General features: G+C 42.0%; 1 protein-coding gene across 1 annotated transcript; it reads left to right on the top strand.

The window, feature by feature from the left end:
- Positions 1 to 13,648: 13,648 nt before the first annotated feature.
- Positions 13,649 to 52,817, top strand: HPGD (15-hydroxyprostaglandin dehydrogenase). The gene is made up of 7 exons (XM_006258524.4): positions 13,649 to 13,833; positions 14,104 to 14,227; positions 17,343 to 17,449; positions 39,110 to 39,206; positions 48,971 to 49,047; positions 50,851 to 51,014; positions 51,892 to 52,817. Exons 1-7 carry the CDS (start codon positions 13,741 to 13,743, stop codon positions 52,025 to 52,027), a joined length of 798 nt encoding a protein of 265 aa, XP_006258586.1. The 5' UTR covers positions 13,649 to 13,740; the 3' UTR covers positions 52,028 to 52,817.
- Positions 52,818 to 72,089: the final 19,272 nt, after the last annotated feature.

Here is a 72,089-nt window from a genome sequence, read left to right on the forward strand (position 1 = left end):
GGAAGGGACCTCAAGAACTTAAATAATCCAGCCTGCTACTCAACACAGGATTATCTCTGTTCAAACTATCCCACACAAATGTCTGCCCAACCTGCACATATTAAATTCTAAATAATATAAATCTTATTTAGAGTGCATTGGTGATACAAAATCAGAATAATTTTTATAGCTGTCATATGCAGTTGTAACTGGAGGCTTGCCTGCTTTGTTATTTATATTAGCTGATCTACATACAGTCTCCTCCTCCCTAGTCTGAATTCCATTATTTTTCGCTTTTATATTTTTCCAATTTTCACCAAAACTACTCAGTGGATTCATCTACATTTAAGGCAAAGCAATAAAATGTGGTGTGAGTTTATTACTCCCAGGCACCACATTTACACATACACCCGGAACCAGCAGTCCTCAACTTTAAGAAAGCAGACTTTCATAAGCTCAGGAGGCATGTTCTTGAGGTCCTGAGAGGCCATGATTTCACAGGGAGAGGAGTTCATGATGACTGGTTGCTCATTAAGGAAGCAATCCTAGAAGCACAAGGGGAGTCTATCCCAACCCATAGGAAGGGTGGTAAAAGGGATCAACAACCCCCTTGGCTCAACAGGGAACACATGGACCTCCTACGTCTAAAAAGAGAGACTTATAAAGGATTGAAGCAGGAAACACCACTAAGGAGGAGTATTCTGCACTGATCCGCACCTGCAGGGAGTGAAGTAGGAAAGCCAAGGCTGCAACTGAACTTCAACTGGCTACGCGAATCAAGGACAATAACAAGTACTTCTTCAGATATGTCGGGAGTCAAAAGAAAAACAAGGGCAACATTGGACCCCTGCTAAACCAGCTGGGGCAGCTGTATACTGACATCCAGGAAAAAGCCAATCTGCTTAATGATTACTTTGCATCAGTTTTTCATCAGCCCAAAGGGACCACCCTGCCTAACATGATGTGGGATGACCAGGGTAAGGATAAACATATTCCCACCATTGGCATGGATCTTGTGAGGGAGCATCTTGAGTGGCTGGACCCCCACAAATTAGCTGATCCAGATAGATTGTACCCAAGAGTGCTAAAGGAACTGGCCAACATCATAGCACAGCCACTGGCAAGGATATTCAAGAACTCATGGCCCTCAGGTGAAGTACCTGAAGATTGGAAGAGGGCCGATATGATGCCCATCTTCAAGAAAGGGAGGAAAGAAGACCCAGGAAACTACAGGCCAATCAGTTTGACCTCAATCCCTGGAAAGATTTTGGAAAAAAATTATCAAAGAAACCATTGTTGGCAGGCTAACAGAAGGCAACATTCTGAGTAAACATGGGTTTGTTGCGAGTATTGCCTGACCAATATCATTTCCTTCTATGACCAGGCGATGCATCACCTAGACAATGGGGAAGAGATTGATATAATATATTTGGACTTTTAAAAAGCATTTGACCTGGTGTCCCATTATGTCCTCATGGAAAAGTTGGGCAACTGTGGCCTCGACTACTCGACAGTCCAATGGCTGCGGAACTGGCTCCGAGGTCGGACCCAGACAGTGGCTGATAGAACTGAATCAACATGGCACTCAGTGACTAGTGGTGTCCCCCAAGGCTCTGTTCCTAGACCTTTACTCTAATTTCTTTATAAATTATCTGGACTCTGGCATCAGAAGTGGACTGGCTAAGTTTGCTGATGATACTGAACTTTGAGGAAGAGTGTCCACACTTGAGGATAGGCTGGTGATCCAGGCCAACGGTGATAGACTTGCAAGGTGGGCAGATGAAAACCTGATGGCATTTAATATGGAGAAATGCAAGGTGCTGCACCTCAGGAACAAAAACCCACATCACACTTATTGGCTCACCTGTGATTCACTCACTAGCACCATGACTGAAAGAGACTTAAGGGTCATGATTGACCATAAGATGAACATGAGCCACCAATGTGATACTGCAGCTGGAAAGCAAACAAAACTCTGGCTTACACCTAACGATGCATCTCAAGCAAGACCCAGGATGTCATCCTACCACTGTATTGGCCTTGGTGAGGCAGCAGCTGGAGTACTGCATCCAATTTTTGGCTCCACAATTTAGGAAGGACGTAGAGAAGCTTGAAAGAGTCCAGAAGAGAGCCATGTGCATGGTCAGAGGGCAGAGAACACCTGTTCACCAAAGCATCCCAGGGGATGACAAGGTCTAATAGTAACAAACTCCTGCAAGACCATTTTAGGCTGGACATAAGGAAAAACTTCTTTACTGTCCAAGCCTTCAAGGCTTGGAACAGACTCCCCCCAGACAGGGTGCAAGCACCTACTCTGGACACTTGCAAGAAACATTTGGACACTTAACTTGCTAGAATCCTTTGACCCTAGCTGACTTCCTGCCCCTTGAGCAGGGGGCTGGAGCAATGATCTTACGAGGTCCCTTCCAGACCTAATGTCTATGAAATCTATGAAACCGCAGCACACTGAGCTGGATCAGAGAGCCACAGCTGGCAGGAGTCTAGGGGGTCAGCCTGCCAGCCCAGAGCTGCTCTGACCCAACTCAATGTGCTGTGGAGGGTCTGGCTTGGGCACAAGTGTGCTTTAGTGCAGGGGTAGCCAGCAGGCAGCCCCCACGCTGAAGCACCCTCCGGCCCCAGCCAGTTGCATCAGCATCTACATGTCCGAGGCTGCAGAGTAAAAAAATCCGTAGCAGAATAATATATGTATTTACAAGTACTGCCCTGCAACTGAGTTAGTTTTCTGTGGTTCAATAGGACTGCATGTGTAGACGTGAGATGTTCACTGTTAGCTAATTAGCCTATTCTGCAATAAACATCCCGGCTAGGGACAGAAGTTACACATAAACTGATTTAAGGGAGCAGAAACTGGTTTAAACCTGTAACAGAACAAGTTCAGTGCACATAAGCCAGTTTCAAAATGTGTGAAACCAGTTTGAGATAAACCTGGTTGAATGTAGTATCAGATTTAACTGATTGAACTCAAACTGGTTTAGGAAACTTCTGTCCCAGAACCCTTCCTGGTTTAGATTATAACAGAATCCCCCAGCATCCCAGCATGCTCTGCAGCCCTGGTCTGGGCTGTCTGCTACAATGGAGCAGGGTTCCCCCCCCCCCTTCCCTAGCCAGAGTGGAGGGAGGCAGGAGCAGGGGCATAGCCAAATACTGGCCCTCCTAAGACGAAGGGGGCAGGGAAGAATTTTTTTCCCCAATCCCTCCCATGTCCCACTAGCACAGACCTGCCAGGCATTGCTCGCTGCTCCAGCAGCAGGGGCATAGCCCCAGCAGCAGCCTGAAATGAACTGGCCAGAAAAGGGGGTTTAATTCCCTGCTTCCTGTCCCATGGACTTGAACTGGGATCTGTCCGGCACTGCCCCCTTACTGCAGCAGCGGCAGGGGTGTGGCTAGACACAGGCCAGAATGGCCCCCTGAGGCAGAGGGGGCAGGGTGGGGGTTTATTCCCATGCCCCCATCCCTGCTGCTGGAGTAGTGAGGTAGTATGACTGTGACGGGGCTGCAACCCCTCTCATCATTTCCTGGAATTAAAGCCTGTTACTGGTGGGGGGAGCTGCACTGCAGGTGGGGCGGTCAGAGCTGTCACAGACTGCGCAGGGTGAGCATGGGGTGAGCACGATATCAGAGCTCAGAGGGGAGGCCGTAGCTGCCCTAAACCCCCCAAGCACTGCTGCTACTAACCCTGCACAGACTGCAGCAGCTCTGCCCACCCCACAGCACAGCCCCCCAGCTGGGAAAAGCCTTGCACTCTGGGAAACCATGAGAGGAGGCAGGGGTGGGGGCATGAGGCTGGCCAGCATGGCCCCCTTAGATGAGGGGGTAGGAAGGGGAGTTCTTTCCCCGCTCCCTCCAGAGTCTGCTGGAAGGGGCACGGAAGGGGCTTATTCTGCCACCTGCCCTGCACTGAGAGCAATTGGTGGCAGTGGCAACTGGGGCTGACAGATCCAGTGTGGTCTCCCAGGACAGAATGGCTGGAGGTGGGAATAAACCCCCCTCCCTGCCCCTCAGTCTCAGGTGCCCATGCCAGCTAGTGTCTGGCTGAGCCCCCATGCCCACTGATGTGGAAGCAAGGGGGAAGCAGTAGGTGGACCCTGGCTCAGCCCATGGGACAGGGAGGGGGAAATTAAACCTCCTCCCTGGTCAGTTCACTTTGGGCTACTGCCAGAGCTTGCCACATCCCTGCCAACACAGCCTCCCTGTAGCTGAAAGTGTGCTCTAGTGCCCCCAGCTCTTGGCCTGAGTGACTGCAAGCATGTGCCTGCATTTCCTCAGTCCAGAGGGAATGTCTGTTCACTTGCAAATTGGTTCAATCTAGGCAGATTAGACTAACCCGCAAAGATTGAACCAATTCAGGTTCAGGCTTTTTGAATGTCCATCCCTAGCCCTTGTGTAGACACGCCCAGTGAGGACCAAAAGAACCTGGCTGGGAGAAGTAAAACCAGTTTGTGGAAAAAGGGCCCAGCTGAGGTGTGGCAGACCATTCTCTTCCAGTGAAATTAGAAGAGGCTGTCTGGTACCCTAACTCCTAACCTAAATCCTAATCCTGTGCTCACCACATCAGTCATTTATTCTAAGTAATAAAATATTGAATTTCAAAGGTAGCAACAGACAGACAGACAGTTACCTTCAAGTTAATTGTAGGGCTCATTTTGGGGTTTTTTTGGTCAGCTGTACATTTTAGAAACTATAGTCTAATTGTATTTCATTTTAGATTCTTTGTTGTTTTTTAAAAGAAGCTAATATAATAGTGCTATTTCCAATTATTAAGATAATGGGTGTTATTATTTAATCAATATTTACAAGTAAATTAATATTCACAATATTTACATAAGTTTAAAAGTCATTGTATATGCTAGAGATTGTACAACTAGCTCTGTGAAATATATCCAATAGCAGATTTTAAAAACTTCACTGTGTCTTATGCAATTAATAAGGTGTTCAGTTGGACCCTCATTAGTACAGGTCTTTGGATTCATTGCAAGGCTTGTACATGTGAGGGTCCAGTCCTAGAAATCGCTGCTTAGTCCCTAAACCCTGGGAAAAGGTTCTGAATTAGTAGAGCAGTATTTTCCATAGGAATTGAGTATTGGTATTGATGTGTACTCTGCCATCTCTCTTCCTGATATAACAACTATAGGAAAGTCAAAAACCTGTCTTTAAACACTACAGAATGGTAGTTGGGAATTAAAGCAAATAAAAGTAGGTGAATACCTCATGCTTCACCTCTTGCAACTTTGGCAGCATGCTCCACAAAAGACTTACTATTCTATTCATTTAGATATCATTTTATCTATTTGTTATGGGCTATTAGTGATGTTTCAACCTCCTCTATGTTAAAAAGACCCAGAAAAAATATTTTTTAGTTCCAAAGAAGAGGAGAAACTTTAAAGAATAAAGAGCAAGCAAATATTATTCTCTTTTAACTTTCACGACACTTTTATATCTTAGCTGTCCTCCTACCCTTCTAATTAATCATTCCTTCGGGTTTAATTTGAACCATCTTCCTCATTCACCTTTGAACTTTGATGTGGGTTCCATAAATTCACTTTCTTAGGTCTAGTATTACCATATTTCCAGTTCTGAAAAAGATGTGTTGAGGGGGAGGTAATATGGTTGTGGGGAGGGGGGCAGTTTCTAACTGTTACAGTAAATAACAAGTATTATTGCCTCAGAAATTAAATTAAAAATTTAAATAAAGCCACAGCCCTGCTGGTGATCCTTACTTCTGGCCCACAGCCCCTTGGCCCTGCCAGTGTCCCTCACTCCCAACCCACAGTCCTCCACCCGCCTGGGCTATGCTGGTATATCTCATTCCTGGTCCGGAGACCTCTGGCCCTACCACTGTCCCTCACTCCTGACCCACAGCCTCCTGGCCAGTGCTCTACACTCCCAACCCACAGTCCCCTGCTCCCCCAGTGCTCCTCACTCCTAATCCACAGTCCCCCCAGCCCTGCCAGAAGGGGATCTCAGCTGCCACTGCCACTGCTCCACTTGGGCTGAAACACGATGGCTGCGGTGGCTCCAGCTCATGCAGGGAGTGATGGAGAGAATCTGGTTTTGGCGTGGGCTGGAGGGAGGGGGTGGGGAGGCCTGTGGCATCTGGAAACCCTCCACCCTGGGCTGGGGCTCTCGCACTGCACCAGGCACCCTGGCCCCAGCTGCCCCACCCCTGTCAACATGGGCACTGGCCCCAGTGCCACTGTCTCGGTCACACAACTTCCTGCTGTCCCCAAAGAGTCCCCCCTCCCCACCCTGCAGCAGCTCCATCATCCAGACACCTTCCCCAGCACCAGCAGGCATCCTCTCACCCCCTGCCCCAGCACACCAAACAGTCCCCACACCCTGGCCCTCCAACCCCTGCTCCCCATAGGCTTACCTATATTCAGCTGCTGGAGTTGCTCCCACCACCCTACCTGGCTGTATGCTGGCCATGTACGCATGCATGCACAGATGCACATAGTGCCCCCTGCCTCCAATCACCCCAACCAGATCCTTGCAAGCTAAACACTGACAGCCTGGAAGGGGAAACCCACAGTTTCCTCCTTTCATAGATTTCATAGACATTAGGGCTGGAAGGGACCTCGGAAGATCATCGAGTCCAGCCCCCCGCCCAAAGGGCAGGAAGTCAGCTGGGGTCATAGGATCCCAGCAAGATAAGCATCCAGTTTCATCTTGAAGGTGTTCAATGAAGGCGCTTGACCGACCCCCAGTGGCAGGCTGTTCCAGACCTTGGGGGCTCAGACAGTAAAGAAATTCTTCCTTATGTCCAGCCTGAAACGATCTTGTAGTAGTTTGTGACCATTCAACCTCGTCATCCCTTGGGGCGCTCTGGGACTTTAAACAGGAAAGTCCATGATTTTTTGCAGCAAACAGAAAACCAGATCCCTGGTAAGCATGCACACTGCTATGGCAAGCCGGGAAATGAAGTTTTACCTGCTTCAGTGCTGAAAAAGGACTAGCAGAGCAAAATCTGGACATTTGTTCATATTTCAAAAAACCACTTGAATGGAGATAGGAGGGCCCAAAAAGAGGATATATCTAGGAAAACCTGGATGTATAGTAAGTCTACTTAGATCCCTGCAGTTCTCCCTATATGTCTAGGTGATTTTGGTCATAAACATATCTTCAGCTTACTTTAAGATGACTGCTTCTGTACACTGGACGTGTATTCTTTAGTCCAATTAAATTTTGGTTAGTCTTTCTGACCTGTGGGCATCCAGCTGTCATTCTACACTCAAAGTTAATTTAAAACAAAGCTGGTAATGTTCCCCTAACCTTTCCCTCCAAAACCTACATTCTGAGTACATTCTCATGGCATTTCCATCATCTTTCCCATCTTTCAGATGCAAAACCTAGGCCCTGACTTTAATACAGCTCTCTCAAAATCACATAACTCCAAGTGGTATATAAACCTTATCTTTTTTTTGCTCATTATCCATAAGATTCAGCATTATTTCCTAGGTCACACCTAAAACATACTCTCAATCCCTATCACCTTGTCTTTGATAAATGCCAGACTACCCCACCTGCATACATTCAAAACCCTGCAGCAAAGATCTTTCTCTGGATCATCACCTTGGACCCATCCCTCTGCACCCCTTTATTGGCTCCCTTGCAACAGATTTGAACAATCACACCAAATACCCCAAACCTCCTTCAGTTCTCAGGCCAGTGTCAGGTCAGTAATAGGATCTTATCAGGCAATGGGGCTATAGTACCTCTTTAAAAATGTCTTTTTGTAGCCCTATACTTGGGTGTGTCTGACATTCTGCTAGCCAGGCTAAAACAGGAGACAGAGGTTAGTGTTTGGTTTGCAAAGTTAATACCATAGTATCATTTGGAATAAAGCACAATTGCAGTATTTAAATCTTATGATATGAAAACTGCTGACATCCTTAGTTTATGTATAACAAAGATACGAATTCCATGTTATCAAAGAACTTCAGACTGTCAGAGCTCAACTTATTCTTTACTGACTGTAAGTCAATACTCAGTCAAATAACTGTTAAAGAAAGCGAGTCAGTGACACAACCAGCATAAAACCTGAAATAAAATTCCCACAATTTTTTGGGTCAGTTTTCTAGATTTGTTCGCCTTTGTTCCTTATTAATAGATTACATCATGTTATAAAGTCTACTAGGAAGTACAAAGTTTGCTGTGATTTATACCAATGCAACCTCCGTGATTTTAATAAGGTTGGTTGGTTAGTTGTGGTGTAAACAGTGCTAGGTTTAACTTACAGTCACTAGCTACAAACACGCTGCATGGCAGTTGTATTTCAGTCCCTCCTTGGAGACACTGCTTGATATGTCAGTGATTATTAGATTTGATTAGATTAGATCTACTTTAGCTTGAATAGCAGCTACCAGAATGTGTTGCATTCTGGAAGGTGATAGCAGAATGGAATTTAGATTGTTTTTGAAAGGTGTCACTGAGTGGCGAGATGGTCAGGGGCCTTTGGGAGAGAAAATTTCCTAACCCCTTGGGCTAGATGCCAAAGAAGGATGTAGACAGCTAAAGCATAACTGAGATGGAATTTAAACAGCTAAGTCCAAATGAGCAATGGATGAAAACCTTACACAGCTGCTTAGATGCTGAAGAAGTTACTTAAAGCACTGGGGATGCGTCAGAAAGCATGGGGTCGTGTGTCCTCTCTGATTTCTGTGCTGGCAGTGGGCCGCAAAGCATGGGACTACATCCTGGCTGGAGCCAGGGCCTGGCAGCAGTGCAGGTGGCAGTGACAGCGTGATTTCTGCCCCAACAGCTAGGTGTGGGGCTGCAGTCCAGCCAGACCCAACACCCATCAGCAGCAGGGGTAGCGGTGGCCCCCAGTTGTGCTCTCCTCCCCGCCCCTCATTGTGGTGGAGGTGTGCCTCCCCACTGTCAGCACTTACATGTTGCCTGTGACTTAAAGGCATTGAAGTACTGCTGCTGCACATTTCTAGAGTGGAACTATCTCAGCATATATATCACACAAGTCCATTTTGCATTCTTATATAAGACATTACCATGCTTCAGTCCCCTGAGGGGTGCGAGCCTGTTGTTGTAGTGTGAGCTTGCCTAACCTGATTGAGGTAATTCAGTTCAACACTAATCACAACAACCATGGCTACTTCTGTCCAAAAGCCTAGTGGGATGAGGTGGCAATGTCAGTCACCTATTACATAATAACCACAACCTGTGATGCTTGTGTACTAAGAGAGTGTCCTCATAACTGAGGTACAGAATCAGAACACTTCCTGCTTACTCTCTTTCTTTATGGCTTCATAAATCTTTCAGTCATAGCTGCATAGCAGACCAGGTTAAACAGGAGGGTTAGTTACTACTAATCCCAGCCTAGTACATAGTTTGGGGATTAGGCTCCTTTTATAGGAGGTGGGATATAAGGTTCTGAATCCCCCTTGGCTGAAGAATGGCTATCCCCAGTCTCCTGCTTCCCAAAGCAAGTGCTCTAACCACGAGGCTATTATGTAAAAGGTATCCTTCCAAGTCTTAAAAGAACAAGAAACTCCCCTATACTTAAATGGATGAGCTTTGTACCTAGAAATAAGTAATAAAAAAAGTCTCAAATAGGTGCCTAACACAGGGCTGCAGGTAAGTGCCTAAATTTGGGAGAAAGACAGGCTTTGAAACACATTAATCTCTTCAGTGTTTCCTAGTAGCTTGTTTAGGCATCTTCCCACTCAGCATCCTGTCCTGTCTTTTGCAGATCCCTTTCTAACTGTTCAACCCTTTCTTCACTGTATAGAGAACTTCAGCACCCAGCTTGGATTTCTGAACCCAACACCTAGAGTTAAGCACCTAAAAATAAGATGTGGTTGCTGAGAATCACAATGCCTAAATCCCTCTTGTGGCTTAACCCCTGACATTTCAACAGTTTACAGAAAGTAAAAGATGGAACGCAAAGGAACTGGAAAGAAGAAGGGAAAAAGGAGACACTAAGGTAACTGGAGGAGATGGGTAAATGAGATGTTTACTCCTAATTGACAGACCCAAGTGGGCATATTTTAAGGCAATAAAGGGAAACTGTTGTGGATGGTTCTATATTTTGCACTGCACTCTTAATTTGGGGGTAATCTAAGAAATATCAACCTCTGAAAACATTCCTCATAACTATTGTTAATTTTAATCATGCAATTTTCAAGCATTTAAATGAAAAATGAGCATTAACTGTATGGGATTATTTGTCCCTCAGAATAACCAGCCAAAACATTTAATTATCAAAACATTGTAGGAAAAGCTTAATATCCTTTCATACATATGATTCCAGATAGTAGCTCCCTGTGATAGCTGAGATATAATACATAATGAACTTGCAAACCAAATATTGGAGTACATATCAGAAGATAATGCTAAGCATGAACTTGTTAACTTTATTCTTAGAGAAAGTAAAGTAAATTAAATTAATTATATGATTTACTATAAATCCAACCACTAGAAAGAGGACTCTGTAATGCAATGTAATCTATAAAGAAATGTCTTTCACCTTTCTGGAAAGAGCTGGGTATGCTTTCTATTGTTGGATGTAGATTATAAAATAAAATGAACCACTAGTTTGATTAAATATGGTATTTTCTAAAGTTGGTCCATTAAAACTGGATATGAAGTTATAAACATTGCCATTTTATGAGGCTGGAAAAAGTAACATTTATGTTTACCTATTGGATTTCCAGGGATAAGATTAAATACAGAAAAAAAAACACACACATGCTATCCTGAATGTTAGACATGTTTAATGATAAACTATTTAGTTTCAAGTGAGATGCAGCTTTGGGGCAGTATTTTGTCTCTTATGAAATTGGCTAGATTGAGAGTGAATGACAAAGGACCATGTTGTGACAAAGGTTCCAGAAGTACTCACAGCTAGCTAACGTGCTATAGCTGGAATTCCATTATCTGAATCAGAGGTGTTTGGCTATCTTAGTCTAAAGTCAGGCAAAAAGCAGGGCAGGGTGGCACTTTGGCAGCTGGTTCAGAGAGGCATGAGCTTTTGTAGGCAACAATCTACTCTACTAGATGCAAATCCTAGCTGATAAAGTAGGTTGTTGCCTCATAGTTTGTGCCTCTCTGAACCAGCTAATCTGTAAGGGTAAGGTGCCACCCTGCCCTACCTTCTGTTGATAATTTGTATCATTTGAAATCATGAGCAAAGCATGGACCTTAATGCAGAGTTAACTATCAGCTACAGTGGTGAGTCACAAATCCAGTTTTTCCCACCCTTCACTAAACATATTGTTCCTCACTTCCATGCAAGCCTATGTGTTTGCACCTGTCCATTTCTGTGTATATGTGGAGCCTTCTAATGTCGTCTTTTTGCTCCCTCCACTGTAGCAAATACGAGCAAAATCTCTCCATTAAAGAGAGATTCTCCATTACCATCCTAAACCTGGTTTGGTATCTTTGGTTTAATTTGCTAGAAAGTGTCTCAACAATCTTGTGCAGAGTCAGGTGACTCTTTGGGACTCAGCCAGATTTAACTCATCCATTTCATACAAAAAGCGCATGCAATAGATTTCTTAAGACACTCCAGCACTCCATGGGAAGAAGTAGAGTCATCTGTATAGCTATCCAAAAAAATAAAAATTATCACATGGGTGAGTCATTCAAATAAACCAGAGGATGGCTTAGATCCTGGCTGTTTGTAGAATTTTGGTGGATCCCACTTAAACAACATTAAATGTTAACAAATTACCACACCATCCCAATTATACAGCTTTAAAAAAAATCAAGGGAGAAAGTTTTATTTGACCAAAGGGAAGAATGGAGTTGTTGTCAAATCTGGGTAAAATGCAGGAATTCCTTACCCTGAAGCCAGTGTTTAGTTCACTAGATCATGCCTCCTTTTTGGAGAGGTCACTCTGGCTTCTTAGCGAATCCTAGAAGCTGACTGACCTGGCTGGGAAGGTACTTATTATCTATGGCAGCATAGGTGGCATATTTCCACAACTCCAAACTGCTCTGGAGCCCTCCCAGAAACACAGCGAATATATCCAGGATTTACACAGTTCCCCAAAGCCAACTCTGGCTGGTTTTATGAAGTCCTTTGAATCATGATCTTTAGGAAAAATCAGTGAAGACTTTCCAGCCTACCAGCTGGATTAAATTAGTTCACAGTTTCAAGGACAAAGGTTACAATAACAAGATCATATGGTAACTCGGTTAGATAAAAGAGTTACTTTAATGGTTCTGTCATTATTTGTTAGGGCAACCTAACATTTTTTTGGGACTCATGGAAGAAATGCAATCCATACATGCAGACAATGCAGGAACAAATCACTTGCACAGTTCACACAGGACAAGAGGGAGTGGGAGCCAAGCTTTTTAAAAAAGGGGGAGAGGATTGACCAGGCTTGAATGCCCGACAAAAGAAAATGATTTTTGCAACACTATTTGGACTTGGGTTTGACACCTCTTTTATGTGCATGAATATTCTTTTATAGCCCCCGAGGCGTGAAACAGACTCCCCCCAGAGGTGGTGCAAGCACCTACTCTGGACACTTTTAAGAAACATTTGGATGTTTATCTTGCTGGGATCCTTTGACCCCAGCTGACTTCCTGCCCCTGGGGCAGGGGGCTGGACTCAGTGATCTTAGCAGGTCCCTTCTAGCCTATGAAATCTATGTCCTACTTCTGGCCTTTAGGGGGTTAAGGGACCTGGTTCTGTGACAGACTGTGATAAATGATTAATAGTCAACACAAACTCTCTCTCTTTGGTCGCTGCGGCTGTTTTGTTCATATTGCAAAAACAATATTTTTAATGGCATTACTTTTCTTTCCACTTCTGAGTGTGGCATGAGCGTGGGGGGCAATCTTGTCTTCTAAGTAACGTTCTTTAATAAACCCTGGTGCGGAGAGTCTCTAGAAGCGGCTGGGCCACATTTTTTAAAACTTCAGTTCAGCTTTAAAAAGTCAGCTGTCCACCTGATGGCTTCAACATTGCTCCTGGAGCTGACAGGGCTCCTATTTGCACAGAAGAGGGATTGTGTGCTCAGGCAAGCAGGACTCCCCTTCATTGGGAAACGGCTGGGGCCCAGACTGCTAGATCTGAGGGGAGGCTCCAGTTTCTCTCCTTTATTTATTTATTTATTTTTTTGCTTTTTCTATTCTTTTCATTCTTTTTTTCCTTCTGTCTGTCTTTTTTCCTTTCTCCTTTTTAATCTTTCTTTCCTCTTCTCTTTTGTTTATTCTTTTCTTTCTTCCCCTTTTTCCTTCTTTCTTCTCTTTTCCCTTTCCTTTTTCTTTCCTTTTTTCTTTTTTTTTCTTTCCTTTTCTCCCCTTTTTCTCTTTTTCTTCTTCCCCTTTTCCATTTTATTTTTTCTTTCTTTTGTTGCCCCCCCCAGCTCTGAACCTTGTTCCCATAGTCCTTTCCCCCGCTGTCGATGTGACCGCGGCCAAGCGCAGCCCCGGGAGCTGCCCAGACTCTTATCAAAGGCCGGCGGTCGTTCTCACGCACAATGCGCGGGAGGGGGAGGGGGGGCAGGGCTGGGTGCTGGCTCGGGCAGAGGCGGGGCGCCGCGGGGCTCCTGCGGGCGGCGGGGCAGAGGCCGGGCCAGGCAGCGACTTCCCCGGAGGAGCCGGGCTCGAGGCGGGAGGGAGGGGCGGGCGGGAGTGCACTGCGGGGCAGGTGACACGGGGCCCGGTGCCGCTTCCCGCCCCGCGGGGGGAGAGCAGGGGGCCGCGCGCTATAAACCCCGCGGGCCGGCGGGGAGGCGCCCAGAGCCGCGCCGAGCTCGCACGGCCGCAAGCATGCATGTCAATGGCAAAGTGGCGCTGGTGACCGGGGCGGCGCAGGGCATCGGCAGAGCCTTCGTGCAGGACCTGCTGGAGAAGGGCGCCAAGGTCAGTCCGGCACCCAGGGGGGGGAGCGCCCTGCACCCCAGCAGGGGTGCTCGCTTGGCTCGCCAGCGCCGCTCCGCGCTCCCCCGTGCTGGGGGAGGAGGGGAGGGAGCCGCTCCCCTGCGCCCAGCCCTCTCCCCTGCAGGTGGTGCCCCGAGCAAGTGCTGCCCTCCCCGCGGAGGTGCCCTTCTCCTCCCCGCCTGGATCTCATCAGCTGCCCCTGGCCCTCCATCCCTGCCGCCCCACCGCCACCTCTTCTGTCCTCCCGCATAGGTAGCGCTGGTGGATCGCAACGGAGAGGCAGGTGAGGAGAGCAAAGCCGCCCTGGACGAGCAGTTTGAGCCTCAGAGGACTCTGTTCATTCAGTGCGATGTGGCGGATCAGGAACAGCTGAAAGGTAAAAAGAGGGAACCTGTCAGCACTAGGCACTCTCTTAACATGCAGCGACCTGAAAACCAAACCAGAAAAACAAAATTAATAATAATAAAGCTGGGGCTGCTGAACCAATAACTGTGCAATGAAGGTGTGTGGAGTGCAGCCACCTCCTGAAGGCTTCCAGGAGTGACTCAAGGAGGATTTGTTTCTCTGCCGGCAAACTGCAGCATGTTATTCCTCCCCCCCCCCCCCCCCCCCGCCTTTGACTGGGTTACTTGGCACACAGTAAAGTGAAGGTAAAGGAGTCACCCAGTATTGTGTGATACACACACAGATTCGCACAGGTTTAGGGCTGGAAAGGACCTTGTGGGATCATTGGGTCCAGCCCCCCTGCTCTGGGCAGCAAAGACTGCTGGAGTCAAATAACTCCAGCAAGATGTGCATCCAGTCACAGATGCACACAAGCCTCTCTGTAAGGTAATGGTCACTATCTTTTCTGAGGAAGAAATTCAAACACTCAAGCTGAGATCTTGCCATTTTAATGAGGTTTCAGAGCAGGCTCGGTTACCTTTTTTTGCCTCACCAAATTGCTAAATTCTGCTCGCAACTATGCTGTTCGCCAGTAGATACATCTTAGTCAACAGAGCCCATCTAGATTTCTGCAGCTCCTATTTAGAGCAGCACCTGGCCCTCGATACTGAAGAGGGGGCATTGCTTTAAAAAGAGAGAGAAAACAGCATAATATTTTGAAAATAAAGGCCGTAGTGAGGCTCTCCAAGCATGTGCCCATCATGTATACACCCTCATTCAAGAAATACACCTCATTATAATATAGTTCACTTTGTGTGTGTGTGGCATGACACAGCAGATAACCCCCAAATATTTCATAAGACCCACAGAATGTCAGGGTTGGGTTGTGTCAGTATTGGTGGATTCATTCAGAGGTTGGGTCAGCTTTGAAAAGAAAAAACAAGTTGGTATCATATTTGCTGAGGCCCTTTCCATGGAAAAGTATGTATCAGGCTTTAAATGGAGCATTTCACTTTACTTTGGTTTCATAAATTATATCAGCTGCTGCCTTAGTGTGGGACACCCTTCTCAGCAGTAATGATAACTTATTTTAACTCCTATTATTTGGAGCTTGTCTAGGATGCAGTAGCTTGATGGTTCACTGCTCTGAGTTAGCATAATTATATTATACCTACTCCACAGTTAGGTTGCCTAACAAAGTAGATTAATGAATGATCCATCTATGAATTTAAATTAATGCCTCTAGCTTTAGAGCCTACAATATCTGGTCCTTGAATCTTTTATAGACAATAGCCATAATCCTATAACCTTCAGAGAATCTGACTGACTTCCTGGTAGTCTAAATGGGGGCATGCATCCACCCTTCTAAAACAAGTTGCAAGTATCAGGGCCAGTATCTGCATTCACATACTGCAATGCTTTCAGGGTCCTGTTATCACAGCTGCGACCCTGCCATGCTCATGAAACTGCCTTCCCACCAAAATCGGGTCTGCTTTGTCCCATCCTACTTTTGAAAAATCACTTTCAACCATTTTTCCCTTCTAAAGAATTTTGGAATGATCACTTGGCCTGTATTTGTACCTGTCTTCCACTCCTTTTTATAAGGGATCTTCTGATTTGTTTCAATGGCTTTGGACTTTCAAAGGATGACACTGCGTGTTACTAAATTTGTTTTCATTCTTTTGTACAATGCCATGGGCACTGGCCACAGAACTAAGTACACAATATGCTACAATGATTACAAATTAATGCTAACTATTATTGTACTACTTTCAGAAAAAAATACACCAGGCCCATTTGCATTTTGAAATTCTGGGGCAATGCTGGTTCAGAATGTCATTTTTCTTTTCTGTGGACACTAAACAGATGTGATCACTGCTGCCAGACAACCTGTTGCCAGGAATACACTGCATAATCTAATCATCTTTTATTTCAACAGAGCAGTACAAATAGTTGAAAAATATTCAGTTCTGTTCCCAATGTATGAACTAGAAAATTAAAGTTGGTCTAGTTCATTTGCATAGTTTTATGAATAATACACAAACCACTAAGAGTGAGAATTTAGCAAAAGGTTTATTACTAGCTTATTGTTAAGGAAGAAGATTTTCAGCAATAAGTATCAGGGACAGTATAACTGGGGCTCTATAGAGAGCCTACTGAAAAACATGTGAACCATAAAGTTTTAAAATTCTGGGATTTAATCAAGGCCCCTAAATACCTTTCCAAAACTGCCTTGATTCTGCATGCTGGATCCAAACTAAATGAATCGGTAGTTCTTTCGTTGTAGCTAAAGGACTTCAGTTGACTTTGAGAATGAAATATTGGGTCCCTGAGGAAACATAATTGGACAATGCTAGGTTCAGAGACTGAACAAAAAATTGGCAACAAAGTTAACATAAAACAGAAAAAAACATAAAGCTAAAAATAGAGTCCTAAAATTTCAAAACATTTTAGTGATAGATAGCATCAATAAATCTGAAAGGCAGAAGTTAGCTTAATGAAACCTTTGCTTTCACTTCTTTTTTAAAGTGATATGATGTTCACATGTTTAAAAACCAAGACTGGGCAGGGCCCTATAATGATGCCCAGCCTGAAAATGCCATGCAATAGATTAGTCAACTACCTGATGATTGCCCTACCATGGGGGAATACTTCAGAACATAAAGCTGACTAGCATAATATAATATACCCTATGTGACATAAAGCCGAGAGCAGTTTTTATCCATACACCAACACAAGAGCATGGCAATGATGCCATTATACATCTGGAAATCTTTGGCTTGTAGAATGGCCTTCTAAGGCCAATGGGAAATGTTTGCTACCTCATATATCAGCCTTATGAGAGTGTGTGGTGGGGGGGTGGGGGGGTTGAGATGCTATTCTAGTTCCTTTAACCTACCTAAATATTGTTATTTGCTGTCAATACACTATACTTGGGGAACAGTTAGATCATTGCTGTAAGCATTTGTGAGACATTACCTGTTAAAACAGAAGATTTAACACACTAAGCAGAGTAGTAAATATACTTTATTGCATTCCATTTGTAATATTTTAAATGATGGAAAACAAGAGAGCTAAGGAATTTTCTCCCTCGGATTTTACTGTAGGAGCTTTCAATAAAGCAGTTGAACATTTTGGAAGGCTGGACATTTTGGTTAATAATGCTGGAGTGAATAATGAAAAGGACTGGGAAAGCACTATACACATTAATTTGGTAAGCATTCTCTGTTTTAAAATCTTCATACTTCCATGCTGAATTTAGAAATTAGAGCTGAATCTTTTTTAACTGAGCTAAAGGAGTTGGGCACCAAAATTTTGCTTAATTTTCTTCAGGCTCATCTTAAAACCACAGTTTATTGTTCTTGGCAAAAACTAATGTGAAGTTCATGAGGAGACTATGTGCAATAGATCTGAGTGTGTAATTTTTTTTATATTTTTTCTTTGACCTAATGTCTATATTGAGTGGGAGGACATTAAGAACAGAAATTCACAGCTTGAGAAGTGTGTTAGATAGTATTTATACACCAAGGTTAGGACAGAAATTACACATAAACCAGTACAAATGATCAACAACCAGTTCAAATTCATAACACAACAGAAATTCAGTGCATATAAACCTTTTTCAAAACAGCCAAAACCAGTTTAGGATAACCAATTCAGGCTTAACTAATTTAGGTTAAATTGGTTTACTGAACTTCTGTCCCAGATCCTCTCCAGATTCAAGTTAACTCATAGTCTTCCAGCATCCCAGGATGCTTCCCACTTCCCCTGTAAATCCCTGTCACAGGTTGGGCAGGCTAGCCTGAGAAGATTGAATTGATTCAGCCTCGGTCTTTTTGACTGTCTGTACTTAGCCCAAGGCTATCACTGTTTGAACATCATTCCATGAATCATCATGGAAAATCCTAATATGCTAATCCTAACATTCTAACATAATCACATGTATTAGTCTTAAATGTCCAGATATGGACAGTGTATGGTTGGATTCTAGGGAGCAGTATAAGAAAATGCCAGGCCTCTCTCTCTCTCTCTCTCTCTCTTTCTCTCTCTATATATATGAACATATACACACATACATTTCCCTTGCTTTATGCAGGTTCTGTATGTGCAGATTCGCTCTTATGCGATGACCCTTTTTATGCCCAAAATTCGTTATATGCAAGGTAAATTTGCTCTTATGCGATCAGCAGCAGGTAAGTCTGTGAGGGGAGGAGAAAGAGCCATTACAAATCACAATCCTTACATTCCTCCATCCATTCAAATATGTGCTGATTGTAACTCTCATTACAAACATATGTGGCTCTAAACCTAGAAAAAAACACTATTTTCTAGCTGAAAGCAACCATTTAAAGATTTATTACTTTATTTTCCACTGTCAGGAAAACATCATCTTCATTTATTTAGATGCAAAAGTTTGCCTTCTATGTTAATGTGTGGAGAAAAATGTTACAAAGAGTGAATATTACTTAAAACCCTCTTAGATTAATCCTTTATCACAAACTATGAATAAACAGTATCAAGTTAGGGTGAAATAAAATGATGTTTATTACTACAGTAGAAAGCTAATTATCTGAATGCAGAACATGTCACCAAACTGCATGGTATGTGATACAAGCAAGAAATGTATATATATATATATATATATATATATATATATATATATATATATCATTGAGAAAAAGTGAAATAAACTGATTCAATTTTATAAATTAGACATTAAGTTTAATTGATGTTTAATTAACCAAATACTGTGATTTTAATAGGGGTTTTGGTTACAATTAGTCCTGATTACTGATTCTCTCCTGTATTTCAAACTGAAAATTTAAGTAAACAAATTGTGTAAAATAGTAGCATTGTGTATAATAGGACCTCTTAAATGTTACATTTATACCAAGCTTAATTTGTTTATCAAGGCATAAATGGCAAGAGTGCTACACATACACTTGATGTAATGTGCCAATAAATGGCAAATGAGCCATTAAAATGTTCCACATGTAATGTAGAACATTTTAATGGCTCATTTGTATAATGCCTTAAATTTAACACATGGCAGGGGCTGGATGTCAGTTGATGGTCAACCTAGGCCCCGGGCTGCAAGTTGGGGGGTGAGGCTAAAAGTCTTCCCCAGCTGAGGACTTTAAACCCCATGCCTCACAGTTCTGGCCAGGCTTCTGGGGATCAGAAGCTCCCAGGAGGCTGTCAAGCTCCAACAGGCAAGCCCTTCAGCTCCCACTGCTGGAAGTCGCTGACATGCTATGCCGGACTGCACCAGGGCTGACTGAACTCCTTAGTATGGTCTTCAAGCCAGAGTCAACAATCAGCTGATTGCCAGCCTGGCTGGACCTGCAGGCAGTCATCTTTCAACTTGCCTGTGCAGGAGGAACACATAATTATGGTTACGATTGTGATCCCAGGCTCCCCCTGCACAGGCAAGTAGTAATGGCACATCTGGGATCTCTGATCCCAAAAACACACCTCATTCCATTCACGTGGCATGGCAGGAGGCACAATTCTTAGGATCGGCTATCAGATCCCATTGCGGCACTAAATGAAAGCGTGCCTGAGGCCACAGCCTGAGAATGAAACGTTCTTATAAACAAGAGCTACATAAAAGAATGTAATAGAGAGAAACACTTGTCATGCCATTTATAACATTAAAATGTAAACAGTAGCATGGCCTCAAGTTTGCACTAACACCCGTTCCCAGAGTGTTTATTATAGCACTAATTAAGATTCATCAGTTATTATGAAGGTTTATCTGGCCCATATTTGAAGGATAAAATGTTCTGTACTGGTATAAAAAGGAAATGTGTTTAAGATCTTCATATACACCTTTTTACCCTTTCCACTGAATTGAAGCACTTGCTGTCCATGAACACTCACCTAATAAGACACTGTATATTCAGTGAGTTTGTAAAAGAAATGTCTTTTGCACCCAAGCCCCTGTTATCTGAACCTGTATGTCACCACTTGTTTGTACAGGGCTGTCATTCCAATTCTATCCCATAGAATAGCCTAGCTGTGTATACCAAATGGCTACTCTGTAATTCAAGTGGGTGAATAACACTTCCACCAGTATATTTGTATTACAGATTTTTTTCCAGATTAAAATTTCAAGGCACTTACACCATGTAAGAGTTTATATCAGCTGTCTGTTCTCTGATTATAGTGCTGTACACTGGTGATTGTTCTAGAGCAGAAGTCTCAGTGGGGTGAATTGGGAATTTATCTTCAAACTGTGGGATATTCATATTTTCTTAAATATGAAAATATTCATATTTACTTGAATATAAGATGATGCTGAACATAAGTGATCCCTTCCAATAATTAGATTCTATGTATGGAAAATCTATACATTTGTTATAAATGTATTTTTTTTTTTTAGGTATAGAATCTAAGTATTGAAGGGTTGTCTTGAATCCTCTCATAGCCTACAACAGGGAAAGCTGTGGCTGGGGTGAGGAGATCAGGCAGCCCCCTTGCCCTCTGCCCCACCCACTTCTTCCTCCTGCAGCCTTCCTACCACCCCCACCACCACCTGCACTCCCCCCCAGCTCCCCATAGCCTCTGCCCCTTCCTGCAATCTCCCCCAGTCTCTGCCTCTTCCTTACAGACTTCCCCCAATCCAGAGACTCTGTCTTTTCCTCCCCTGCTCCCCCCAGTCTCTGCCTCTTCTCTGTCCCGTCACCACCCCCCATACTGTCAGTCATTGCTTGGGTTCCTCTGTCCTGGAGCACAGCACTTGGAAGCTCAGCCCTGGCCTATCCATACAGCAGTGTCAGCACTGCTGATCAGCTGGGCAAGGGAAGTAGTTTTCATGTGCATGGTGCCTAGGAGAGACCCAAGCCTGAGCTGGAGCTGAGCTGTGCCTGACAGTAAGGGGCAGGGAATGGGATGGGTGGAGGGGCAGAAGCTTCAGAGGGGAAGCAGAAGGGGCAGCTGCTGTGGAGATGACTGGTCCCAACCTGGGCTCAGGGTCAGAGTCAGAGCCACTTCAGCCACCTGGTCTCCCCTCTGCCTTGTATGTGAATATAAGACAAGGGGTGTTTTTTCCCATGCTGATGGGGTGGGAGCAGGATGGGGGCTCGCTTGAGTAAATATGGCATATACTTCAGAGAATGCTTCTTTGGTTAGAGTGGATGGGGAAAAGTATCGCTGCCCAACTCGTTGCACCTCTTTCCTTATCTCATTTCATATGGTTAGGTCAAGGATCTGGGTTCCTCAGTATGTAGTTCAAATACAGAGGAAACAGGTGGGTATAGGTGGCCTTTTCTTGACTTAGGCCTTTTTACTAATTGCCAATATTTTCACTACTTATTGTAAAATGCATTCTTAAATGCCACTTCTCTCAAAAATTATCAAAATATGGATCCACCTGTGATGGTGTTTGCTAAGAGATGGCAGCTTGTCAATTCTGAAACTAGCTTTCTGCAGCCGTATTTAAATATTTGTATCTCAGAAATTAAAAATAGTGTCCTACTTGAAATATTTCTACAATTAGTCATCCAATTCCCTTCATAATTAATATAAGAAATATGCAGTTGGTTCCACTGAGAAGTCTCATTATCCCACAGAAGTTTTAAAGTTTTCAGGGTAATCTCAATGGTATTCCTGAAAAAAAAAACAACCAGAAAAACAAATGGACTTCTAAATGACAACATCTATATATATGACAGGTTAAAGAAAACTCATAATAATTATGAGGATGATACTATTTTTACAGGCAAAGATGGATTTTTTTTTAATGATTATTTTGAAAATCAGCACTCCTACAACTTAAGAGTACATTCTTATTCTTTTTGATTTCTTAAAGTCTAAGATCGTTTCATCGGGCTGGGAACTCTTGGGAAACACCAGGCTGCCCCCCATGAATAGGGCTGTAGTCTACATCTTATTCAATACAAGAGATCTCCATGTGTATTACACCCCTACTACTGTACCACATGCCTTTCTTCTAAGTATTACTTCATCTCTGCTTGCTAATTCACCTCTAGGATATTTTGCACTGTGAAGAGTGTGATTCACAGGAAGAAATGTGTGACACAGGTGTGGTGCCAAGTCAAATGGTCTGAGTTTGTAAGAGGGTTCTAATTATGTCATGACATGACTTACTATGTATTTTATTTTGATTATATTACAGACAGTTCAGAGCATACATGACTATACTTACCCACCTATATTTGCATATGCAATCAGGTAGTCTACGCACATTAATATAATTATTTGTACCCATTAGTTAGTCTTATACAACTAATTGGTGTGTCATCATAGGTAGGGCATTCTATGGGTAATTACAAAATTGGTTAAATTTTCCACTCAAGTTAAAGTTGATCCAAGACCTTGCCATTGTTTTATCTGAACAGATAACTAACATCACTCAGTAAAAGGTTGTAGTTCTAAATAAGTTTTTTTTTTCCTAACGAGCAAATGTCCCCAGATATTCTACTGCTGTTCTTACTCAGATCAAGAAATGAAGATGCTATATAACATGAATGCCCCTCACTGTTCAGGCCTTGATGGTGGTGATGGTGTGTTGTAGTGTGTTGTTTTATGATACACATTATAGAATTCAGGTACTACTAACTAAAACTTTCTTCAAGAAATTGTCATGTGGAATTTGGTGCCGAAGTCTTTTTGTGGATCTGTTCCTAAGTTACTTGCCCAAGTTCACATAGGAAATCTGAAACTGAAGTCCCCAATGACCACCCTAGTCTTTCCTTACTAAAAAGATATACAGGATTAGGTAGAAGAATGGATTACTAGAATCTTTCCTTTTTTTGCTACAAAACCAGTTTTCACATCCTGCTAGGTGTCTCTCAGCATCAGGCAGAAAGTAAAGAGGAAAACGACCTGTGGATATGTGACCACAAAAATACCACATAAAACACCACATACTGGGCAAATTTTATTATAGTTTTCAGATTCAGTTCAAAGGAAGTCCTTGAAGACTTTCTTTGTTCTAGACCAATATTGAAGTAGTTCTGTGAGCACACTTCAGCATCAGTATGCATTTTGCCTAGATCCAGCTGACACTTTCAGGCCCAATTTATTCATCCACAAAACATATATATTTTAAATGAAAGTCACTTTTTGAATAAGTTGTGTATGCTGGCTACACTCGTTTATAAAAAAACCTAGAAATATATACTTTTAGCTTTCTGTAACATTGTTAATAGTTTAAACAGCCAACATCTAAACATCTATTTCATTTTATCAAGATGTAGAAAACAACATTGGGAAAACAGAACTTCCATTGTGAATCAGACCAGTAGACATTTTGCCTCAAATGATAGCCAGAGCATAATACTAAACTAAAAATAGCATAAAACATAATACCTGTAGGCAATCATAGAATACTCTATAGAAGACAAACAGAAATGATTTATTCCTAATGATCAGATGGAGACCAACTTGTTTTATCTTTTCAATTTTAATAAAATTTTGCTGCATGACATTGGGCAAGTCACTTAAATATGTACTGCGAGGTATTTCTGGAACAATCAATAAACTAGAGTTTGTGAACATCAGGATGTAATCTCTGGTTAGTTTTACCCATTCATAAAATGGATCTGTTTGTTACATCTAAAGTATGGTGTGGCTTAATTAAATAAAATACTTTTGGACTTATAAAACAGCTGTAACATATATATAAAATATTCTATTTTGAATGTCCCATGGAAGTATAGGGTTTAATTTATTCTAGTTTGTATAACTACATAGGTTAATAGGTTATAGAAAACTCTTTTTGGTACTTAAAATTAAATATATATGTACATACATACATGTTGCTATTTGTCTCAATGACATTACTTACACAGGGTATAGCAAACATTCTCTGCCCCAGTACAAAGTACAAAGGCAATAGTCAGTACTGTACAGAACAACATAAATCAGAACAAACACATAATGGGGTGTGGTCTTTACAGCCAGAATATTTCACAGAACCGGTTGGTCTTCAGGAGCTTTTAAAAGCATACAGGAAACTGCTTGGTAAACGCTAATTGAGAGGACATGAAAGAAAGCAGCCAGGGATAGAAGTACACCAAGAGAACAGTCAAGAGAAGACTGATCAGACCATAAGGGAAAAAACCTGAGGATTCAGCCACTCTCAGTGAAGTATCTCCATCAGTGGAGTACAGGCAGGCTTCCTCTTAATCATTCTCTCCCTGGTCCCATGACTCTTGCCCTTCCTCACTTCAGCAGGAGGGGCAATCAGTGTCTTGGGTTCAAATCATTCTGTAGCCTGGTGGTCAGTATACTCCCTTAGAAAATAGAATAGTATATGGGCTTGAACCCCTCAGGCTGAAAATGGCCTAGAACTGACATATCTCACTGCCTGGGCAAGTGCTCTAACCTCTAAGCTATGTGGAGTGTGGGCATCATCACCACCATGATACTTTAGCCACTGAACTCAATGCTGTCAGGCATGTCTAGGTCTGAGCATGCCTACTGATTAGACCCCTACTAATTAGGTATGGAGACAGCTGGTTTGAGAATCCCAAACACCTTTAGGAAAGAGATGGCTGCTTAGATACTCAGTTCAGCCAAAGTTATGTCACCTCAGAACATGCACAAAGCACCAAGTTATGTTTTTTCCTGAAAACTTAGGTGCTTAGGGAGTGCTGAGTACCTGACCAGGCCATTCAGTTTCTGTGAATCATTCTGTTGGGTTTAGGTTCCTAAATTCTGTTTAAATCCCATTTTACTACTTCTACAAAATTTCTGCCTGAGTGCCTGAGGGCTTGTATAGACCATGTCAGTGGTAGATTCTGGGTAGGGCATGACCCACCTGTCCAAGTCTGCTGATGCATTCCAAAACCAGAGGTTCACACATAAAGTCACCCCAGACTTATATCTAGTGTCCACTCTCAGGCCCTTGGCCTCCATTGGATCTGCAAGCAAGTTCTGAAGATGAGCCTGAAGCCTCGAGTTCCTAGATGACCCTCTGATTCAGGAGAGCATCAGCAGATTCAAGCTGGTGGAACATGCTTAGTCCTTTCCTTTCTGATGCCATATAGACAAGCCCTAAGTCACTTTTGAAAATGAGACTTAGGCTCTAAGTGGAGCAGTGCCTAAAGGCTGAAAGAGCATCTATGACTGAAGCCAACAGAAATAGCTACATTGGTTTCATTTGCAGTAGGATTAAGCCTCATGTTTCTTTACAGAAAAAGGCCCAACTCCTATTCCACCTTTAAGACTCCCTAAGTGGTATGTGGGTGTCTAAATGTAGTACCATTCAATGCTACTCAAATCACTTAAAATGTTCATGTCTTTTGCAATGCATCTTCATTCCAGCCTAAAAACAAAGCCACAAAAACAATGAGGAGAAGGAAGAGGCACTTACCTTTTGCATTAAGCTGCCCAATTTTTGCATGGGTGGTTTTACAGGGACTTTTGCAGGTTGGAACAGGATTGCATTTAGGTACCTTAGAAGTGAAATAGGAAACTGAGCCTTTGTTCCCTAGGTACTAATGTGATGAGGCTAATCATGCTTCAGTTCTCAAAACGGAGGAATGGTAAATTGGATATTTCAGTGACATTAAATTTTTGGACCCTTATTTAACTTTTCGATGCATAAATACACCACCCTTTAAAGAAATATTTACACAATTACATTATACATGTAAAGCTATATTCATAGTTTCATAGATGTTAGGATCGGAAGGGACCTATTAGATCATTGAGTCCGACCCCCTGCCCTGGGCAGGAATGAGTATTGGGGTCAGATGACCCTAGCCACGTGTCTGTCCAATCTCCTTTTAAATATGTCCAAGGAAGGGCACAGCACCACCTCCCTTGGCAGCTTATTCCATATTTTGGCAACCCTCACTGTAAAGAATTTTTTCCTGATGTCCATTTTGAATTTGCTCTCTTCCAGTTTGTGGCCATTATTTCTAGTTACCCTGACAGGTGCACTGGTAAACATTGTATCCCCTATTTCTTGCTGCACCCCTGCAAGCACTTCAGGTTACGGTGGTTTTTATGAATGTGTACCATAATTATTGCTCTTCAATTTAGGTTGCTTTCTGCCACCATACTAGGGCCTCTCACTGGGAACCTTGCTAGCCTCTGCTGGTGCTTGTCTGCTCCAGGTGAGCACTAGCCCAGCCCCACCTCTGGGCTATCACAGATAGGAGACAGAAAAGGCTCTGTGTCCTCCTTGTGCAGATAGGTAGGGGGAGATGGGAGAACAGAGCCTCTCTGCTGCATAGATCCTCCCCTACAAGCTTGGGTCTCGGTGGGGGTAGGGCTGGGTTCACACTGTGGAGAGGCTCTGTTTCTCTAGCTGTCGCTTTTTGCCACATCAGGAATTGTGGCTGGGGAGAAGGGAAATGGAGCCTCTCTGCCACATAGATGCTGCCTTCCCTCCCCCCCCCCCCCCCCGCCCACCGCCCCGTCAAACTTACAGACTTGGGTCTTTGTGGGGGCCAGGTCTGTGCAGCAGGTCTGTGCATTTATCCCATAGGGCCCCAATTCCTGGTGTGGCAAAAAGTTGGCCAGGCAGCCCTGTGGTGCAACTTCTGGCTGCAGCTGTCAAAAGGCAGAGGCAGGTGCCCCCCCAACATGAGGGATCCCCCACAGCTTGCTGGTTAAGGTCTCGGTGGGGACAGGCCAGGCCCATGTGGCAGGCATGCTCCCTTCCCTTCTTCCCACCTGAGCCTCCTGACAATGGCAGCCAGAAGCCGCAGCATGGGGCTGTACAACCAGCTTTTCACTGCTCCAGGAACTGGGAAGGTGGGGTGGGAAGAGAAGGGAGTCCCTCTGCCATGCAGATCTGGCCTGCTCCACCCCCACCTCGAGATCCCAGCCAGCAAACTGGGGGAAGGGGCCCTCATGGCAAGAGGGGACTCCCTTCTCCCCCAGCCCCAGTTCCCAGTGTAGCAAAAATCCAGCTGGGAAGCCCCACACTGCAGCCCCTGTAGCAGGGAGGGAAAGGAGGTCCCCTGCCTTGCAGACCTAGTCCAGCCCTCACCCCTTCCTGAGACCCCCAGCCAGCAGGCTGTGAGGGGGCCTTCACAGCAGGGGTGCTCCCCTTCTCTCCCACAGCTGCTTTTGACAGGTGCCAGCTGGTGGGGCAGCAGGGTTGGCTCCAGCAGGCTCCTGGGAGGCATGTGGGCATATCCACTACCTGCTGGCCTTGGCCAGTGCAGGCAGGCACCAAGCCCCACCATTGAATGGTGAATGTCTTTTTGATTCATTCACTTGAAGTTCATTAGTTAGAGCATGTCTGCCAGGGGCTTTTTGCATGTGTATATTTAACCTTAGTAATCAAGTCTGGATTCTTGAATAAAATATATTAAGGAATTCACGTTTTAATTTTTCACTGAACACCTCAACGGCAGCCTTAGAAAATGGGGAAAAGGTGCCTATCAGCAAAAAATAGCAATAGTCAAAAGATAAATATCCATCTATAATACACGTGTAATTAATATGCATAGAGAGAGACTTTGCTCAAACACAGAAGAGGCTCATTATTATTCAGCAGAACATAACAGTATTCAATGGACATTTTCAGTTTCATCTTTTTTACTTCCGCATCACTTTGATAGCTTTATATATACATCATATTATTTATTCCACTATTTATACAAAGTGTGAAGGTAAAACTGCCTCTGATTTCATAGGTGAAATTTCGTGTTCCCCAAATGAAACCTGGCTAATGACAAACTTGCCAAGCATATCATCCTGTAAAGTATTTCATAATTCAGTCCTGCATGGAACATAACCAAATAATACTGAACTAAACCTTGATTGTCTTGAGTCCATAAACACAGGCTCCTGAAGGCAATCACATCTTCAACTTAACTAGCTCTGCTAGCTCAAATTAGTATTATCAAGGTTGTTTTCCATTTTGCTAACAACTTTGATTTTGCAGCAGAATGCAATGGTACTAATAAGCATAGGCAGAATATTTGACACAGTCTAGGCATAGCCATAAGCATTTCCCTGAAACTGTTTACACTCTGTTACTGTATTTGTTTAGCAATAAATGCTGTCCTTTATTTGCCAGTCAGGCAGTTTCAAGGAGGAAAAAAACAACTTGCACCTTTTGGATGTTGTTTCCAGAGACATCTCAGTGGTCCCTCTACACCTACTAAGGAAGAGTGCTTGAAATCAGAACATTTTATACTAGTGACATGTAAACTAATCCTGATATTTCATGACTAAAGATCACTGATTTTTTTAAAAACATACTTTTACATTCATATCAAAATGTGACCTTAAAATTTTGTATAAGACAAATAGCTGAGGATGTATTTAGCAGTACTGGAGATCTTTTAAGTAAGCAGAAGTAAAAATTCTTAGTACAGAAAAAAAGCAAAGAAAATGATGTGAACAACTTTTTAAGATGGTCTTAAATATACAAAGCCCAGTAAACCAGAAGATCTTTATCAACATATACAGGAATAATTCTAGGAAAATTATGATTTACCAAGAGTTTGTGGTAATAATTGTAAGGCAAGAATGTATTATGTGCTCACAGTTGCTCAAATTGACCACTAAGTGGATCATAAGGAAGGTAACCAAGGAATTTTGTGTACAAATGATAAAACACATTTGTACAAATGTGAATTTCCTGATGAGGGTGCATGCTAAGTTCATCTCAATGGAAGAAAAAGAGAGAGATGTCAGTAGATATAGCAAAACAAGTTGGCTTGTTAATCAGTATGAGGGAAATAATATACATGGTTATCAGTGTCTTAAAAAACACTATCAGAAGTAACTGAAAAACATTAGAAGGAATAAGTAATTTTACCTATATAGGAAGTAAGACTTGCAGTGATGGTAACACTGTGCTAGATGCCAAATAATGAACATATAAATATAAAAAGAAATCACAAAATTGAAAGATATGGCAAAGTAGCATGATCAACTGATACAAAAATAAAAATGTTCAAGACTAGCATCATGTCTATCCTCTTTTATGGAGCAGATTCATAGAAATCCACAAGACTAATTGACAAGATAACCAACAAATTCCAAAGCAAATTCCTTCATAAAATCAACAGAGCCCGCTGGGAAGAGTATCTTACAATATCAGGAATTCTAAGTGGAATGAAGCAACAAAGTATCAGACACGGCAAGAGAATAAGGACAGACATAATTAGGACATGCTTTAAGAATGCTGCCTAAAAGACTTCTAGCTTAAGTATACAGTAGTTTTAAGTATCAGTTATCCTGCCTAAGGGATATAAATCCCTACGTTCCAGCTAACACTATTTTCTATGATTAGGGATGTACCTAAATCACAGTGGAAATTCATGGTGCAGCAGCACTATTAATCTGCCTCTTTTTGCCACATGACCCCCTCTCCCCCCACCGCTGAGTGGCTGGGAGGCAAAAACAGCAGTATTAATTGCTCTCAGCCACTCAGCAGCAGGGGAAGGGGTGGGAGCAGTGAAAATAGTAAGATTGAAGGTGTCATGAACTTCCACTGCAATTTAGGTAGGTCCTTATCTATAATTCTGTGGACACCACTAAAAAAACAAAATAGGAGCATCACATAGGGAAATATTATGTAGAACAACAGAGGAAGAAGCCAATCCATAGACATGACACTCAACAGTCTGAACATACTGGCACAATGAGAGGGTATTTAAATGTGTGTTAGGGACCTAAATACCTCTGAGCATCTGAAATTAAGTAGCTTGTTTGAAGTCACACCAAGGGCAGCATCTACATGTACCTACTAATGTGCAACAGTAAACTCTAGAGTTTATTGCCTGAGGGAGCAGGCAGGCAAGGAGAATCCATCTACCTGGCCGTCCTGGCCACTACTGCTCTCTGGGCTCGGCTTAGACTGGAGAAAAGTGGCAGCCCAGCAGCAGCAGTGGCAGGGGCTGGGAAGAGCCCCTGGGGGCAGAAGGGAAGCCTGGAATGGTTGGAGGGGCGGAAGTATTCTTACCTTTCAGTCCTCAAGGACCCTGCTGGCTTGAATTTATGACTTTTCCAAATTCGAGCTAGCACTAACACCTGTCAACATTTGAACAACTCAAAGTGCAATGTGCGCGAAAGCCCTGTAATTCATGTCTTTGGGGTCACAAACAACTCCCAGTATTGACTGGGAATTAGTATCTCCGGCCATGTGTAGATGAAACAAGAGACGTGTGCATGACACATTAAAGCCAGCTAATTGCTTTTGCACTGCTTTAATGGTGTCAGTGTTTGCATGCCTCAACGGTGTATTGCGCATTAATTCCAGCCGCTGTAGGAAATTCAATGGCGTAATGCGCTTTAAATGACTTGGGGCACAGCAAACTAAAACTCCTTCGAAGAATTTTAGTTTGCTGCCCCTACAGCCATGGAGCAAAGCATTGGGCTCCATGCAGCTCTGCAGGAAGCTCTGCAGGCAGCCTGGCAGCAACCCAGGAAAGCAGGCTCCGCCCAAGAAAAGCAGCAAGCCTGATCTTGCCCCCCTTCCCAGCCCCTCCCCCCCCCGGAGCCTGTGTGGCAGGAGCAGCCCCCCCGCCCCCCCCAGTGGCACCCGCTTACAGGCACCCAGCTTGGGCAGTCCCAGGGGGCACCGCAGAGGGAAGCACCAGGCCCCCGGGCAGCTCAGGTAGGCAGGCAGGCTCTGGGCGGGCTAAATGCTCAGGCACTTGTCAACATGTAGGAGAGAGCATGAGAGAGAGGTAGACAAATCTTGTCCTTAAATAAACTTTCTTTTCCCTCTGTTATGTGACTTTTTTGGGCCATTACCAATCACTATTCAGGTCCTCCTTGAAGTCCAAGAGAAACAGGTTCCTCTAGTCAACCCCGTACTCTATGAACAATATTGATAAGCGTTAGGTTTTCCAGTAAAATGATTTAGTTTGCCTTCGATGTATCGTGACAGTCCCACACCCAAGGACACACACAAGATAAATGTCAACATTTCAAAATGATGGTTACAACATCAAAGGAAAGCCAGACTTTCATGCAGATTTTGGCAGATATATATATTCAGCTGTCACACACAAGTTTCCCTGTGCCAGCAGTCCTCTGTCCATGTTTTTGTACTGCAGTACAAGTGTCTTTCTCCCTTATTATACCCTCTCAGAGAGTTTATGCTATTATGCTGGCAAGATAAAGGCAAATAAGGATCTAATATAGGACACAGCCACATATTTTCCATTTCCTATCAGATTAATTAGTAGATCTTTATTATTTCTTCCCCATGCCTCAGTATCAGAGAAAGCTGATTACTTTATTCACACTGTTACTCAGGGCCCATGAAATTCTGAAAGTGGACCCTTCTCTTTTAATATCTTTAGAAAATAATTAAGTAGCGTATGCAAATATATTTGCCCTTTCAGAAATCAAACCAGCATTCTGCTAGACTTAATCCTTGCAAGTCATCAGCTCACTAGTACATTCCTTTTTCAATGCTTCAGACAGGATCAGGCACCTGGAGAGGAAACTACTGTTGTAGTCACAGGTATCACTCATCTTGAAGTCAATAGCATGTGTGCACAAAGCATTCTGCAAGGTCTAAATATAATCATATAGAATTACAGGTTTGGAAGGGACCTCAAGGATGATCTGTTCCAATCCCCTGTATAAATGCTGGCTGAGTTATCCATAAACCATGCCAGACAGATGCCCATCCAACCTCTCCTTGAAAATCTCCAGTAAGAAAGATTATTCATGCTCCTTAAGCAGTTGCTTCATTATATTACTGTTCTCAGATATAGGCAGCTTTTCCTGAGATTTGATCTAAATCTGCTTTGCTGAAGTTTAAATCTGTTGGCAGCTGTCTTGCCTGTTGTGGAAAGAGAAAACAGTGGTACTGCATTTTCTTTATGGAAGCCTTTCAAATATTTGAAAACTATCGTGCTCTCACTCTTTATCTCTTTTCTTGCCAAAACATATTTTGCTCCTTCAATCTTTTCTTATATCATTTGCTTTCCAATTTTTGTTATTGTATTTATCACTTGTCTGCAAATCCTCTACAGTCCTCTTCTAACACAGCCCCCAAAACTTGTCCAGTACTTCTCACCATATCTAATACTTACATTTCATTCTGAACCAACACATAAGAAGATGACATGCAGATTTACCTCTGCTTATGCATAAAGTGATTTTATTGGTTTACAAACTCTCAATGCATGATTATTAAGTAACTAATGCAATAAAAGCCAAATTGACTCTGCAGTGATAAACTCTTCAAGTTAAATTTGTCAGGATGTAGCACAGTTTCCACTATCTTTGAGGATACATGGCAAGTAAAGTAAGACTATGAGTTTTGCAGAACCCACAGAAACTTTATTCTGAAAGCATACAACAAAAGATGTAGACCTTTAGATAAACTAACCATATATATCTTTATTCTATTTTCACCATTTATTATTATTCTTCCTGATTTTCCTAGGAAATTCAGACACCCAGGAGAAATACAGGAGGGTTAATAAATCTGCTCTTTCTTGGTTACTGATAAGTAGCCTAAGTTTTAGCACACCACTTGTAGCCCAGCATTCAGAAAAATCTACGAGTGCAAGCTGCAATTAACTGATATTTCAAGTTGCAAGCTTTCTCTCTCCTTATGAAAGCTAAACAAATAACAATGTCTTGGAATCCTTGTTAATAAAAAACACTTTTTAAAACCACAAATCACAGTGGGGATTTCTGAAGGAATCTTGGCAGAGGGATAGAATCCGTCAGCTCCACCCACCTGGACAACAACAGAGTGATAATTTTTCCCCAAAGATCTTACCAGCAATATTTAGTTTACAAACACATTAGATTATTATATATAGCTCATGCAGCTTATGCATAGCTCACAAAGTATTTTGAAATACTGTCTTTTGGATGGTGAGCGACCTACAAAAACACAATATGAGCATCAAGCACCTTATGTTCAGATTACAGCTCCCCACTGACTTGCTTTATGTACTTGCCCACATCAACTTTTCTCTTAATATAATATAAACATAGGGGTAGAAGTACCCTAGACACATTTGTAAAGTTTCAGGTGAAGTTTGCTTCCAAATATGTGATGCCTTGTTCTCTTTGTACCAATATCATCTCCAAAATTACCAAAATGCAGGATATCTATTTAGTTTACCTATATAGAAAGTTGGGGGGTTTATTGCACCAGAAAGTGAGGGTAATAGGGTTGAATCCTGGGTCATTAGAAAAGCATTATATAATGAATTAGCAGAATTGTGTTGTAGATCTACCTATTTTCTGAATAAAAGTAATTTCATTTGTTTTGTAGAATCACACTAGCAATTTTATAATGATACAGAAATAGTATGGAAATTGGAATAAGTGATAAATATATCAGCATACGGACAGCACTGAGTAGATATTATTGCAGAGCTAAAAGAAACACGTTAAGATTTTTTTAGAAACAGAATGTCAGCACATTTTCTGTTTAAACATAAAGAGCAAGATGATTACAAGAAAAGCCCAAGTGTTTAGCTTTTGTCTCTAAGTTTGTTGTTTCTAAATAAATGACTAATCAGCTTGCTAATTAGGATCATTAGTCAAAAAGCTGGCATGGATTTGGGTCTTCAATGTTAAAGAGTTTTTCCTCCATGTATAATTATTTACTCTGAAAGTAATAACAAAGTGTTGTCAAGTATTACAGGGTTTTATTATTATTGTTAGCATGGCACTTTAGAGTACATGATCTATTCTGATCCAACTCTGACAGGGATTGTAGAAGTTAATATTAGGTCAGGAAAACTTCCTGTGCTCATGATGATAACAATACTAAACAATATCATGCTATTTTATTGGCAGTTGAAATAATGCAGTTGCTTTCATTGGGACCATACACAGACCTGTAACACAGCATGATAGTGGATGTCTTCATTGTTCACTATAGCTCAATATTTGTATTTCAGTAAGAAAATGTTAGTGGTGTGGTGATTGTGGGATTTGGTAGCTAGGCGTGGTAGGCACCAAATATCAGTATAAGTTTTGATAACATGGGTTGCAATAGCTAGGTTTGCAAGCACTGGTCATGTCTACACATGCCGCTATGGCGCTGTTGTTACTGCACCATCGTTTAGTACTAAATCGTGGTGCAGTACAACCCATACTCCGCTGTTTTCACGGTGCACAGTATTTTTAGCCCCTATGTCACTGTAGTGTTGCAGTATACCAAGGGAGTGTGTAGCTGTGGCAACATAGCTGCAGCATCACAGTTTTTGCCCACCGATGCTACGTCTCTGAAGTGCATTGCTACAGCGACGTAGCATCATGTGCAATGTTCCCTCTAAGGTGTAGCAGTCTGTGAGCACGCCGCTTCAGTCCATGAATGCACTGCTTCAGTCCATTCCTAAATTGGTCCCGCCTCTCCCTTTCAGCATGTGCCGCTTCAGTCCACCCCGCAATGTGTTCTCCCTCCCCCCTGCAGCCAGCAGGGAGGTGCACGCGGGTCCTCCATTGTTGCGTTGCATGATTTTTTATTGTGTGCAGCCACGCACACGCACAGCTTAGAGGGAGCACTGGTCATGTGTAGACATGTCCACTGAGTATAATTTCAACTATGCTAATTTTCACTTTATCAGTATTTAGTAAATGCTCATTTTTAAATTTGAGGAGTTTCCTGTTCTTTGTTCTTGACATTTTTGGATTGAGAACATCCAGGCTGCTAAACAACTGTAAATGGATTTAAAGGGGAAAAATAACTTCTTAAAGAAAAATGTGCTATCTTGTATGAAATTCTTCCTGTTGCATATGATGAATTAGCCAATGCACACGAATCATTTTTTAAAAGAACATATCTATAAATTGGATTAATTTTACAGAATTTCAAATTGAATAAAAAAATGACAGATACATTATTTTAAGAACTATACTTAATAGCATGAATCCACTTTCTCCACTTTCTCTCTTGAAACGTATCATAAGAATTTATCAAACTAAAAGTTATTTCCTACCATCCCCCTCTCACAGAACCATTGCCCATTTGACCTCCATCGGTTCACTGAAGTTGTACTGAAGTAAAATTTTATACTCATCTGTTTGGAGAATAGCTCCATGGATGTCAATTTTCATGATATTCCAAAACAGGAAGGTAGGTTTTATTGTATTATATTGAATGTCCTTATTTTTGGCAGTCTGGCTTTCTAGCACATATTTTATGGTAAGATTTTTTTACAAAATCCAGGCAACATATTTCTCACTTATACCAAAAGATGGATGCTTATGACCGAAGTGTCATGTACTAGCGAAAGTAGGCAGAATAAGAAAAAGGAGAAAATAGTTGTTTTTTTTTTAATGTGAGTGCTTTTTCTGTGAGTCCTCTCTCTACTGAGCCAAATTTAGAGGGTATATATTTATTGTGGAGTTAAACTTGGATGATTGGCACCCAGGTATGAGGAGCCACATTCCCATCCTTGATTTTATCCACATTTGAGAATTCTGAATTTATAATGAGCTGCTAGGCTTTCTAGGAACATATCTGATGGTTCTTTATGCTATAATAAGATGAACTACACTTTGAGTCTTTCTTCGCAAACCATGAAGAGAACTTCTCTCTCAGGTATATAGTGAGAGTTAAAGGATGGTGCTGCAGGTCTATCAGCATTTGAGTATTTTAACCTGTTATCTCACTGCATATGGGGTGGATGATCTGTCCAAGTATAAGAAGACTCTGGATTCAACTTCTGTAAAACACTACCTAGCTGGGCTTTTAAGCCCTGCCATATTTGGGTGATATATGTATGGGATCCGAGTGAAATGGTAGTGCCAAAGTAAAAGCTCATGCTAATTCTACAGTAAAGATAAACCCTTGTGGTTAAGATTTGGCTTGGTAGTAACCTAGCTGTTATCTCCATGAATTGGAAGGATGGAGAAAGAGGGAAAGCTTCACCAGATGCTATGAGATCCCCAATTTATTTCCCTATTCTGTTGATTTATTTCTTCCAAAAATGTCAAGTAGGGTATTCCCTTTCTACCCGGTGAGCAAGTAACTTCTATAGGACAGAGAGGGATCTCCACCTCTGAAGGCAGTTATAATTTGGTTTATGATGGGCTTTTTACTATCAAATCGCAAACATCTAAATTCCCTACTAATGGATCCATTAGCCTTTTAACTTCAGTCACCTTTTATATTTCTCTCCAGAATAACCATGTCTTAAAGCAGTAATACTACAAGATGTGAAAGCAGCACCACCAATTATTAAATCTCCATTTCACAAGCACTTTCAGAACCATTTCTTTTTGTTATGATTTGAAATTAAAACTAATTTTGAAATGTCAAAATTTCTTGTGATATATAAATTCCAAGTTTTGTTCACTCTTGCACCAAGTACCTTCAACTCTCAGAAATGTCAATGAGAGTTGAAGTTAAGAATATTTCACAAGGCTAGGTCCTAACAGAGAAGCAGGCAAGCGGGTTTTCACTTGTCCCAGATGTGAACGAAAGTTTATATAGTGTTTTGGCTGTTGCAGTGGTATACAAAATTCCTTTTCCCAGATTGAATTGGGTATGATTACAAATTACCTGTGGTTTCACCCCTTGGCCATAAATAGAGGGTGTTGAGGCCAGACAAGGCCTTCATTTTACTTATGAGGATTCAACAGACCATTTCAGTCAAGTCTTTTCAATATTAGAGTATGGAAGTCAGTTTCCTAAAATGCAACTTACTGATACCATTGTCCAAGTAGCTGTTATATACCGTCTTTGGGGACAATGATGATAGTAGGACTTCCAGGTTCTACACATGTGTTTATTTAAAGTAGAAATAAACCCTAACCCTTAGAACAGACACTTCTGAACTTTTGTCTTAAATATCTGGATACAAGGATTAGGGGCTTTCCAATCTGATGTCTATATTCATCCCATTCTTAAGATATAATTGAGCTATGAGTTCAGAGCCAAACACTCTGATTTACACCATTTGGAATTGGGCCCATTCTTAGTTTTCAATTACCTACATTTCCTTGAAATGCATGGTTTAATTATTTAACATGAATGTGTTAATATTTAATCATTTCTGCATGAAAATGGATCAACTAGACCTGCTGTTAAAATAATCTATAACTGAAATATGAAATGTAGAAAAAGATCTCACTTCCAAAAATGTTCCAATTTTGGTATTTGCAGTATAGATAACATTACTGCAGTAGGACAAAGTACTTCATGTTTTGATTTTTTAAGGGGGATTTTTTTTCTGTTTTAACTGGCCATTCCTTACAACAAGGCACTTTGGGAGATTTTGATCCTCCTGATTTACAGGCAGTTCTGCAAGCCTTCGCTGTTCAGTACTCTCCATGAAGAAGTTATGTGTGTGAAAGACTTGGCCACTTGGGCATTTACATTTCTTCATTTGAATGGGAACCTCTGCAAATGGCACTAGCTGCTTATATGATATATATAAGGCTCTCTTTTAAGAAGTGATATCATCTTCCTGGCTAGAATGACATACTTCAACATGACTTCACACTAGCTAATTTAAATTAAGGCTATAAAAATCACCTGATGTACAGATTTAAGGAAAAAATAGAAAGCCAAAGGTGGGATGCTTATGGCAAAACCTAGGCAAAAGGCAACACTTTACTAACACTTAACTGAAAGGAAGGAGGTACTAAACTTAGCACTAGTGAAATTCTGGTATTGGAAGCTCTTCAGTTTGGATCTTATCCTATACTACTGTATGACTACTTTATGACATTACCTCTCACTGAACTCTGGGAGTTCTGACTGCTGGAGGGGTGCAGGAATGAATCTGAGTGAAGAAAAAATATGCAAGGATTGAGTGTGCCAGTTGTACCGCCTCAAACTTTCCTGTTAAAACATAAATGCACACACATCCTCTCATTTGTCCTGCAACGAACCACATCAGTACTGCTTCCCTATTATACTATTGTCATCCTTTAATTTATTTTTTCTTCAGGCATTCTAAAGTTTTATATTAAAGCTGTTTTTGGTCTCCCAGTATCTGTCTACTGGGACTGTTGTTACTTGTATTAAAGCAAATGGCAATGCTTTCTTTCATTTTAACAGGTAAAGAATGAGGATTTGAAATTGCAAACTCCTTGAGTCAGGAACATCACTGAGGGTATAAAGAGACTTTGTGCTGCCATAAACATTTCTATGGCAGCACAAAGACCAAGCAAAAAGACACCCAAACTCCTGGTCATGCCACAGATGCTCAATATTTGTGTCCATAACACAGATAGCATGATTTTTGTGCCACTGATTTGCAGCTAACATCTGTTTGGTTTAAGTAGGGAAAGTGTGGATAGCCTGCAGCTGCCTGTGCTTTCCAGCCACCCCAACAGGCGTTCCTGGGGCTTCAGAAGCCTGATCCTGCATGCCCTTGGAATTCCCATTCTTGGGCTGCACAGGATTGGGCCCCTGAAGCCCCTATGCTTGGGTTCCCCATTTGGTATTTCCAAGGCATTAGCCCAAGGATCCCACCAGAGCCAGCTTTCACCACCTAATTATTTCCACTGAAGCCAATAGGAGTTTCAAATGCTTAGGACCTCTCAGGATTCACTCTATTATTTATATGTTATACAGGGCAAAACACAGTATCAGTGCTTAATCAATTTTAATAATGAGGATTAAATCCAGAGAAAAGGTTAATATGCTGATTGTTTTCATCCTTAGGCCAAACAGTTGTGTAGCATATTAATAATTAAGTACTTACTTGCGTATTGTGTACTTCATAAAGCATTTGCCTCAGTGTGTTTGCTGTTTAGATTGATTATCTACTACTGAAAAAAAATAAGTGCTACCAGTAATCTCAGTAGCAGCAGTAATGCTGCTCAGCATGGATTTCTTCATGTATCTTGTATCTTCAAATTATAAATAACAGAAAAGCCTCACTACTTTGCACACCAACACTAAAAAAAATCTTCAGTTCCCAAATTAACAGAAGCAAAGAAAGGAAATGTTTAGAATTCTTCCTCTTTGTATTTCACATCTCAGACTTCCGTGATTAGAGGAACGTACATTGGCCTGGAGTACATGAGAAAAGGAAATGGAGGTGATGGAGGTGTAATTATTAATATATCATCTATGGCAGGTAAGAGATTCTTCTAGCTAAACATTTGTTCTTTTTTGGTACTTTAAAAATAAATAAATCTATAATTACTATTTATTCTTTTTTCTCTTTCTTAAAGACTTGGGGGGGGAGTCTTCAAACCTGTAACAATATTTACTTGGATAGCAAGGACCTCCAAATCTCAAATGTACAATTTCTCAGAACTGGACCATGTAATTATGAGCTTGGTAATTTCTTGTACAGTTAGTTTCAGATGCCATAATACTGAGCATGGTATGACTATGCAATCAGATACACTTCCCTTTAGATTTCAGAAATGTTGCACATTGAATAACAATTAAATACTATTAATTAGTCATACTTCTTTACTAACACTTTATCTTGCAAAGACAACAAAAATAAATTTGAATGATGCTGTGCATAAAAAGAGTGTCCTTCAATATGTATAGTCCCAAAGGACTAATCCTAGGTTATTTTGCAAAAATCATCACATTTTTGATAGATGAAAAAACCATTGGCCACTAAATATAAGGGGTTGGAAAGTGCCACACAATCCTCTACAGAAAGCAAAAAAGGGAAAGAAGCTGAAGCAAATGCAGCACTTCAGTCCTTCATCTAACTCTGTAGAAACCCCTCTGTGGTGCACTACGTTGTGGCAGCTGTGAGAGGTGGTAGAAAACTGTTCCTTTGGACTTCATCCTTCAGCAAATGTTTAGGAAAATACTTGCAGGAGTTAGTCCTGTCAACAGTGATTATAGCCTATTCCATATTACTCAAGGCAGATTGGGATTAAAATATAATCTTGCTTTGTGCTACAATTGTCATCTTTTTGGTAGAGCCATTTTGTTCTGTGATTTTGCAGCATGTAGCAAAATAAACATGACTAAGGCTCCTAAACAAGTATGATCATAATGATAGTAACAAAAAAACACAGCATACTGGCAATACAGTTCCTGACTTCAGGATGGGGAGCAGGGTGGAATGGATTGGATAGATGCCTGTTGGATACCCTGAATTTCACAGACTCCCACTATAGACCAGGGCAACTGTGAGGTTAGGAAACAAGTTATCTTTTATTACATAATTAATCTGGGTCTCTTTGTGTTTAGAGTTACCAAGTTTTACAAAACACACATATGCCCTATATATCTTTTGCCCCCCTATTAACTGTCTTCATGTAGCCCTAAATCAGTATTGGTTAAGCAATCTGATCCAAGATTTAGTCAAGTCAATAGGATTCTTTCCACTGAATTCAGTGTGTATTGGATTAAGCTCAAAATCATCAACAAGGAAGGAACTTGCTCCTGTAACACAAGGGCTCATCAGCACTAGTGAAAAATTAAACAATTCCAATTAAACACTGGTACTTGGGAAAAGAAGAAAAGGAAGGCAAAAGTCTTAGTATGCTGATGCGACAGTACGTGACAGTTTAAGTGCACCAGGCCTGCAGGATCTTAACTCCTTAAATCTTACTTTTACTGTCTGGGTTTAATAAGAGTCTCCAAGTATCTTTTTAATGAATCAGTTAATGTGTTACTTATTTACTTTCAACTTTTAAAAAAATGTGATCATTGTGCTCTAATGGTTATGACTTTTTCTTTCAAAAACCAAAGCGTACTTTGTTTTGTTTGCTTTTGCCTAGCATGTGCTTAGCAATTGTACTCAATGACATCAAAAAATCCATATTCTAAAAGTTGATATAGGCTTCCCCCCCACCCTACTTATGTGCTTGCTTTTGCTATCAAAGAATCTAAGCCTGAAGTCAATTCATATGTAAAACTTAAAACTTCCATCAATTTATTGTTTGATGTTCACTGGTGAGTGTTTTCTTTTCTCAACAGAGTTAGCTTCTGTTGATCATTAAGCTTTTTCTCTCGTTTTCTTTTTTTTCATTCACCTGGAAATTTTCATTAGACAAGCTCTACATGTAGCTGTTGTTCTTATCTCTTGTTTGCAGTAAAACCAGAAATATTTAGTACTTGTATAACACACTGTATTCAAACCCTGATTGAATAATCAGGATTCAATTCACCATGCTGGAGTTATGCCAGTGATTTGAGTTAGCGAGGGATCATCCCCTGGAGCTTGATTCTGCAAAGTGCATGCCTGGGTCTACTCTCATGTGCTGTGCTAAGCACACGCTTAAGTATTTTGCTGGATTGGTGCCAGAATGCTCAGCCTATTATAGCATCAAGCCTTTATTCTGTACAACACTTCTGTGAGGTAGGAGTAAATCAGGAAACAGAGGCAGACAGGGATTACAAAGCTGACTCAAATATCACAAAGTCGCTGGCAAAAAAAAAGATTAGAATTTAAAAGCACCTGACCCTTAACACTCTCCTTATTATTTTAGATTACACTGCCTTCTCGAAGTTCTAAAAGTTATGCAAACTTTCATGAGAATTATGCTTTCATATCAAGAGGAAGTAATACCACTAAATCTCTCAAATAATGGGTGCTTTGTGTGTGTAACTGCAGAAGTGGCCCCATAAAAAGACAGCTGGCCAGTGGCTGTAAGCTTTTAAAGCAATGTTTTATAATAAATTTAAATTGAAAGAGTAAGGTATTTGAAACCCTCTTGTAGGAAACTATTGCTATATAGTTTTGCCATTTGTAATTTGAATAGAAATTGGTTATATGCCAGCCTATCGAAAATAGCCATGATGCTAAGTTTAACCACTGATTTTACCTCAGTGTTCAGTTGGTTTGTATACATTATGAGAATGTGTGGCTAGAGAGAGAGAGGGAGATGATGATGATAATGATTAGTGTTTTGATTCGCTTTTTTGGTAATTCTTTGAAATGTTTATGCTTTCAGCAAGCTATGATATAAAAAGTCCTGATAAAATTGTGTTTCACATAGCGGATGACCAAAATGCAGCTTGCAATCAACCCTGAGTTACTTAAGTTCAGCTGTTACCCCTAGATATCTAAGTGCTCCTTTAAAGCAGTGGATTGCCTGCCAGAGATATGCAGATCCTATGCCTAAAGCACAGGCATTTTTTCACCCAGAGGCAGTAATGGAATCACTCCTATACTCTCGTCAGGTAGAGTTCGTTACGAGCTGCACTTTGGTCAACCAGTAGGTAAAATAGAACTGTCATCTCAGTATTTAATGTTTTTATAAACTTCTGGTATGCAGCTTTAAAATTAGTTTGCCACTACTTGAATTCAAGCATGCCATCAAGTAACACCATTTTCCAAAGCAGTGATTTTTCTGCTGATTGCTTCTCCTGAGGTCAATGCCCATACTATTTCACAAGACAAGCATAATGAATTAGGTCTCTGTAATTGCTTACATACTTGCCTCACTTTGCAGTCATACATTGGTAGCATACGTCAGGAGCAAAATTAAGGAGACGTAGAAATAATTATGGGATTAGAGTAGATTTGCATTTTAAAAGAACTGTTACACGCAGAGAGGAAAGGGAAAAGGAAGATGTGCTGATTGGAAACCAAAGGAAACAGCATTGGGAGACACAGAGTCCAAAGAATATGTATTTGGGATTTGGGGTTTATTGTCATAACATTTCCTGGAAGTGAAGAAGCTGAAAGTCCTGTGAAGTTGATGTCTATTTGGATTAAACGAGACCTCCTTACAATATAATCTACACAGTGGGGAACAAACTACAGTGGGGTATGTTTAAACCTGAACCTTCGATGGACTCTTTTATAACATGCAGCCTCTGGCAATGCCATGAGGTCATCAACTCTTGTATTTGTTTCTCTAGTTAGATGTCTTTTTGGTGGTCAGAAGGGTTATTTTGATCTGCCAAACATATGGCAGGGCCATTTTGCTTTCCCAGCTTTTTGTCTGTGGGAGATAAGGGGCACTTTTGTTTTGTGATCTGGAAATGTTTAATTCTCTAATTCACAACAATTCATCATATTAATATTATTTTTGACAATCAATATTGTGCCAAGAGACTTTGCCAAGTATGTTTTATAAAATATAAAAAAAATGCAAATGATGGAAAGCTAGTAATACTGCCATTTTTCCAGGAAATTGCAGAACCAGTTAATAGTGTGTTTCTAAATAAATTCCATCAGTTTAACAATCCTTGATTTATCTGATTTATACATAAGCTATTTTATGATCTGTACAAATGTGGCAAAACAGAAGACAGTGTATGATAGTCAAGATAAATAAACATATATATACCCACTAAAAATGAATATATTAACAACCTGAATATATATCTAGCAATGTGCTTTCTGTGCTACTTTTACTATTGAGTGGTGACAGATCTCTATCAAAGTACATTCTTAGTAGTACTAAGTGCTGCCTTCTGCTGAGCTCAAAGCTCCCATTAAATCAACATAAGCTATGTCAAACAAAAGAATTTGGCTCTTATCCTTAGCAGCATGCTAAGCCATGATCATCCACATACTTGTATTATAGAATTATAACAACTATAAGATTATGAGTAAAGGGAATTACATTTTATCTTTGGCTGACTAACTGCAGTCATGAAGAAGAAAAAGCGGGGTGGAAAAGCCATCTAAATGCTAATAGATTTTTTTTCAGAAAGGCAGGCATTTTCAAATCCCCTTCAGGTAACGTCTGTCCTACTGTACCTAGTAGGAATTTGTGTTTTCATCAGACCTCTTCAATAGATGGAAGCAAAGGGATGGCCTCAACAAATGCTAGTTTGAGATACAGCTCCTACTGCCAATGCTGATTTCTCAATGAGTAGACCATGAACTTTAATTAAAACTATTGACCATAATGAATAAATAAATGCAATTAGAAGGCTGACATTATGTCTAATATAGTAATGAGTGACCTTGACACCTTAACAACCAAAGAACCAGAGTATAAACAAGAGTGACAGCTTGCCAATAAATAAGAAGATAAAGCAAAAGGATAGATACTTTGAAAAGTAGGCTTATTGCTGGGGAGGTCAAGTTGATTTTGGCAAACACTTTATTTGGTGGTCAGCATGGTGGTCAGAACATTTTGCTAAATGTGGGTTCAAATCTCCTCAGGCAAAAGAGGAAATTGAATTCTCGTCCTGAGTGAAAGGTTCAACCACTGGGCTATTGGGTAGAAGGAAATGGTGTTTTGGTAAGGGTGACTAATTCCTGCTCTTTATGTCCATCCTTCTGCTTTGCTGAAAATGCCTGAAATAGCAATTTTTTTCAGGGTTTTTCTTCTTTCCAGCAAAAAAACCCCAAACAAACCAAAAACAAATATTTCGGTTTGGATTAATTTTTTTTTCCCGGTCAAGCATTGAATAAAAAGAAATCACTTATCAGAACCATCTTTTGACATCTAGGTGAGGTTTTGTGCCATATTACACTTGACCCACCCTTAGTCATGCTTTTCTTCTGTGTGTTTCTTGATATATCTGTCATGTCAAGTAAATGCCTAACAAGCCAATAAAATCTGGGTTTCCAAATACATCTTATGTCTTTTCAATCGTAAGCCGACAAGGATCATCTTTTCCTTTATTGCATGTGCATTACCATTTACTGTTAAACAGATAAAAGGGATAATAACCTGGATTTTGTTGCTTGGATTGATGGTAGCTAGTGCTGACTCTTCAACGGACCAAGAATAAAAAATTCAAGATAAAAACATCTAAGCATTACTGCATAGTTATCAGAAGTCATAAAGACAGAAGGATCTGAGATTCTTTCCCAGAATGTGCCAGGGATGACAGATGAAGGTCCATAAAGTAAGCTCTCTAACTCTAGGGGTAGAGGCATCCATTTTAACAACTTCCCAAACCTCAAATGCAATTCCATTAGTCTAAGACAAGAAGTTAAATAAAAATTAAAAAAAGCTACCTGTTATTGTAACACGTTATTTATTTCCCTAAACTGAACAATGCTAATAAAAGTGCTTTGTCACTACATATAGCATTAAATAGCAAAGACAGAGGTATATTTTAAGCTGAAACATCACTTTTTTTGTACCAGGATTACAATTATAACTGGGTCCATTCAGGAAGTTGTTTCCTTTGAGGGAACTTACCTCCAGGACAGAGGGTACAAATAAGGCCCTAGACACCAATTAATCCTTACTGAAATCCCATGTTAGGATTTGGGTACTGTATAGGTTCCTGCATGTCTCTTCTCTACTTCAGTGAGTCACAGCTTTGGGGGATTGTATCACTTAGAATTATAAAAGGAAAAAACAAATACGACTTCTTATACTCGGACTGGAATGGTTCTGTAGGAGCTAAAGAACATCCAAGTTTTGATATAAGCCTTCAAGTTTTATGACATCACCTCCAAATCTTATCTCTAATTTTAGGACAAGCTGTGCTTTGCTACTTATTAGTCACATAATTTATACCTGGAGGTTACAATACTGTGTGTCACTTGGAAATTACAGCACTTGCCAGCACCCTTCTGACTAAAGCTGCTAGCATAAGCATGGAACTACATAGATTCATAATGTGTCTGTCATCTCATCTTGATTCTCCTGCTCTCAGTCTGGCAAAACCTGATCTCCTAATCTTTCTTCCAAGTCTATGAATCAAGCCCTCATCTAACCACTTCATATCACAGCATTTCAATCTGGACATCATATTCTTTTCCCTCATTTTCCCCATTTGGCAAGGTTGTTGCCAAATCACATTGGTTCTTTTCCCTGCAATTTCTCAAAAAATATTCCTCCCTCTTTATCCAGTTAAAACTTATGTGCAGAGCTTGCCTACTAAGTCCCCTCTATTTTTGACTCCCTATTACACACACACTCCCTACCCAAGAACATAAAATTCAATGACTAAAATTATCTACTTAGCTTGCTTTCTAGAATTCACATCTAAAATTCAAACTTAAAATCTTTTCACTACCAAATTGTTTTCCAGCAAATTGTAATAGGCCAGTGCTAGGTATTGTACAAAGATATCTTCTGCAACACATTTATTTAATCTTCAATAGAAAAATTCAAAGTTCTCCACTGCAGGCATTTCTACTGTCCTTTTTTTCTGCTGCCTCTTTTCAGAATTTCTCTCCACTGGGCCCTTTATACTCTTCCTTTACTTTTGTTTTTATTATGCTTTCTTAGTTTGAGTCCTGCATGCCTTTCTCAGTGCTGCTTTTATGATTGATGTGCAAAGTCACTTCTCTATGCATCTCAAGCAAAACCAGGGAAGTCATCCTCCCACTATACTCAGCCCTGGTGAGACCACAGCTGGAGTACTGCATCCAGTATTGGCCCCTCGCTTCAGGAAGGATGTGGAGAAGCTTGAGAGAGTCCAGAGGAGAGCCACTCATATGATCCAAGGCCTGGAGGGAAGGCCATATGAGAGGCTGAGGGACTTGGGACTCTTCAATCTGGAGAAGAGAAGTCTCAGGGGGACATGGTGGCAGCCTACAACTTCATAAGAGAGCTGGGAGAACACCTATTCACTAGAGCTCCCCAAGGGATAACAAGGTCTAACGGCCATAAACTCCAGGAAGGCTGATTTAGACTGGATATAAGAAAAATGTTCTTTATGGTGTGTGTGTCCAGGGTCTGAAACAGATTCCCCACAGAGGTGGTGCAAGCACCTACTCTGGACTCCTTCAAAAAACAGCTGGATTTATTTCTTGCTGGGGTCATTTGATCCCAGCTGACTTCCCGCCTATAGCAAGGAGGCTGGACCCAATGATCTCATGAGGTTCCTTTCAGCCCCTAATGTCTATGAATCTGTCTCCTTTAAATTGTTCCTTAAAATTTATACTTCTTCTATCACTGTTAAATCACCCATTTAAGAAATAGTGTCTCAACGGGATGACACCAGGTGACCGGGTCACAAAAGCCTTGGTGGAAGGTGTCGCGGTGGATGTAGTCTTCCTGGACTTTAGGAAGGCCTTCAGCACTGTCTCTCACCCCATCCTCATTAAAAGATTAGGCATCTGTGGTGTTGACGCCTACACAGTCAGATGGGTTGAAAATTGGCTGGAGGGCCGCACCCAGAGAGTGGTGGTGGACAGGTCATTTTCGACCTGGAGAGATGTGGACAGTGGGGTTCCCCAGGGCTCGGTCCTCAGGCCCTCACTGTTCAATATCTTCATCAACGATTTGGATGAGGGGGTGAAAAGCACCTTGTTCAAGTTTGCAGATGATACTAAGATGTGGGGAGAAGTGGGCACTCTAGAAGAGAAGGACAGGCTACAACTAGATCTCAACAGGTTACAGAGGTGGGCAGATGAGAATAGGATGGGTTTCAATACAGACAAGTGTAAGGTGTTGCACCTGGGGAGGAAGAACCAGCAGCATACCTTCACGCTGGGGAACTCCATTCTTGTCAGCACAGAGGCAGAGAAAGATCTTGGAATCACTATTGATTCTAAACTTAACATGGGCCGCCAGTGTGGGGCTGCAGTCAGGAAGGCTAACCGCACCTTGTCATGCATCCATAGATGCATCACGAGCAGGTCCAAGGAGGTGATCCTCCCCCTCTATGCAACATTGGTCAGGCCGCAGTTGGAGTACTACATCCAGTTCTGGGCGCTGCACTTCAGGAGGGATGTGGACAGCATTGAGACGGTCCAGAGGAGGGCCACTCACATGATCAGGGGGCAGCAGGGCAGGCCCTACAAGGAGAGGCTACAAGACCTGAACCTGTTCAGCCTCCACAAAAGAAGGCTGAGAGGGGATCTGGTGGCTACCTATAAACTTGCCAAGGGGGACCAGCAGGCAATGGAAGAGTCCCTGTTCCCCTGAACACTACCAGGGGTAACAAGGAACAAAGGCCATAAGTTGACTGAGAATAGATTCAGACCATATCAGGAGGCACTACTTCACAGTCAGGGCAGCTAGGAGATGGAACCAGCTTCCAAGGGAAGTGGTACTCGCCCCTACCCTGGGGGTCTTCAGAAGGAGGGTAGACAGCCACCTAGCTGGCGTCATTTGACCCCAGCATCCTTTCCTGCCCATGGCAGGGGATCAGACTAAATAATGTGCTTAGGTCCCTTCCAACCCTACCAACTATGAAACTATGAAACAGGATCACTAAATATATTCTCCCAATACCCTCCAATGGAACACCAAGGCTGAGTTGTTTTGCCTACATAAATTGTAAGAGTTTGGAGCAGAGATGATGTCTGTCTGTATTTTTATGCAGTCCTAAACATGCTGTCAAACACTTTAATAATAAAGCAATAATTGTAATGCTTAGAGAGACTTATGATCTGGCAGTGCTTCATATTCCCATGCAGCATACCAGCCCTCATATCTTGCTTTTGCCCTAAGGGGAAAAGCTGCTTATCTGAGGTAGAATTCTGTCACTAAACCAGAGAGCCAATTTAGTCACTCATTCTTAGTGATGTATTATGGAGATACAGTTTAGGTGCATTCTCACGTAGGAAGGAACTCTGCTACCCCTCATGATAAATGTTCTTCTTCAGAAAATCAATTTTCATAATCCCTGTTAATATATTCAATATTGATAACTGAATTTGTTACATAACTACAGGGTACTATACTCATGTACATGAATATGGAGATTAACAACAAGAAACAATACAATCCCTGCTCTGAAAATCTCTCCCTTCATTGTTTTTTTTTTTCCAGTCATTTACTCTTTTGTTTAATTCATCTCCCACAGGCCCAGCTCCTAGTAATAAAAGTTTCTCTGACTTCAAATCATGCCTTTTCCCCTGTGTTCCTTTATTCTTTTCTTGGGTTTTTTGTCTGGTCTTTTATTCCCTTTTTCCCTAAAAATTCCAACTAGACTTGGCAAATTTCAATTAGTTTAGGCTGTTGAATTTGATTATATATTATAATAAACCTACAGAATGTAGATAGTTAAAGTGTATAACCTACTTGTTTTCCCTTGTTGAAGGACTCATGCCTGCTACACACCAACCAGTGTACTGCGCTACAAAGCATGGCATAATTGGATTCACTCGGTCAATGGCAGTAAGTACTTGTGTTGAGAAACACCAACAGCAGATCCTTGAAAGCATGCTTACTTTCATGTTTCTTCTCTATAGTCGTAACAGTGAAATTATTTCTCCTTCAAAACTAAACAAAGCTTCTGAAGCGATAGCTCGAGACTTCCTCCTTTTGGAAAGGGAATCCAGTGAAGATAACTGAGGCATATATGTGGGATTTTGATCAATACCAGGTTTGGGCAAAGTTGGTATACAGGGATACTTTGAGAAAGAAGGAATCAAATAGTTTAATGACAGCGGTAGAAGCCTGAAACTCCTGAATTCTCGTCCTAGCTCTGACTCCAGTTTCCTCTATGTTCTCAGATCAGTCCTGTAATGCCTCAGTCTCTTTTTTCTCTATATGTAAATAGGGATTAAGGTGTAAGTAGGTGCTACAGTTCAAAACTGGTAACTGTGCCAGGAGTGATTTGAATATATGAAAATTGTGCAATTGATTTCATAGACTATGTACCTCATCTAAATTAATTCACTCACCTGTGGCTCTTACACTTAGATCAACCTAATGAGGGTTCAGGTCAAGCTAAGTGCCGAAAAGCACAGACACTTGGGAAGGTTAAATTTGGCAAAAAATGGTCAGACTGATCTAACTTTTGTTCACCTAAGAGGTGAACTATGTATATTGGTCTAACCCATGTCTGATCTAACCTGAACATGTGTACAGAATGGACAAACCTTCTTCCCCTCCACCTCAGACCCACCAACCCTCTCCATGGACTCACCACCCCCCTCTCCCCTGACCAGCTAACTGCCCCCTCCACCTCTGCAGATCCACTAACTCCCCCCACTCACCTAGACTTATGATCAGGTTTCTGGCCTAATTCGCAGCACTGGTGAACGTGTGTACATGTGGGACTGGATCTATGATCATATGGCTTAAAGTGAGATGTTTGACTGTAGATGGGGACCTGGGAACATGTGTACACATTCACAATGCAGCCCCAGGGATAGAAAAGCCCAGTGGCTTGCTCCAAGCCCCAGGGCTGTGTTTTTCCTTTCCTCTCCACCTACCCTGATAGGGCTATCTTTAGCTCTCCAAACCCCTTCCTGCCAGACAGACATACCTCCCCACCCCAGGCCCACCAACGGCCCCTGCACAGGTTTTGCCAACCCCTTCGCCCTAGACCCTACCACCAACTCCCCTGATCCTGCCAACCCCCGTATAGACTTGCTAGACCAAGGCTACTAAGGACCTGCTAGCCCCGCTTCCCCCCAATCTTGCCTACCCCTCACCCCGCCCTGATTTACCTAGATTGGGCTCTCTGCACCAGTGAATGTCTATATAGCTGGCATACAAACTACAATCATGCCACTGAAAACAAGCTGTGTCATTGTAGATCATATTTCAGGAATGTCTATAAATGACACAAGACTTCTTCTGTACTGATATAAGCACAGTGTCTTGAATGGTCATTCCTTCTTCATATTAACATCTTTCAATCACCTATTAAGTGCAGAATTTCTCAAAATTAAGCTGCTTTGAGAAATACCAAAATTAGGTAAAAAGAAATCAGTGTATGCAATTTTTCTCCATTTTTATTTTATTTTTTTGTAATTATGAAGGGCACAAATAACACCTGGAGTAACATATAGTGTAACGTCCTTTTATGCAATTCTGTTTATAATATTAACCATTGATAATATAGAGCTAATGTGATATTGTTATGTTTTGTTGATTTTAAGCAAGTCACAGTTTTACTACTCTTTCTTTTATAAGGTAAAGGTTTGCAAAAAGTCAACAATGACTAGCTAACATGCCTTATTCTTTTAGATGGCTGCTGAAATGAAAAATTATGGAGTGCGTCTAAACACGATTTGTCCGGGTTTTGTTAACACACCAATTCTTCAGTCAATTGATAAAGAAGAGAATATGGGGCAATATTATGCATACAAGGATGAGATCAAAGACATGATGAAATTCTATGGTGTGATGGAGTAAGTAAAGTTACAGTTAGCATTCTTTGTCTTCTAAAGGACAGGAAACCAAACAGAACACCACAGGTAACTGAACCCCAGCAAGTAGAGTTAAATAGCACCTGTGATTTATTTCTGTACAAACTAGGAGCAAGACATAACAGAAAGTAACAAAAGGAGTGAAGAAATCAGACCTAACCAAAAAAAAAAAAAAGACAGTATTACTGTATTAGTTGAATTGCTCTTTTTTCAGAGGTCACGTCTACTGAAGTTTAAATTACCAGAGGCAGATTACACAAGGCAAAACTCTCCTCAGCAATTTACACTGCAATCCTGTTACTGATGTCGGTGGAAACGTTTGCAAAACAAGTACAGAAAAAAACAGCAGAACAGATCTACGAGAGTAGTGGAGTAGAGGATTTGGACCCTAACTTAATAGAGAGAACTTTGATAAGACAATAAATAGTAACAGAAACTATACAGTACTTACCAGTTACAAAACCAAATAAGGGATAATTTACAAAGTTTGGGTGGCTAAGTTATGGCAGTTTCATAGCCATCATTAAATTCTTTGTGCTTTTGCTTCAGTTGAAAATAGATCTGTGCAAATAACAGAGAGTTTAGTTTTCAAGCATTTATGCAAGACTAGTTATTCATTATAATGTTAAAAAGCCATTTCAAATAATCAGCATATAAATCAAGATTAATATTAACAGTTAATATTATGTTATATTATAACATGGTGTCTTTCATTTGTCAGATGTTTTTCTGGCTGAATTTACATATGGTATTTTACATAACTTTTCCACATATTTATATTATTAGAGACAAGTAAGAGTATATTGTGCCATGTTGGATTTTCAGATCTGAAAAGAATATTATCTTTCTTTTCCTTTAGCCCATCACTAATTGCCAAGGGACTGATAATGCTTATTGAAGATGAAACTTTAAATGGAGAGGTGATGAAGATTACAGTTTCCCAGGGGATTCATTTTCAAAAATACAACACACTTCCTCTTACATCAACACAATAGAGCTAATCCTCTGATCTTTGCTTTAATGTAAATATGATTTAAAAAATAAAACTGTTTCTTTGAAAAAATATGAATGTAGTTCATATCCAACCAGTGATGTGATTTGAACACTCCCATGCAAATAATAATGCAATTAGGAGAAAATGTTGTATTGTAACATGTTAACCTCTTACTTTGATTCAAAGTGCTGCTGATGGTATTGTGTCTTTGATAAAATAAGCTCATTGTATAAAATATTTGTGTTGATTCAGTAATGGGGAGACAAATTCTGTCCATTTGTAATTATATGTAATTATCTCCAACCTGCATATTGCACATGAATGTTAAGTTTATTTAGAGATGCTTGAGATAATCAGTATACTTGCCTTTATTGTAATATATGTGTAGCTATTGTCATACTTTGTCATTGTCTTTGTAACAACACACTTCATTTCAGGGATTGTTTTACTAAAGGACACAAATATAGTCATAAGGAAGCAATGCTTTCCTCCTTGTTTGAACAAACAAGTCTCAAGAAAACAAATTTTGCTCCAGTTTTCCCCATATACCATGTTCTTGCACTTGGTTTAAAGCAACATGGGTTTTGCTCTTTGGATTCCAGTCATACATAAAACAGTCTAAAAGGCATTTTGTTTTATATATATGTAAACAGTCTCTGTACATATATGAATGAATATTTTCTTACTTTGTTACCAAAGAGTGCTGGAAATATTTGAATTTTCTCTTAGGTCATCTCTAATTTGTATAATGCTACTCTCCATTCTTAATTAAAACCTCAATTAAAACCTCAGTTGTTTGTGGCTTTTTGTTAAACCTTCCATATGGATATCTTAATATGATTCTTGAATATATGCTTTCATATAATTCCAAATGAAATTCATAACTTTTAAAATCGGTTTTATATATTTTAAGCAAACTTCAATTTACTGGGTCAAACCAATCCTCTTTTACACCCATATGGCTCTCATCAATTGCTAAGTCCCTGATCAAGGGAAATTTTTCATGTGGTGAGTACAGTATTTTACAACCACAGTATAGATGAGTTAAAAACAATGGAAATGAGATAATACCCTACCCCACTGATTACCTAATAGTAGAACCAGTAGCTACCTTTTACTTTCACTCTGAAAGTGAAAGAGAAATATATAAAACAGAGATCATGGAGAGTTGTTACATCTGTAGGGCAAATAATACTCTGGCATGCATCAATACATGCATCTCCAGCAATACCAAGGAGGTGATTCTTCTGCTCTACTCAGCACTGGTGAGACCACAGCTGGAGTACTGCATCCAGTTCTGGGCACTGCACTTTAACAAGAACACAGACAAGCTTGAGAGAATCCAAAGAAGAGCCACTCTTATGATCAGAGTCTTAAAAGGCAAACCATACAAGGAAAGGCTAAGGGATCTGGGACTCTTCAGCCTGAGGAAAAGAAGGCTGAGAGGGGACCTGGTAGCAGCTTACCAATACACTAGGGGAGTGCATCAAGGGCTCGGTGAACAACTGTTCACCAGGGCACCTGAGGGGAAAACCAGGAGTAAAGGCCACCAACTCCTGGAAGATCAATTCAGGCTCAACACTAAGAAAAACTTCTTCACGGTCAGGGTGTCCAGACTGTAATTAGTCTATAACAGGGGTGAGCAAAATGCTGTCTGTGGACTGGATCCAGTCCCGCTAGCGGCTACCCCTGCGGCACTTTGCACAGGGTCAAGTCCCACCCACTCCAGCCTGGGGCAGTGCCTGCTCCGCTCCCAGCCTTCCCCGTCAGAGGATGCCAACTCTGGCACAGCTTCTGGGCAGGGCCTGTCCGGGGAACAGCTGGGTTCCTCCAGCCTCTAGAAACTTTTGCCCCTGCTGCAGTGCTCCAGGCAGCAAGTAAGAAGGGGAAGCTGCAGCATTGTGGGGAGTGGGGTGGGCTCTGCCTGCAGCTCACTCTGGTCCTGCTTGTGTATGGCTTGGCAGGAGAGGGTTTGGATGGAGGGTAGGCATGAAGGGGCTAAGCTGCTCACAAAGCCCTGCTGGGCAGGCACATGGGGTGGAAGCAGCAGCAGGAGGAGCCAGTGCAGGCTCAGCTGCCACCTCACCAAGCAGGTGTGGGACAAAGACCAAGAGAGCCGGAGGTGCCAGACTCAGCTCTGTCTCCCTTCCTTTCCAGTCCCCTCCCCCCACAAGGGCTTCTCCTGCTGCCCACCAACCACAGCTGCTTTCCTCTCCTTTGTAGTGCATTGCGAGCCAGGCAGGCAGCGCCGATCCCCCTCCCCTCCCTCTGCCTGTGACGGGGCTGGGCTCAGCCACATCACAAAGAGCAGGCAGGGGGAAGCTGGGTGGGAGCAGAAAGCCTCCCACCCACACCCCAACCACACACCCCACACACGCACCCACATCCCCTCACACGTCCCACCCCCCACTATACCACACAGACATCTCACAATGTCCCACACACCTCATCATGCCCACATACACACCACAACCACACACCCCACTATACTAACCACCTACACCCCCCACACATCCACACATACACCCCCACCATATCCACAGCCCACACACACACACCCCCACCCACACCATACCCACACACCCTCCACCCCCCACCATCCTCACACACACACCAATCCCTGACCTCATACCTCTTTCTCACTACCAAGCAATAAAATATTCTGAGTTGACAATGCCTTCCATGCCTCTTGTTATTCACCATGCAGCTAAGAATGTAAATCAGAAGAAGAGTAAGCAAGAGAGACTCTGTACCCTAGTGCTCAGGACTTTCCCCTGGGAGGTATGTAATGTAGGTTGAGCCTCAGGTCTCTTTCCTGGAAAGTACTTTAACAGTTAGGCTATTACACAAAATCTGGGTGGTGGGAGGATGACATTTTTGTGTGAAACTGACCATGGATGCTGCACGTTGCACCGGATCTAATGCTATCAATGTGCACTATATATGCTTTAAGCACATCTACTAGATTGGGCCCCTCTGGGACTCAGGCAGATTTTAGATGCCACTCTGTCTCATATATGGATTACAATAGAGTTTAGTTATGCAATACTGCTATGCATCTAGTGGCTTAGATTAGGACACATCTGAGCATGCATGGAAAGCTAAGAAAAGACACCTAAAATCTTATGCTCCAAAATGCAAATGCTGAATGAATTTAGGTGACTCCAGACTTAGGCAGACATTGAAAAAGGATTTACTGGACTACTAATTTGTATTCAGACACCTAGAAGAAGTATTTCAGTTGCCTATGTGGACCTCATACCAAGGGACAAGCCTAGAGGCATCTGATAGCAAGTATTCAGGAAGGAAGGATTAAGGTCAATTGAGCAATTTCATGTGTAAATATATGTGAAGTTCCTGCAATTATGGATTCAGATAAACTATATGGGTACTCAAAATGGTCTTGTATATTCCAACTACTCAAAGTACAAATTTGTGTGCACAGTTGTTGGGTTGAAAAGCACCCTAAAAATCTGGGGCTACAGGTAGTAAAACTTTATCTTGATTTTATGTTCAAGATGTTTTCTATAAGGATCAACAAAATTCAATTACCTTTTCTACTGTTTTGTTTCTAACTCAAAGGGACTGCCTGTGGAACATGTTATATCAAATAAATGTACTTTCTATAGGGGTCCAAACTACATTAACTGGTGTTTGACATTCAGATATGAAGCTCTGGTAGTGTGTATATCTGTAAAATTAATATCTAACATAAGGTACCTATCCAAATATTAACACAAATTGCATCTCATTGAAAGGGAATGGAAAATAAAAATTAAGGAAAACTCATTAAACAAATTTCAGTGGAAAAAATAATCAGCTGGTTTCAACTTTATATAAAAAGACATGTTTGAAAAACATGCTATAGTTATTAAAGTTCACTTGCTTATGAAAATATTGAAACATATTTGAAGGTTTTGTCTCAGGAAGAGAGAGTCCTGAATATGTTTTGGAAAGATTTCCTGTAAAACGTCCCCACAGCTTTGGAAGTCTTCCAAAGAGAATGAAAACTGTGTTTAATCTACAGAGAAAAACAGCCGCAGATACATTAGGCAGAGATCCATGGAGAAAAGAACAGATGAGCTTAGTTTCTGTGCAAAGAATGTTATTTAAAGAGATCTTTAAAAAAAAATCTCCAATTAAAAATCTTAACATAAATTTATATATTAATTTCTTTCGTACAGAAAATTATCTTGTTTATGAAGACTGGTCCAATTTTGTAGGACAATTCAGCCAAAAAAAAATCTTACAAATGAAAGACACCAGTGCCTAAGAACGTAACTTTAACTGTTAATATTGCTCGTGACTTACAAGCTGATTGTTTGAAATGACTTTTTAACATTATGGTTCAGTAACTATATCCAATATAGGTCCTTTCAAGATGGATTCCCAGAGCTTTTGATCCAAGCATCTTTAATGAATAAAATACAAGGAAATGTAAAGTCCTTTCTATTTAGATTGAATGAAACCTGTCAGATAACAGCTATGTTTGCAATATAAAAGCGCTAAAACTGAAAACAAAATGTGTTTTTCTCTAAAGCAAAACAGAGCAGTGACAGTTTGTGTGTGAAATTTTAGAGCATTAATATTATATTTATAATATAATTCTACATTATTCACTAGGATCAAGGATTAACAGAACAATACAGTGAGCTATTGTTTCTCTTTTCTGTTTCCTATATTACAGGAGAGCCTGAGATATAAGTGATTCCCTCTTTTTCCTGTGTCAAATGCAAACATCCCAAAGAGAAAACTAAAAAAAAAAAAAATGCCAATTATCAGTGGAGGTTTTGTTTTATTCTGCAGCCCTTAATGTAAACCTAATCTTGAATGAATGGAGTAAAACTGGATGGGGAAGACAATGGATTAAAAGTGACTGCCCCTATGGCCAGGATAGAGCCTTTCTTGGCAGATTATGACTTTCTTTCTCCAGTGTTAGACATAAATCATATGGACACCTCTGAACTGCTGCAAACTTTCTGTATAATGACATACTCCTGCTGAAACTTCCTCTCTTAAATAAGTCTATTTGCTTTTCATCATAAAATGTTGACAATCTGGGGCTCTGACTCTAGAAGTCCAGATGGTTCAAAGAAAGTGAAGGATAATATTAAGTGATTTCATTTTTTTCCCTCCAGTATAAAAAATGAACATCTTAATCCCACGTCAAATCTGTATGTTATAAGCTGAAGGGTATGGTAACTATAAGAACAGTTATGATTAAAAAGAACAAAACAGGTAGGTAAAAAGACATAACGGCCTAAAAAGCTCAAACTAAATCAATTTATTAAACTAAATATTTCACTCCTTTGTTTATATTTGAGTTTATTCATATTGGGGTTTTAGTTTATTTTGTCTTTCAGAATAATTGAGTATAAATTGAGCTGATTATCACTGATTTTGGATACTAAGCTACTTTAACAAATTTTAAAAATTGATTTTCTCCTTGGAGAAAACTGGGGAAAACCATGGGTTTCGCCTTGCAGGATGGCAGAGTTCCAGCCTGCAAGGGGCTGCTTGCCCCCTCACCCCACTCTACATACACCCCCTGCCCCACACACTGAGGGACTGTGGTCTGGGTGCAGGGGGCAGCAGGTCAGATGGGAGGGACGCCGGGTCAGAACTGGCCATCGATGTTTACAAATGGGTCCTGGTACAAAAAAGGTTGAGAACCACTGTTATAGGGGACTAAGGAATTAAAAAGGAACAGATTATTTGTCCCAATGAAAAAAAGATCAACATAGATTGCCAACACCTTTTAAGAATGACTGGGAGAAATGCGGTCAAATAAATCTTCCCATCACAGAAAGTGACAAGTGTCACCAACCTAAGCCCCTTGGCTGCCTGGAATACTCATGCAACTTCCAAGTGACAAACAGCTTGATTTAACTTGTTTCCTTAAATAATGGCTTATTATGAGCATAGGCATGAGCCAATGGGACCTGGGCCCAGAGGCCTCTGCCAATCAGGGGCCACACGTGCATCTTGCTCCTCAACAGCAGGGAAGCAAAAGCTGCAGTTTTAAACTTGGTGCTGTCTTTGTCTCCTGGCTGGTTGGCAGCAAGCAGCAGAGCCCCTGGGGCCCCTCAGCCAATCAGCAGTGGGGTGACAAAATTGGCGCCAAGTTTAAAACCGTGGCTTTTGCTTCCCTGCCAATGAGCAGTGAGCCACAAGTGTGGCCCCCTCCACCAACCAGCGGTGGGGAGGAGCTGGGGGGACCTGCAAAATTAAAGGTGCTGCTGCACATGTGGCCAGGAGCACAGCCAGGCAGCTAGCTCCCTGCCTGTAAGTCTAATGGGAGGGAAGGAGCAGGATGGAGGACAGCCCAGGTGCAGCCCAGCCAGGGCAGTGAATGGGACCACAAGGCCATGACCAGGATGGAGTCACAGATGGCTTGCCCAGGCGGCATGGAGGGGGCAGCTCCCCACTGCTGCACACACCCCAAGGGGAGCCGTGGGTAGCATGTTCCCCCCTGGATTTGTGTGCAGGGCAAGGCCAAGCTACCAGCTGTGGCCTCAAAGCCAGGGGCTGCACTGGCATCTTCCCGGCAGGGAGGCTGGGTGTGGGGTGAGTTCAGCTGCTTGAGGCAGGTGGTGGTGGTGGCAGTGGCAGTGGCACTGGGAGGGGTGGCTACGGGAGGGGGGACTACAGGGAATTTTGGGATGTCCATAGCCCCCCACGACCCGCTTAGCTCTGCCCCTGCTCAGGGCACTCCGGTCTGTTGCCTTTCCCTTAAGAGCCCTGTGTTGGCTGCACATCCCTTGTCCACCCCACAAAGGGGAGCTCCTGAGGGAAAAGTAGCAAAGTGCAGTGCCTCAGCAGGGGCGGTACTAGTGGGAGCTTGGAGGCTATAGCCACTCCAAAATTGCCCATAGGCACCCCTCCCCAGCACTGCTTCCTCTGCCCACCCCACTCCCCAGCCCCTGCTCAGAAAAGGCTGGCACAGCCCCTGCTCTCAAGCCCACAGTGGGCAGCCTGCTTTCACCCCACACACAAATCTGGGTGGGGCACATACCCCCTATGCCACCCCCAGGGGTGCCTGCAATGGTGGAGAGCTGCCCACTGCCTCTTGCCAACCCCCAGAACTCCTAGATGAGCCACCCACAGCTCCATCCTGTGTCCTGCCCTGGGATCCCATTCCCTGCCCTGGCTGGGCAGCACTTGCCCCAGCCCCACTCACTCCCTCACTGTGGGGGGCCTCAATCTGCCCCGTCACGCCCCTTGCCTCCCCTTCCCCATGCCTCTTCCCCCTCGACAGACTTACCAGCAGGATACTGCTCTCCAAGCTGCCAGACTGCATTCCTGGCTGCATGAATCGCAGCTGCACGCATGGACATGCCATTTATCAGCGATATGATCAGCTACATAAGCCAAAAAAAGCTGATAGCCAATCGTGTTAATTTTGATTTTTATCGGTGCTGATCTGATATGTGACCGATATATCGGTGCACCTCTAGAGGGGGCCTCCAATTTAGTTTTTGCTCAAGGCCCCAATAACACTTAATCCACCTCTGATGATAAGAAGTGGCTTTATTTTCATGTTTTCTGTGATTTGTATTTAACTGATAACACACTGAAATACCCATCAATGACAAATTTACTCTACAAATACTGTGGATCAGTATGGTCAACGGGGACAATGCAGATGAATAGACTCTGGTTCTGAGTAGCAGGCACTTAAAAGACAATATTCTTGGTAACAAGACCCAGGCTGAGTCTTGCAGCAAAAAAGAAAAAAAAAAAAAGGAAAAAAAAGAAAAAAAAGGCTGAAGTCATTTGTTGTTTGAATTTAAATGTAAACAAGCTCTCACTTCTCCATTACCGCCTTATCCTTTTCCTTAGCACTGACAAATAGAACCTTGTCTCCATTTACATTTACAATGCTGTTAAGCTCATTTTTCTATTCCATTGCCTTAACAAATCACAACTCTCTCTATATCACTCCACTAATTCACTTTCATTATCATATCAGATATAAGAAACTTATTTTCATCTTCAAGGCCTTTTATGGACTTTGCTGACTTTTTATCATTATCAAGAGGTCTGACATGATTAATGATGCCAGCACAGACAGATCTATGATTTTGAAAAAGGGATGCAGATTGAAAAAGGGGTGCATATCATACAGAAGGCATGTTTTCTTTCCATTTAAATAGAAACTGTATTACTATGCTAGGGGTCTGGTGCTACATTATTCAGTTTAAAATTATAGCAAAAACAAATATAACTTTATTGGAATGTACACTAATTTATGAGATTATATGTTAAATTTAAAAAAAACCCCAGAAAATAGGCAAAAAATAGTCATGATTTATATTTTTTCATTAGTGATCTAGCCATTTGAGTAAAATGTACATCTTTTATTCAAATTGCTAAAATAAAATCTAGCCTTCTTGAGCATCTTGAAAGTGCCTCCAGTGCTTCAGTGTTAGTCATTTCTACACCTAAATTAATATTACCACACCTGAGTTAAGATGTTTAGCTAATGCTAAAAACAGCATGTAGGACTGAAATAGAAGAGAGATATTACCAGAAATGACTAACAGAAAGCAAAATTGCAGATGAAAGGATAGCTTAATTAATGGAACATCAGGACCATTAAAAATGAGAGAGGGTGATTAACACCTGTGAAATAGAGATTAACAGGAATCAGGTAGATTATGATGAGCCAAGAAGTCAATTGACTCCCACAGGGCTGCCTGAATAGAAATGACACTTCCCCTCCCAGGCAGTTGATTTTAAAATTTGGGTGGAACAAATGGGAGGTGTAACTGCATCGCTGAACCCCCACCCGCTGCTCCCAGATCTGTCCCTGGATGCCAGCCTCCCTCACCCATCCGTTAAAGTTTGGAATAAGTACCTTGTGGTTCCTTACATGTGGTTCCTCACCTGTGGGGTCAAACGTTCAGTAAACATCTCCAAAGCTATCACATTATCCTCTTTCAAATTAAACCTTGAAACTCCCTTTTTCCAGGGTAACAAGGAAAACAAATTGACAAATTAGGCCTCTTGTGTGCTGATCTATTATGTTAGCAAATATTGTGTCATAGTTTTATGTACTCTTTTTTCTGTGTCTTGTTTACTTAGAATTTAACTGAGGAAAGAGTCTTTTAATTATGTTTTTGCACAGTACGTATCACAAAAGACTTTTTGGCAGGATTAATTAGGCTATGCGGAGCTCTATGCTACCTTGACTAGATTGCCACTAGTAATTTAAAGTCAGCAGTGCACACCCGCCCAAAGACTCTGAAGTTTTTACCTGAACACTTTGGTTGAATTGTTCAAAAATATGCATCTCTTTTAGTGGGTCATGAATGGGAAAAAAATCCATCTCAAGTGTATCAGAGCCATTTGAAGGGATGAGACATTGCTATGAAGTATTTTTGGTGTTTTCAGCACTCTGCACATTGTGACGACTCTATAATCTATCTTTAGTTCCATCTATAGATACAAGGATCCAAAAATCAGACATAAATATATGATAAGCACTGTAGCTTATCCTCATCAAAGAGAAAGACTTGTAGTTTTCTGGCAAGCTGGATATTTTAAAAAGTATGTACTTTTGCCACTGTTACTACTTAGGAGAAACAATTATGGATAATAATATTATGGACAATAACATTATGCAAACACAAAATGAGACACAGTCCCATGGTAACAATACAATGGGTGTGAAGGGGAAAGGGTGACAATATGACTCACCTAAATTCCAAAGAAGCAAGGTTTATTGGTGGTATCGTCTACTGGAGCAACTGAAGAGCTGAGAGAGATGTTAGACAACCTTTTGGTCACAAGTGCCCTTCTTCAGGGACCCAGACCTGAAGAAAGGCACTTGTTCCTGAAAGCTTGTCTAACATCTGTCCCAGCAATTGCTCTATGTAACAGAGAGCTTATGGCTCCTTTTACTTATAGAGAGGAAAATAGGGGCAAGCTATGCTCAGCCAGTCAAAAGTGGAGCTTGTGTAAAGGAATAGGCAACCAGACCCCATAAATGAGAAGTTCCTATTGCTGTGCTAGTTGAATAGCAGTAGTACACCTGGCAGGGGAGATACAATGGTCACCCAGGTGGTTTTTCCAGGGACAGGGGATAACCGATTTTCTGGCATGGTCTAGTACCTGGGCAGAGGTAATGTACAGTTACTCTACCACTTTCATTTCCAGTGGGAAGATCTTGGCTTCATGCCCACTTTATGGAACTGGGAGACTCCTCCTTAGCTTGCTCCTGTGGCAATATGGCTGAGGGCAAGCAAAACCCAGGGGCATCCAAACCCCAAGCCTCTGGGCTTGGGCCTGCATGTGGGATCCCTGCCAAATGATTTGGAAACATCTGAAACCCCAGGTGGAGGTGGAGGATGTTTGCCTGTCCTAGGGCCATATATGGTTCTTGAATGACTCACAGTTTTGGAATTGATTTGTCTTGGAACATGATTGAATTTTTTTTTTTAAGAAAAGTACAATTGGATTACATGACTCTGGGATGGCATTTGCCCTGGATTTGTAGCATTATGCAGGGATCCGGGTTTCCCCTTGCAAGCTGGTAGTATTCCAGCCTGCAATGGGCTGCTTGGGGCTGCTGGGAACAGGATTTAGGGGGCATTGCATGCATGTGCATGCCCGCACACATGCATGTGATTGTGAAAGAACCAGCAGCCTGGAGAGCAGCTCCCTGCAGGTAAATCTATGGTATGAGAGGGCATAGGGAGGACAAATTGAGACTCCCCCCCCATGGTGAGGGAGGAAGAGGGGCAGGGGTTAGGGGTGCTGCCCAGCCAGGGCAGTGCATGGGACCCCAGGGTTGAGGTGGGGAGTGGGACAGCCATGGGCATCTCGTTCAGGGGGCAGCAGGGGGGCTGACTCCCCACCACTGTGTGCACCCCCAAGGAGGTATGGGGGGCATATGTCCCCCCAGATTTGTATGCAGGGTTGGGGTAGATGCAGGCTGTAGGCTCTCCACCCTGCTGCCCTCCTCTTGGGAGCCTCGCACAGGCATAGCGATATGTCCCCTGACTGCCCAGGAGCAGTCAGGGTGGCAGTGGCCTACAGTTGTGCCCCCACTGCTGCCAGGTGGGCAGGGGACATGCTGCCAGTGTGGGGCTCCTGGAGGAAGAAGACACATGCAGGCCAAAGGGGCCCACCTAGGAGAATGCGCTGATTGGGAGCAGCAGGGTCCAAGAGGGATCTGCACCTAAGAGGACCAGCTAAAGCCTTGCTCTAAGACCCTTAGGCAGCTCCACTTTCCAAATTTGTTAATAAGACCAAGGTGTGGCTGGAAAGGGCAAATGGAGAGTACTTTAGAGTGGAGCAGGAGCCATATTTCCTAGACCACCATAGCTACACCAACACTCCAACCCTGTTAAATTCACAAAGAAGTTTAAGGTAGTACCATCTCTAGTAATCCCTCTGCTTGGACAAGGTAAGTACATCAATGACTTCCATCACTTTGGGCTGCAGATGAATTGGGCAAAAGAAAGAGAGGATGGTGGCAAAAAGGTAATACTCTGAAGGACCAGCAATCACTAGCCCACCCAACCTTTATCAAAGAAGTGCGTGTCTAATGTGCAATTTAAGGCATCTTCTCCCTGCTTCCTGATATTCAGAGTGAAACAGCAAAATTGACTTTGTTTCACCTAAAACCAGCCAAAAGATTGCAACCTATGCTATTAGAATTTGGGGCCACATGATCTATGCTTTCAGGATGTCCAGGTTAGGCTATGGCATCTCACTGTACAGAACTATGAGAACTCTAGCATTCAAATAATCTTCAAAGAGACCTAAATCCTGCTGTTAGCCTTCTTGATCACACTAGCCACCAAACAGCATATCATCCCAGTTCACCACTCACTTCATTGATTTCACTTTGATTTACAGTGTCAAATTCAAGGGATACATATTAATTGTCTTGGCTACCCGTGGAAATGAATGAAGATACTCAACTAACACTTCTTTTTGTGATGGTGACCTCTTTTGACAGCTGCAGTCCTCAGAAACTTATAAAGTCAGGAGAAGTTTCTCAGAAAGAAGGTTTTGTACTTCTTACTAGAAGGAATTAAAATGGCTGCAAATGTCACTTCCTTCATAACGAAGTGGAATACCCATTTCTTTGAATGCCCACAGCAGCAAATATAACCACAAAAAGAGGACATGAAGATATTTAAAGAATATAAGAGTTGAGATACCTTTTTAAAGGGAAACTTTTATCCTATCTAATGCAAGTGTTCTTGTTATCTATATGTGTCTAATGCTTTTTAGTTTCCCACACAGTCAGTGATAATTAATTCACCAGGATTCACCAGTTCTGGACCATGGAACTGTGTCATCTGGCCTATGGGTTTCTCCATAGGTCCAGAAATTTGATGGTGAAGTAGTGGTAACATTAATTGCTGTTCGCTTGCTGCCAAATTTTTGGACCAATAGGGAACCCTATGCAATGGATGTCATGGCCCTGCACACTAGATCCACAGCCAGATCAGGGTGTATAGGCTTATACTGGTGCATGGCCAAATCTGGCCTTGCGGGGTTGGGCCAGTACACAGCCAGATCCAGGGCACAGGGTTGGGCCTCCCCTGCTTGCTGACCCTGTGCTGGATCTAGCCCATGGACCAACCCACATGTTCATTTTGAAGAGTTAGATTTCCACAGGTAATCTGTATATTGTTACTAAAGTGATGCAGATTAATCTATAAATGAATATCAAAAATGCAAATTTCAGCAAACTTAGGTCACTAGTATAGCAAGTGCTGTGGGACCAGGAACCAAAGGTGAAGGGTGTGCACGAAGAGTGGCTGTTCCTTAAGGACACGATCCTTGAAGCACAAAGGAAGTCCATTCCCATGTGGAGAAAAAGTAACAGAAGGGCTAGGAAGCCCTCTTGGGAAATCAGTCCTCTTAAGAAAGAAGACAGAGGCTTATAAACATTGGAAGCTTGGGGCAGGCCCAAGGAGGACTACTCCATGACAGCCCATGTTTGCAGGGAACAGATAAGACATGCTAACGTGGTGACCAAACTTAGATTAGTGATGGGAATCAAGGACAACAAGAAGTCCTTCTTTAGATACATAGGGAACAGGAGGAAAAAAAATGGGAGTGTGGGGCCATTGCTCAACAACTCAGGATAGCTGGATACTGGCACCCAGGAAAAAGCTGAACTCCTGAATGACGATGTTGCCTCAGTCTTTCACTGGACCAAGGGGAAAACCATGCCAGGTAGAGCAGAGGATGATCACAGTAGGAATAACTGCCTTCCTACTATTTCCGTAAAATTGATATATGAACAGTTAATACAATTAGACATATACAAATCAGCAGGACTGGATGATCTTCATCTGAGAGTGTTGAAGATGCAGGCCCAAGTCATTGCGAAGCCCCTGGTAAAACTCTTCCACAACGCATGGCACTCTGGAGAAGTTCCTGAGAATTGGAAGAGATCCAATGTTGTGCCCATCCACAAAAAGGGCAGGAGGGAGGACCCGAGTAACTATAGGCCAATCAACCTAACTTCCATCCTAGGGAAAACCCTAGAAAAGTTCATCAAGGAGTCTATCTGCGATAAGCTTGCAGAAAGTAAGATTCTGAATGACAGCCAGCATGGTTTCACCGTGGGCAGGTCTTGTCTTACCAATCTCATCTCCTTCTATGAGAAGGTAACTCGCCACTGGGACATGAGAGAGAAGGTTGACATTGTATACCTTGACTTCCAAAAGGCCTTTGATCTAGTATCCCACAATGTCCTCACGAGAAAATTGGAGGATTGTGGGCTTAACTCAGAGACAGTCACATGGGTGAGAAACTGGCTGCAGGAAAGGACCCAGAAAGTCGTAGTGAATGGATCTGTGTCATCCTGGTGAGAAGTGGGCAGTGGGGTCGGTGCTCAATCCAGTATTTTTCAACATCTTTATTAACAATTTGGATGTGGGGGTGAAGAGCTCAAATTTCCAGATGACACGAATTTATGGGGAAGCATGGTCACGCTTGAAGATAGGCTACAGATATGGGTGAACCTAGACAGGCTAGCAAGTTGGGCGGATCAGAACCTGATGAAGTTCAACATTGAAAAATGTAAAGTGCTCCACCTCAGGACAAGCAACCCCCAACACACCTACAGGCTTGTCAGCACCCAACTGACTAGCACCATGAATGAAAGGGACCTGGGGTTAATAATAGACTACAGTATGAATATGAGCCAGCAGTGCGATGCTGGAGCCAGTAGGGCAAATAATACTCTAGCATGCATCAATTGATGCATCTTCAGCAAAGCCAAGGAGGTGATTCTTCTACTCTACTCAGCATGGGTGAGACCACAGCTGGAGTACTGCATCCAGTTCTGGGCACCGCACTTTAACAAGGACGTGGACAAGCTTGAGAGAGTCCAAAGAAGAGCCACCTGTATGATCAGAGTCTTAAAAGGCAAGCTATACGAGGAAAGGCTGAGGGATCTGGGACTCTTCAGAGTGAGGAAAAGAAGGCTGAGAGGGGACCTGGTATCTTACCACTATACTACATCAAGGGATCGAGAAGCAACTGTTCACCAGGGCACCCAAGGGGAAAGCCAGAAGTAAAGGCCATCAACTCCTGGAAGATCAAGTTAGGCTCAACATTAGGAAAAACTTCTTCACGGTGAGGGATAAGCTTCCTCCAGAGGTGGCGCAATCACCTTCCCTGGAAATCTTCAAGAGGAGACTAGACAGTCACCTTGCTGGGGTCACCTGAACCCCAGTTATCTTTCCTGCTTAGTGCAGGGGGCTGGACCCAATGATCTTCCAAGGTCCCTTCCAGCCTTACAATCTATGAATATTTTCTGTATGTCTATATATAATTACAGAGAGGCAAGGGGGAAAGAGAGAGAGAAAATTATGATCTTTTGTCCTAGAAAAACATAGAAAAGAATGCATGGAGAAAAAATTAGGATCTAACAACTTCTTAAAAAACTGAAAATCATTACTTTAAATTATTTTTAATTGAAAAATCTTCTCACCAGGCAAATTTCACAGGTTGGTGTTGCTTGGAGTGGGACTAAACCAAAGCTTTGGAAATTTCAGTAGTCCCAGCTTCAGTTACTTGCATAGGTGTTATGATTACAGCAACTCAGAGAGGGCAATGTGAATATAATCTTTTTTTTATTTTTAAAAACCCAAATAAAGATCACAGAACAGCAAACAGGAAAATAAAAAAAAGAGAGACAATAAGCAATGAGATACAATTCTATCCCAGCCCTATTGAAAAATCCCTGGAGCAGAGGTATAACCAGCAAGTTGGATACCCTGGGCAAAACTCCCCTGCAGGGGAACAGTGGGTGTCAAGTGCCAAAGAGCAGGAGGAGGGAGAATGGGAAGGAAGGTGGTCAGTCCTACACGTCTCGGGAACTCAAAGAGCCCCACAGCTCCTGCCCTTGTATCTGGCTTCTATGGACAGACAACATCAGAAGGCGCTACTTCACAGTCAGGGCAGCTAGGATCTGGAACCAGCTTCCAAGGGGAGTAGTGCTCAATCCTACCCTGGGGGTCTTTAAAAGGAAGCTAGATAGACACCTTGCAAGGGTCGTTTGACCCCAGCATCCCTTCCTGCCCATGGCAGGGGGTCAGACTTGATGATCTGCTCAGGTCCCTTACGACCCTACCAGCTATGAAACTACGAAACATGGGGCTGCTTCTGACACAAAGACTCAAGGCAGGGAGCTCCATTCCAGCCCAGCTTAAGTCAGTGCCCAGCGTTGGTGCCCCTTCACCCCCTAGAGTAAGTGAACAGTTAGGAGAGCAGGTACATGAGTGTCTCCTGTCTCTTCCTTATTCCAGACTCCTAAGGATGCCTTTTGTATATCGTCCTTAACACACACTAACACATGTCCATTTTATTACTTCCTTACTCCACAAATTATAAACTGTGCATAATTTGATAAATTATCTATTTCCAGAATTACCTATTTGGATTTGCAGGTGTGTCATATGTTATGCCATCCTATCCATAGTAACCATTACCACATGTAGGGTAAATACTGGTACTTATCAGACCCTAATAACTTCTGCTTATTACACCCAAACCTGAAGACTGCTGCACTAAGCTCTTTATTCATAGATCTTTGGTTTTGCCTATTCCCTACTTACATTATAGTGTGGTTACTTCCTATAGCTACAGGTCACACTGGTGCAAGCTACACTTTAAGTGTACAGGCTTCTCTCACTTTATGCAGGTTCTGTATGTGCGAATTCACTCTTATGCAATAACCCTTTTTATACCAAAAATTTGTTATATGCGTGGTAAATTCACTTTTATGTGATTGGTGTGGTGGAAGCCTACAGTCAGCTGCTTTGTGCGTTGCATTGTGGGAGTGATGCACACCAAAATATAGTCTCCTGTGTGGATCTGTGCTCCTCGCTCGTTGTCTTCAACATGTTTTTCTGTAGTTGTTATCTCTATTATGACTTCCAAGTGTCCCACTAGCTTATCTCCAACTGTCTGCTGTTGGTGAGCACCAAAATTGTCTTGTAAAAGTGGTAGAAATGGGTCCAGGGGTCAGAACAGTCAAGGTCTTGGAAATTTCCCATATTAATTACATTGTAAAGTGGGTTACCTTTATGCAAATTCAAGTTATGCACCGTTTTCTGGGAGCGCATGTACCACATCAAGCAAGGGAAACCTGTAGCTTACTGAGCCTAAATTGCTAGCAGACCCAGAATTTCAACTCTGCCCATAACACTGCCAACTGTTGGCCTGAAACAAATGCCATTCTTCTGTAGGATACACTCTAAATTAGGACATGTAAAATGATAAACAATATTCTCCCCATAAATATTTACCACATAAGCTGTGACTGCCATCAAATAGTAACATGCAAGAACTCACTGCATCAATGGAATTAGTTCAAATAATTTATTCAAGTACCAAGCAAAATTAATTAACATTGTATCAATAGTCACGATATGGCTCAAAATCCTTTAGTGCTTGGTAAACATCCAGAGGGATATCTTGATATCACTTCAGGCATGCAAGCAGGTGAGAAGATTTTCAACCATGGAATTCTGTAGCCATAGCTTTTATTTTTAGAGTGCTATAAAATACCTTTCTATACTGGCAGTGCTTACTGGAATTTTGGCCCAAACAAAAAAAGCTATTCTAATATCTAGGTAAAATATAGGATTTAGCTTTGATAACAGACTGGATGTTATGGGTGGGGCGGGGGGGTTGTTGTTGTTGCTGATATTGTTAGGCAGATATCCACTTTTCTTTCAGTCTATCCAGCTCTGCTTGGGCTTTTTTTCCAGGTCATGCTTTTATGCAGTATTTACTAGAGTCACAATGCCTATAAAGTTTCACAATATGCAGTTTATATGGTAACAAATACTTAGTGAGAATCTGGGCAACATTCAGTCAGCTGTCCTGTTGACTCAGCAATTACATGGTCCAAGAAATGCATGAAGATTTTTTTTCTGTAGCATTCTTGCGGATCTGATGTACTAACACATTCTCTCTGATTTTGTCTTTTCTGACATGAATTCTTCAACAAATTCATACCATTTGCAAGACATTTTATCACCTCATATAGCAAAGAAAATCTTGTAGCCGCATCCCCCCTCATGACTCTCTCTGTCTCCATCACAACCTTGCTCCCTCATATATTTGAACTGAAACAATATTCACATTGCTGATGCAAGCAAAGAGGTTTTGTAAGCCTGTAAAAGGACTCTACAAACACCAAATTGCTACAGTCATCATATTTTCTGACAGAAAAGAGAATGCTTTCAGCAATATAGTCAAAATTAGCAGTTTTCTGTCTTCCATTACAACTTAGAATTAATGCATGAGCCCTAAATATCACATTCCTAAGTTCTTTCAATTAGCTGGGTCTCAAGAATTTTTTCCCATTAGACCCAACCTAGCATCAGTGTTGAAATCAGATAATTTTCTTGAAAGTGACAAAAATAAAGCACTGCTATGCTCCATTCAGTTGCTTAGAAGATTGTGTAGCATTGTGTATTCAAAGAAACTGAGGATGGAAATGTCTCATCCAGCAGACAAGGTTCTTTGGGTGAAGGTGATATCGTTTATTAGACCAACTTAAATAGTTGGAGAACAATTTTTAAGCAAGCTTTCAGGTTCAAAAACCCTTCGCCAGGCTAAGGAAGTTTCAGCAGTTGGTGTGTGCTCTTCCTGGATGGAATGAAAAGTAAAAAAGCCAGAGGCTGGTCTGGTATGCATACAAGACAGGCAGTCAGTGAAAATGTAGATTGAGGAGTCAATGGGTGAGAGACAGACTGGGTTGGGGGTGGAGAGAAGGGGGATGAATAGTGAAGTACCTGGGAAGTCAGCTGTCAGGCAGGTTATAATATGTCATAAAATCCAATGTCTATATTTAGTCCATGTTTTTTAGTATCCAGGAGGATGATGAAGTGGAGTTTGTAGGCTTGTCTCTGGGAAGTGTTTTGTAAGTTCCCTTTGAGGATCAGGACTGGGAGATTGAAGAGAGAGTGGTTTTCTTGTGAGAAATGTGCCCCCACAGTAATTGGGTATTCTTGTCCTTGATAGATTTCCAGTGTGCGTTCATTCTGGTGCACAGTTGTTGTTTGGTCTTTCCTACATATTTTCCATGTGGGCATTTGGTGCATTGGATGAGATATATTACATTTCTGGAGGTGCAGCTGTAAGATCCAGGAATGCTGAAGGCTCTGTTGTGAGATGTAGTGATTGTGGGGGTGGTGGAGATGTGTTGGCAGGTTTTGCATTTCTTGTCATGGCATGGTCTGGATTCTTTTGGTGTGTTCCGAGTCTGAGGAAGTTTCATAGTTTCACAGTTTCATAGTAGCTAGGGTCAGGAGGGACCTGAACAGATCATCTAGCCTGACCCCCTGCCACAGGCAGGAATGAATGCTGGGTTCACAAGACCCCAGACAGGTGATCGTCCTACCTCCTCTTGAATATGCCCAAGGTAAGGGCGAGGACCACCTCCCTGGGAAGTTGGTTCCAGATTTTGGCCACCCTAACTGTAAAATATTGCCTTCTGATCTCCAGCCTAAACCTATTCTCCATCAGCTTATGACCATTGTTCCTTGTCACCCCAGGTGGTGCTGGGGAAAAAAGAGCTCTGCCTATTTGGGCGTCGGACTCAATGATCTGGGGTTGGACTTGATGATCTATTGAGGTCCCTTCCAACCCTAACATCTATGAATCTATTTGCTGTTGATCCCCCCTGATAAGCCTGTAGGCAGCCACCAGGTCCCCCTTCACCCTCCTCTTGCTGAGGCTGAACAGGTTCAGGTCCTTCAGTCTCTCCTCATAGGTCCTGTCCTGCTGCCCTCTCACTAAGTGGGTAGCCCTCCTCTGAACCCTCTCCAGGCTGGCCACATCCCTTTTGAAGTGTGGTGCCCAGTACCGGATGCAGTACTCCAACTGCGGCCTGACCAAAGTCACATAGAGGGGGAGTATCACCTCTCTGGACCAGCTTGAGATGCACCTTTGGATGCTTGACAATGTATGGCTGGCCTTGCTGGCTGCAGTCTGGCATTGGTGGCTCATGTTCATCTTGGAGTCAATAATGACTCCGAGATCTCTTTCCGCTTCTGTGCTTTCAAGAAGGGAACTCCCCAGTCTGTATGTATGCTGTGAATTCCTTCTCCCAAGGTGCAGCACCCTGCATTTGTCTACATTGAACCCCATCTTATTCTCATTTACCCACTTCTGTAGTTGTGCGGGCTGGGAGCGGTCCGAGGCTTTCGGGGGTGCGCAGCGGGCTGTGGTCAGTAACCCTGGCACATGGGTTGGGGAATGCAGGCCGGCAGACTAGAATTAGGCACGGACGCGTAGCGGTTGATTAAAGATTATTTTACTTACACCTTAGATGGTCGCGGTGCAGGCAGGAGAAAACTTCGCTTAAGTTGCAGTTACAAAACTCGTACGAACAAGACCCGTAGAAAAACTTGAGCCTCTTGAAATAACTCAGGCAGAGCTTTGGATACACACACACACAGAGTTTGCTAGGCTCCGTGGAACGAGCGCGCAGGGAAGGGTTCGTCGAGGGATTAGGTGGTGACGGGGAGAGGCTAGAGGTTGATCAGGCCCCTATATCCTTCTTAAAG

The sequence above is a fragment of the Alligator mississippiensis genome, chromosome 2 (genome assembly GCF_030867095.1).
Source record: "Alligator mississippiensis isolate rAllMis1 chromosome 2, rAllMis1, whole genome shotgun sequence".
Lineage (NCBI taxonomy): Eukaryota > Metazoa > Chordata > Crocodylia > Alligatoridae > Alligator > Alligator mississippiensis.

What these genes read in the sequence shown, in the direction of transcription:
- HPGD (XM_006258524.4), top strand. Translation starts at nt 13,741, where the DNA reads ATGCATGTCAATGGCAAAGTGGCGCTGGTGACCGGGGCGGCGCAGGGC. An exon ending in TGCTGGAGAAGGGCGCCAAG is followed by an intron (nt 13,834 to 14,103) that starts GTCAGTCCGGCA and finishes CCTCCCGCATAG; the next exon opens with GTAGCGCTGGTGGATCGCAA. An exon ending in AAATTCTATGGTGTGATGGA is followed by an intron (nt 51,015 to 51,891) that starts GTAAGTAAAGTT and finishes CTTTTCCTTTAG; the next exon opens with CCCATCACTAATTGCCAAGG.